The 63,852-nt window shown below is 35.0% G+C and overlaps 2 protein-coding genes and 1 pseudogene across 3 annotated transcripts; 1 reads left to right on the top strand and 2 right to left on the bottom strand.

Moving 5' to 3' along the window:
• Nucleotides 1-3,491: 3,491 nt before the first annotated feature.
• On the bottom strand, nucleotides 3,492-18,973 carry LOC140049333 (coiled-coil domain-containing protein 39-like). The gene is made up of 21 exons (XM_072094205.1): nucleotides 18,856-18,973; nucleotides 18,533-18,639; nucleotides 18,054-18,173; nucleotides 16,882-17,028; nucleotides 16,167-16,325; nucleotides 15,785-15,877; nucleotides 15,247-15,375; nucleotides 14,542-14,733; nucleotides 14,017-14,120; nucleotides 13,573-13,900; nucleotides 12,985-13,149; nucleotides 12,523-12,660; nucleotides 11,767-11,883; nucleotides 10,279-10,418; nucleotides 9,891-9,966; nucleotides 9,477-9,636; nucleotides 8,278-8,456; nucleotides 7,496-7,627; nucleotides 6,898-7,014; nucleotides 6,567-6,670; nucleotides 3,492-6,122 (listed from the first exon to the last, which is right to left on the bottom strand). Exons 2-21 carry the CDS (start codon nucleotides 18,623-18,625, stop codon nucleotides 5,912-5,914), a joined length of 2,904 nt encoding a protein of 967 aa, XP_071950306.1. The 5' UTR covers nucleotides 18,626-18,639; nucleotides 18,856-18,973; the 3' UTR covers nucleotides 3,492-5,911.
• Nucleotides 18,974-19,260: 287 nt separating this feature from the next.
• LOC140048757 (uncharacterized) lies at nucleotides 19,261-44,154 on the top strand. Of its 2 annotated transcripts, XR_011845138.1 has the most exons (6): nucleotides 19,261-19,404; nucleotides 20,807-21,016; nucleotides 21,418-21,545; nucleotides 21,849-22,115; nucleotides 25,862-27,231; nucleotides 43,619-44,154. XR_011845138.1 is itself a non-coding variant. In XM_072093534.1 (5 exons), the coding sequence occupies exons 1-5, from the start codon at nucleotides 19,324-19,326 to the stop codon at nucleotides 26,253-26,255; spliced, it is 1,080 nt and encodes a 359-aa protein (XP_071949635.1). In that variant the 5' UTR covers nucleotides 19,261-19,323; the 3' UTR covers nucleotides 26,256-27,284. The 2 variants fall into 2 exon arrangements, 1 of the variants encoding a protein (XP_071949635.1); XM_072093534.1 differs by lacking the exon at nucleotides 43,619-44,154 and having other exon boundaries at nucleotides 25,862-27,284.
• A 297-nt stretch (nucleotides 44,155-44,451) lies between these two features.
• LOC140049789 (uncharacterized) lies at nucleotides 44,452-48,020 on the bottom strand (annotated as a pseudogene).
• Between the last annotated feature and the right edge of the window lie 15,832 nt (nucleotides 48,021-63,852).

The following is a 63,852-nucleotide window of genomic DNA, read 5'->3' as shown; positions in this document are numbered from 1 at the left end:
TAGTATATTATTAAAATAAAAATATTTATGTTTTATATTATTTGTTTTTACTATATCAATTTTGCCATTGATATTTTAGCAAAACAAAATTTAATGAGTTTTCCGTTTTATGTAGCTAGTTTCCCAGGTTATTATTTGAAATTATTTATTTCTACTTATTTGGTTTGATTGTTTAATTGATTAATAATTTGTTTTTTGGCTCGATTGCATCAGTAACACATACTGTTTCAAAATGGTTAACTTACAATGAAAAGTAAAGTTAAAACACACATAACATATGCAAAAAATATGTATTTATTGTTGACCTTTAAATCGGTGGCACTCATAATATGCGGTGCGGTCCAAAAAACAAAACAGAACAGAACTATTTACAACTTACAATACAATACTACAAACTCTATTAACTGTTATACATTGCAAATAATGATAAATTTGAACTTTGTTTGTTTCATGAGAATTTTTTTCTCTCAAGTATTGAGATATACTTTTATATTCATGAAGGAAACTTTATTAAAAATTCCATACAAATATTTACTATTAAAATATTCTTTTTCACTAATTGTCAAACTAATCTTATTTCACTTTTAATGTTATTATATGTATTTTTAAAAATTAAATTTTACGATTTTTGTATTTTTATGTATTCTCTACTATTTATCTTCATAATATAAGACAGTAGTGTAAAATAAATAATTTATACATTCAATTTAATATTACTGTATTACAAATATTATATTTGTGGCACATGCAAGGGAAGTCAGAATTTTCAAAATTGAGATTTTCACAAACACTGAAACTACGTAATCCAAGATTTAAAATATTTCCCAATATGCAATGCGCAAGCTCAGCCCACTTTGTAAACAATCTGCATATTGAACTTCCTTTTTAAAATTGAAAGAATGGATTTACACAGTCATCGCATCGGATCTCGTGTATTGTGTTTTATCGCACAGTATTTTATCTATAGGCCTATACCATACAAAATGGAAAAAGTTGGCTACCCTAAATCTGATTAAAACTGCCTCAAATTACGCTATAACGCGTTGTTTCCGGGGGCTTCGCCCCCTGGACCCCCACCAGGGGGCCTTGGCGACCCCCTAGCCCCAACCTAGCGATGCTCGCTTCGCTCGTATTTAATTTAGCTCCCGCGTCAGAAAGATCCTGGCGCCACCGCTGTATTTGATCTGAAAAGTTGACGTGCATATGCAAAGGAAACAAGACATTTTTTTTAATAACTAAATATTTAATCGTATACCAAATAAGGAGATTTCACACGAGCACATAAATGTCAATCTAAACACTATTTTCCAAATGCGCATATTTGTAAACAAATTGATCTGCGCATGTGCAAGTAGTACAAAATACCTTGGTTACATGCGCCAGAGTCGAGAACCTAATTATTTCTGAAAAACTGCGTAAAAGAAAAATGTTAACTGAAGAGTAACGAAACATGAAAGAATCGTACATTTCTACAGAATAATTAAGAAAACACAATGGTAGATTTAAAGTTATGTTTTTAATAAAGCTAAACTATAAGAATTATTCATTACAATATGCACTTCCCGTTGAAACGAAATCAAAATGAACAAGTACGTTAATGCAACTGACTGTTCGCTGAATTACGCTGTTATGCAAATGGGTAAAGGACGTCATCTGTTAAAGTTTACGTGCTCGTGTAAAAGCTCCGTATTTATTAGAAGATTTTTTTTGTTTTTTTTGTAGTATATTCTATGCCTGGTTGTCAGATGATTCTAACGACATGTGCAGAATCTAGGTAACATTTTCCATACAGACCACTTTAAGAATACAGCAACACATTTGTGTACACATTTTTCAGACAATTTGTTTCCTCTGTAAGTAGGCCTATAGCACCCGTCAGTGTGGCTAACGAATGATTGCACAACTTATACCCTATGTTACATTTTTATAACCCTTATACTTTTTTGTTCTCAACTAACAACCCTGTACTTAAGAATATATGGCGCAAGAATAATTATGTTAGAAATTAATGAAAAGAGCGTCCGAGGAAAATTGATAATTAGATAAAAGATTAGATTAATCCAAGGATACTAATGAATTGAATCATTACAATTATTATTCTTCACAATCGTTTAGTTTATCTAAGTTATGGTCAACACAACTTGTTCTTTGAAAAGAGATATACATTGATTGCATTGTTGCAGGACAAAGCATCTAAAAACCTGGTAAAACCTTGGACTATCGATAGGCTCACTAATTTGTAACATAAACAGAGAATTCATCGTGCAAATATCTTGGCGAAAGTAGCAATCAATAAACAGAATAGATTAATGTTATTACATAAATCTAATCTTTCGATTTCATATTGTCTACACTCAATACGGATACTGTTTGCGTTTGCCAGATTACCTTTCAACATTAATAGAATTACGCTGCACAGGCACAAACATGAACCGCCTATGATTCCTTATTGTTAGAAAAACACTTAATTGGGCATTGAGCGCCAATCGGATTTATTTCACACCGCGACAAATTTTACAATCAGATTTGCAGTGGTTGATAGATACCGAGACTGAGAGTTAAATTCCCCCAGGGCGTTCATTTGAAGTTATTTGCCACTCAGATTAATCTTATAAACTGTTATCGAAAACAAGGAGACTCACGCGACAAGACTCGGCTTTCGTAACAAGGCGCCAACCAAAAGGAATATCCACCTATTATCCTTTTATCACGAATTGTTACATCGTGATAGAATTGAATCCACTTAATTATCTGCTTGGCCGTGAAAGTACTTACATGCTACAATACACAACGCAGTCTTAAAACGCCTAGGTTCTTATTACCACCGAGGGCAAGGTGACACAACGTATCTCAATAGTCTTTTATTGGTTGACGAAAACCCTTCCGTGCTGTTTGATTTGAGAAAGGAATTGCAACCCAGTTGAATTGTGTGGACATGATTTTCGTGAAAGCACCCTGTTTAATAGATTTAGCAATTAGTCCACAGGGAAAACAAACCTTAATTTAATGAGAACAAGTTAACTGTTAAGAGTAGCACGCAAACTTCTTCAACATGACTTGCTCTCGCAATCCAATATTTCAAAAGGTGAAAAGTTTAAACATTTCTTCATCTTCATCATTCACATGCATTTATTCAATTAATAATCACACTGATATTCTTTATTTCAAGCCAACAGTGTAAAACACCAATAACAGGTTGAAAATAAAATAACTAAACTATAAAATATAAGCCAATATGAATATATACAAAAATGTAAATAAGATTATTTAAATAATTTCATTAATAATACATTTAAATTGAGAGAAATTACAATTAAAGATATCTAAAGAATTATTTTTTAAAAGACAGGAATTGTACAATGACGAGAGTCTACAGAAAATACCATTTTTACAAACATTGACAGGAGAATATTTAACATGAAGAAAGGGTTTACCAAGAAGATTACGAACAGGAACATTAAAATAAAACAACAAAACAATAATAATTGATAACTATAATTTTATTTAAATTCATTTTTAAATTTAATATTTCACAAAACAACTCTATACAACTTGTGACACGTGTATATAAGTTTCAAAATGCAAATTTTCGCAACTAGTCGCAGTTACCCAGTTGCTACATCATCATGCTTAAATATTTTGCGCGACTGTGTTAACTAGTGTTGTTGAATTCTGTGTCCATCAACCCCACCTTTAGATTATGTATAGGTATTCCTTTAAACAGGTCACTATTTTATCAAAGTAGTTTGTAGGCCTGTAACTTTTGTGATATCTGTATTTTTTGTTTCTTCACCATAAAAATAAAATAATTACCTGTGGAATGGTAATTTCAAATGTTAAGATAGTCATACAAAATGTTTGAAAGCATTGTTAATAGGGAGCTTTCGATGTGAGACGACTGATGACCAAACTATATCATGCTGGAATATTGGAAGCGTGTCCTCACTCCTCACCTCGACACAGGTTGGTTTGAAGGTTACTAGGTCCAGGTACATTGATTGACCTGACCTCGGTTGGTTCTTGGTTATCGCAAATCAAAAGCTCCCTATATTATGATAAAAATTCATTTCATATCCAAAAAAGAAAATAACTGTGAGACAAAATATTCAGTTCAACAGAATGTATCATTTTCCAGAAAGTCCTCATTCAGAATATTTTTATCTGATTAAAAATAATGTAAAACATTAGATTATGACTGACAAGTTGACCCAATGTTAGAAAGGTAACCCTTCAGACACACTACAAAATGATGAGTAGACAAAAATAGAGGCCTACTGTCTTGTATAGAGACTGAATATTTAAAGTATTTCAATTGTAGCACATACATGTATCTTTGGCATTTGATTGGTTGATTACGTATTATGTGCCATGTATCATTTCAATCCATCCTGATGATTAAGTGTTACATTGCACATTTTTTTTGAAGATGTGTTAATAATGTTGTCCAACCCGAGGGTTGTGATTGTAGCGTGTTCATAAACCAACATGTAGTGTGCACTGTCAATAAACAGCCAAATTCCATATTTTGATATTCACAGTAGGTGTATTATAAAATAATAATTGTATTCATGGGATAGAATATTTCAGCGAATCTTAAACATTCATTATTTGTTTAGTATAGTTTAGCACAAACAAAATATTACTTCTTATACCTAAAACGATAACAATAAAATAATAATATTTACAACACAACGTTAAGTCACTTCATATACTGTACATTTAATAAGAATTTCAATATTATAATACATATTTACATTTAATGAAACTGTATCCATTGGTACTTTTAATCAAGAATTATTGTATATATGGTGAATATTCAAGATTAAAAATCACATATTTCACTTGTGTTACGATAATTAAAAGTAATGATATTACTTTTGTTTACCATTAGGCCTATTGAAAATTCTTCAAAGATATGTTTGCAAATAACTGCTAATATCCATGTGAATAAATTACACCCAATTCATTGGCAGCAGTGGGACAAATTTTAAAATAACCAGTGCAATGGTATTCTCAAAATAACCCCGGTCATCTAAGCACATTTCATTTTGGGTGATGTTGAAGTTTTATAGCCAACAACCACCCACTGATTTAAACAGGTTTTTTTAGAGCACAAAAAATGCAATTGGTATATACATTTTATATTTTAATCTATTTTGAAATAAATTACTATTGTGCAGCAGAAACAGTTCCTAAAATGTTATAATATTTGCCGGTTTTAGCCCACTGACAAAATCAAATAGAACAAAATATTTGATCATAAGATTTCAGTAATTCTGGGCTATAAATGTATACACAAATTTCAAAAATTCAAATTTGTTATAGTGACATTTGTGCACAAATATAGAGATTTATAACATAATGTTTTGGTGTAAGTCAAGATATTGTATACATTTTTGTTGTTAGAATTCAGCATATAATTCCACAAAAAATAATAATAGAATTTAAGTTAACTGCAAATGAATATCAACTATTTTATATGAAGGAATTATTTAGGAAAAATAATATTACTATTTTATTGCAATCTACCAATGTATGTAGACATAAATCATTGAACGAAGATCACAAAAACAGACAGATTTTCTTAAGGAAAAAGTAATTCAAATTGCCATAAAATAAATGTCTTTCTTAAGCATCCTGAAGAGAACCTTAAAGTACCTTATTACTTCCAATTGAATTTGAATTAGGTTTTATTTCACTACTTAAGGCAAAGACAGTTTCCCAATTGAAAATTGTATTTGATTATGTTTTTTGTAACATAAAAAATCTCTTAAAAAATGTTCTTGGATTCTAAAAATACACATCATGTTGCATGGATTATGTTAAGAAATAAAAAACCCTTTGCATGTTTTCAATAAATTTGTATTTATATATTATTAACAATCATAAAATGTACACATTCTTTTCAATTTTAACGACGACTTCCATGACTGCTAACACTAGGAGGCCGAGACCCTCTCAGGCTCCCTGGTGGAGTTTGAGATGGTGAACGTCCAGGGCTGAAGCCAGACACTTCAAATTCCAGGTCAATTCTGGCCTTGTGAGCTGATGCAGTTCTGCTTGATACAGCTCTGCTAGATGCCGTACGACTGGATCCTCCACTACGGATTGATGATGGGGTTCTGTTGGACGGAAAAAACATTTTTATGCTTTTATTCGTGGTTCTTTGAGAGAAACACCATTCCATTTATAATTTGTATGTAGTAAAGCTCTTTCTAGCATCTACTATCAAACTTTATGTAGAAAAAAAATGTGATGTCATATTACTACCATATTTGGGCACATCACATTTTTTTTGGCAAAGTAAAAAAAATGATAAAGTAACAACATTCCTTGTATGATAGATAATGGAACGGCAACATCATAAATATGACCATAAATTTTTTTACAATATATCTTGAAAACGATATTATCAAATCCATCAAACTACAGTTCAATAAAATTATCTTGAAAAAACTAATGAGGGCGGTATGACATTTGCATTAGCAACATTGTCTATCATGTGTGTGCATACATGTGCATACTTTACCATATTTATAATTCTAAAATATCCTTCAACAACGTACCTTACTGAACCCAGACTTCCTGCACTACGTCCACTGAGAGAAGACCCAGGTCGAGAACCATACTTGTTGGGTGAGCTTGGTGGTGGTGGTGCAGGTAAACCAGCCTAGAATAAAAGGAATTATTTTATTACAATGAATGATTACCACAACTACAGTTCCAAAAGTTAAATTATTTTATTCTGTCTTTGGCGAAGAGTATGGAAGTCATTCAATTACTTCAAGCACAACCTACAGTATTTCAAAACAGGAAGTTCCACATGAAATATTATGAATAAATACATGCATACATTTTCAGTATGTGTATTGAACAAACTTCCAAAGTAAAGATTACCTGTGAGAACAGCATCTGAGCTGTTGGTGTCAAGTCAGAGTGTCCGTGCATTACTTCACCTATCTGCTTCACTACATTTTTGTTGAAATCTCGTAGTTCACGTAATGCAAAGTCACGCTGTAATAAACATAACAATTTTTTTAAAGCGGTCTTTAGAAGTGCCAGACTCTAATTAGAATCATGTGGGAAAAATCTTTTAAAAGACAAAAGTTGAAGCAAGAACTATTAGTTTAGTAGGATAACCAAAAATCTAGAACTCAAATGAGAAATGATATGATTTTCCAATCAAAAGTTAGGTACTATTTAAATGTATTGTTTAAGTAGTAGACAGTGAGACTGATGGTGTCAGAGTAGAATGAGTATGTTTGAGACATGTGCCAGCTCCACAGACAAGCCTCTGATTGTCTCATTGTTTGAATTGGGCATTGGTCCTTTTAGATAATTTCACATGACTTCATTCAAGTACATACTTAAACAATTTCCTTATGCTTTGTTTATCATGTAGATGCTGACTTGGCTCATGTCATGGGTTGATGGGGTCATAACACCTCTTTTTTTTTACTGAGAATTAAATACAAAGTACTGTACTATAACCTACCTCTTCATGTGTTTCTCCTTTAACCTTCTTTGCTGTCCTTAGTTCTCTTGCATATTTTGCATTCTGTTTATTTACTCGTTCAATCTTTCCCTTTTGGTCTCCAATTTCTTTGTTGAACTGTTGCATTTTGTTCTGAAAGAAGATAATACATTTTTCATTTTAATTAATATTGTTGATATAAAAGATATTTCAGGAAGTAAGGATCAAATGACCACTGTAAAGTTGATTATGTGGCATAAGTAGTTGTTTTTTTTTTTCATTTTCAGAACAGTAAAGAATAAAATAAATTTAATTAATTAATCAAAATGCCAACTTTATGTCAATGGCTACTAGATGTCTATATGAAGACAGTTACTTCAACCAGTACAGCTATCCATTGCAATATGGCAAATAAAAAACAAACAAACCAACACATTTTGTGAGGGGTACCATTCAGCATCTTTGAATCATTTTATTTATAATGTTCTAAAATGCATCAATTAATATTATATAACACCTATATAGATTCCTGTGCATTTGATTGGAAAATTGTAGGTCACACAAAATATTAGTAAGTTCATTATTGTGCCCGGTGTATTTCCTATTTGTCGATAAAGGAACGGACAACATGACCCTGTAACAACAGCATAACAACAATGCTATACGGTAAAATATGAAATTCTATTTTCACTCAGGCTCCGCATCGTCAAAATGGAATTTCATCATTCACCTCATGAACTTATTCGTACCATCGCACTCATAAACATTTATTATTTGTATATTAGTATACAATCCAATGTTACCTCTTTTTCACCAATCATCTCTGAGTAGGCATTCTCATCTCGCACTAAGTTATCTAGCGTATTGCTCATTGTGCCAAGGTCATCTTGGAGTTCACGTATCTGACGTCGTTTGTATTTGTACTTGTCCATTACTGCTCTAAGCTGCTCTTCCAATTGTTGTTTTTCTTCATACTCCTCGCCTAGAGAGAAACAAGAAAATGGTTTGTAAATTTAAGGCCGATGTTTGTTCTTTATATAATTGGAGGAACTGCATAATTTGTATAATCAGAGCAGCAGACTACAAGCCATTGTATCCCCAATAATCACAGGAGTTTCCCAATATATCAAGTCATCCTTCCACCTCCCACTTATTTCTCCCCAATTATTTTGGATATGGAAAAAAAACATTTTTTTTGGTTAGCTAAAGGTGGAAAGTGTGTTGACCAAACGCATTTTCCACCCTTGCCATGCCTGCCAAGTGACTGCAAACCCATTGTTTACTATAAATGCTGATACCTAAGATATAAAAGTGCATCTCAATATTTTCTCTGAACATGTTATGATGTATAACATAACTAAAACAACTAATTTTAATCTTACAAAAAATTAATTTAACTGATTTCAAGTATTTCATATGTATTTGTAGTACATATTTTGAAGTAAAAAATTAAGTGATGTGTTAGCACCAGCGAGATGTAATAAGAACACTAGAGGGCGTACTCAAGACTGGAAAGTGATTCCAACAGGAGGGGAACCAACAAGACAGTGGCAGTAAATGTGTTCAAAACATTATTTAATATAAAAAATAATAATCTAATATAATACATTAATACCACATAAATTACAACACAGTTAAGTTTTTATAAAATTAAATATAAAATGAATAATTTCTTGGTAATCTAGCATTTTTTGAATTGAGGATGATATAGAATGCGTTCTCGTTTATGCGCTTAACACGCTGCGTATCCTTCTCACGCAGATAGGCTCAACACAGGCGTAGTAGTGCGTACTGCGTAGGGCATATCTGATTGGTCGATTGCTGCTGCCATCTTGTTGGTTTCCTCACCATGGAGAATCACTTCTTGACCTGCTATAACATTGTTTATTGTGATCTAGCCTTCAGCTATATAAAATCTTTGATTAGCACACTTCACTAAAGAACAAACATCTATTATAATTTGTTACAATATAAAGAGAATGTTGACACAAAGTTCACTCACTTGTTTCAGTAACTTTGCTAAAACTTTTCCTGTACACTTCATTTCTACCATTCATCAGTCTCAGAGTGTTCTCCAGTGCTTTGATCTCCTTCTCTGATTTCCTGATCTTAGCATCAAGATCATCACCTTTACGTTGCAGCTCCTCTTTTTGCTGAGCAGCCTATAAGAAATGTTTATGTTGGTAAGGAAATGTCTTCTTTGTCAGTAATTTTAGCTTGCTATAGATGTACACTAAATTACTAAAGCATGTATACCTCTATTACTATCTCCATCTAACAATGGTTAACTAGCGTAGTACTTGGGATAATATAATCCCTCAAGAAAGATATAATTTCCTCGGGAGATCTCAAATGTTATAATACACCAATAAAATCAATATCAGCTGTATAACATCATACCATATAACTTACTAACCTGTATGACATAGTATGCTTGTGAGCGATCCTCTTCACCTTCAGGTGGTGCCATAGATACCATCAGTATTTCATATCTATTAAGAAAATAAATTTGTATGAAAGATGGTCAAATGCTTTTTACTATTAATAAAACAACTTTACTAAGTATATGTCTAGTCCTAGGAACTATATGATAAATATCAATTCTACCATAGATTTACAGTATTTGTAACACTGGAAAGCAGATACCAGAAAACACCAGAGAGCCCACAAATTGTCCGTTTATTGGAGACTTGTGAGAGAAACCTTGACTTCTATGTCCACAGAAAGTTAAAAAACAATACATTGAAAATGATATAAAATAGGGTAGAAAATTAATTTCAAATCCAGATATTATTTCTACTAACCTTTTTCTTAATTTTTCAATCTTTGATATACGTTCATGTAGTTCTGAGCTTACTGTGGATTTCTCCTCAGCTGACGCTTTCAACTGAGCCTTTAACATATCTTTGTGAATTCCAATTTCCTGTCTGCGTTCTTTCATCGCCTAATTGCAACATATCATCAATAGTAAATCAATTAAATTTTAAAATAAAACTATAGTTTAACATAGCAGCATTAATTTTAAAACTTATTTTGGATTATCAAAAACACTGATGCAGTGCAATAGTTTATGATAATGAATTAAGTACAGTTAGTGATAAAACATATATTATTGAGTAATTTTAATAAGGGTCAATTCTGAAGAAGCTCTCCGATCAGGACAGCAAAACTGTCATTATTAGTTTTCTCAAATTGTTGATATTTTCGGAAAGAATTATCAATTTATGAATGTCTAAAAACCAGTGGCCGTATTCACCAATCACACTTAAGTGAGATATTTCCCTTAAATCCTAAGGATTTCCCTTAAATCAAGAAAATATTAAGGGTTTCACTTAAGTGGTATTCACAAAGGGTTTAAGGTTAAGGGAAACCCTTAACTTGGTCTATTTTCCCCTTAACTTTTAAGGGACCTCAGAGGTCCCTTAAAAGTTCCCTTAACTATTCAGTACCTTGGTTGTGCTGACGATTCTGTATGTGCGAGTACTATGCCTACTTGTAGATGGCCCCAGTCTAGGCTAGGTAGAGATGCTAGGCCCCCTGTTGGTCTGCCCACTAACCAGACTAGGATTCATGTTTGGTTTGAGTAGACTCTACACCTTTTTTTGCTGATCCCCACCCATACAAATAAGTCTATGCCTATATATTAATTTATTTTTTTTGTTTTGACTGCCATTATTTTTGTGGAAGATGGCTTCCCATTTCGTTGTAATAGAAATTAGCCCCATTCTAGTAGGCTAGGTAGAGATGCTAGGCCCCCTGCCCTGTTAGTCTGCCCAGTAACCAGCCTAGGGCTAGGATGCATATGCCTCAATACAGACAGGTTTAGGCCTACACAGAATGTTGGTTTGTTAGTAGCATCTAGGCTAGACATATTTTTCTTGATCCTCATACAAATTAGTCTAGGTTTAATATTCATTTGTTTTTGTTTTGACTGCCATCGTCTATACATTTTTCTCTTCATCCTCCCCGTCCCCCCAACCCCTTACTCTTTTTTTAAATATGCAAATTAGTTTTAGAGACGAAAGTGATTGGACCATAGGGGAATTAAATCCTCTGTGATTGGACAATGGGACAACTCATGAATATTTATGATTATTTTTACCCTTAAGTTTTACCCTTACATTAAGTGTTTTCCTTAGGTAAGTGAATCCCTTAACTCATTTGTGAATACCCCTTAAGTGTTTCCCTTTGTTAAGGGAATTCTTAAATGTTAAGGGTAAGTATTTCCCTTAGCCTAAGTGAGATTGGTGAATACGGCCACAGGTGAACATTTTTAATCATAATTTACTTACAGTTTCCAATTGAAGTCTTCTCTTTTCCAAACTAAACACTTGGTCTGCTTTGGAGTTGAGTATATCTCTTAGACGTTTGATTTCTAACTTCAAGATATTTTCATCAACCATCAAATCCTGTAGAACAAATCAAGCAAAAAAAAAATTATTAAATTATTGATATAATATCACGAAACAAAATTTTCGAAAGTAAATAAAGAATATGATTTAGAATACACATTTTTATTATATTGAAAGTTTTTAATTATATGGGTGAGTAAAGGGTTAACAACGGGTTATAGGAATTAGTATGGTTTATATTAACACACATGAGTAGATTCTTGTCATTTGATTGGAGAATTGTGGGTCACATAATATTTAATAGAATACTCCAATGAACCCTTACATTAACAACAGTGCAATTTTCTTATATGTGAGTGCAATTTAATTTTGTTATATGAATTTTGTTTTAATGTGTGTTCATTCTTGTTACAAAATGAGCGATACGAAGCGAATGTGTGCAGCTGCCTTTTTAAAATGGTTTAGGCCATAGGTGTGTTATAAAACATTAATGAATGTTTTATATTCGTGCAAATAAAGGTGAAAGATGGAAATGTTCTATATTTTTAGCTCATGAACTCATACACATTCAATATTGTATATTTATTAATAACATGTTTCAATTACTGTTCCTATTTCCTATGATGAGAATTCAAAAGGAAATTTACACTAAGCTACAGAAAAATTGATTTCAATTGAATGTTTTATGTGACTAACCTGTTTCTCTGCAATCACTTTCTTGAGAACCCTTTGAGAGCTATCATTATGAAGATTAAGTTCCTCTATCTTGCTGGTCAGATCTGCCTTCTCTTTACCACTTGTTTCCAAGTCTCGCTTTACCTTCCTTATATCGTCCTGATGAATAATTAAATACAGAATTTTTCAATTTAATGGCATATTTCTTGTTTTATAGTAGTATTCTATAAATATTTTGTTAGTAACACCACAAAGTGATACTAACATGTTCTTCGTAAATACACGTTTACAGTTTACAGTAGAGAAGTTTTCTGTCAATAGTTTCACCTTCAACAATCTTTCACTTAGATTTTGTTTATGTATGCCAGTTTAAAACTAATTTGAGTGTCTGAGAACAAATTTAGCTATCAAAAAGAGCAGTGTAGGTAGGTGTAGTTTAATCTTAATTCGAGGAATTATATTAAAACTGACTTAAAAACTAACCTGTAGACGTTTGAGTTGTGCACTCAATAACTGATGCGTATTGTTACGTACATCTAATGTCTGAGTTAACTCTTTTATTTTAGCATTCAGGGCATCCATCTCTTCCGTGCTTCTTTCACCTTGGAGGCGGGAAATTTTGCGCTCTAGTTGCTGAATGGTGAAATCCTGTAGAGTGAATAGATAAAGGATTAAATTAACATTAAGAGTAAATGAAGCTTGTCTCAGGCTCTTTGAATCTTGCAATGGCAACAGTAGACAATCTAACTATTACATCAGTAATGGTGCCCGACCTGATAATAGGGAGCTTTCAATTTGCAATGGCCGACAACCAACCTAGGTACGGTCAAACGTGGTGTCGTCAGTCGTGTCATCTAGCCTGTGTCAAAGTAAGGAGCGAGGACACACGTCTCAATATTTACACATGTGGCCAATTAACTAACAAAATGAAAGCTCCCTGTTATATGTTTGTCATAATGGCTTTGAGAGGCAATCAATGCAATTACTATATGTTGGCGAAAAGAAAGGTAATCGGTGTCAGATATCATTGTTAGATATGTGTCTGAATCATTTAATTCTAAAAATAATTACCTGATTATAAATAATCTCCTGTTGTTTCAAGGAATCATGATCCAGCTTGTTAATGCGACTGCCCAGGTTTCGACTGGCAGCTCTTGCACCTTGGATCTCCGCTGTTGTATCTTTCTCTAAAGTCTTACTATTATACATCTCTTGAGATTTGCGATATTGCAGCTCCCGAAGATGTCTTAGTTCCTTTTCCAACTCCTTCATGTTCTCTTCCTCTTCTTGTAGAAGTTGGTCCATCATGGCAGCATTCTCTTCTGCTGTCATTGACGCATCCATGATAAGGTTGTACTTTTCATTCAGCTGCTTGTTTAACTCTTTAGCTTGCTGAACTCTGATAACAAAATTAATTTTTATCGACTTATTGAAAATCCATCTTTTATAATATAGTAAATTTGTTTCCGACATAGTGTTTAAAAATGAAAAATGACATGACTATACTATGCTTACCTAAACTTTTTATCTTCAACATTGCGTTTGAGCTCAGTTACTGTTTTTCTCATTGCTTCTAAGTCTGTAGCCGTCCTCTCAACAGTACACTTTAGGGTCTCCAACTACAATGAAAAGTAATATCAAATATATATTTTTGGTAAAGTATCACATTATACTGTACAAGAAATATAAATATACAAGTAAAGCTGTCTACACTATCAAACTAGTTTGACAAAAAAGTGTGATCAACCAAAATATGGTAGTGATATGACATCATCTTGTCCGCATCATATTTTCCTTGTCAAATAAAGTTTGATTGTGTAGACAGAGATTAAGTTATGTGTGTAGTTTTGTATCATTTAGTAAAAAATATTCATATAAGAAAGGAGAAAAAAGCAGCATAATTGTTTGGTAAGGAATATATTGAAATGATGTGCAAGAAGTGGAGAAACATATAGTAGCGACAATCAGTAGCTCTTGTAAGAACAATTGTAGAATACCAAGGATTGATGGACAGATGATACAGTTTAGGATGATTTTTACCTCATCTGCAAATTGGCCACGCTGTGTTTCCGTGTCCTGATAGTCAATACGCAACTTGGCTGAAAGTCGATCAGTGCTCTGTATTTTTTTCTGCTGTTCCTCATTATTTTCTAGTTCGTTTTCCAGAAATTGTTGTTTTTCTGCAACAGTTTCTTCATGTGCACGGACATCCGCTTTTACTTGTGCCAGTTCCTAAAAATAAAACATCATTACAGTGTTTTGATTTAAGGGTTTAAGATGAGAAGATGTACAGAGTTGCCCCTCCCTGTACAGCTCAGACACACTTAAAAGCTTTTTTCTGTGGTAAGTGGACACCTCGTAAGACATTGTAGATTCTTTTTACCACAGACTTTTTACTTTTTTTTGATGATTACATTTCTGTAAAAAATAATAACAATCATGAACCAACAAGCAATCCTAAGAATTATGATGACAGTCATAGGTACTAAGATATACTCAAACCCATGCCTATCACATGCTAGTCTGATATTATTATTACACCATACTCTCCCAGACGGTCTCCCATTCAGAACGCAACCAGGCCCAACGTTGCTTAACTTTGGTGATCTGCGAGAACCAGTGTTTCAAGAAAAAAAAATTAAGGAAATAAATCTACAAATCTAAGACCATAACCACATTCGTTCACTGTGTGTTATGATTTTTTTAGATATAAACATTCAAAATATTATATCAATATGAACTTACATTAGCAAGTTGATCCATTTCTCGGTCACGACGCTGCATTTGGTCAATGGTTGCTTCCCACTGCCGGATTAACTCGGTTCGGTCTTGGTGAGCCTTACGAAATTCCTCTGCTGTTTTGTCAAGCTCCAACTAGATGTTAAAGAAAGTATAAATAACAACATTAGGTGATTCACTTACAACAACAGCACTAGAAATAAGTATGGCAACTGCTAGTACTTGAATGAATGATATTTTTTAGTTTTTGTAAATGTGGTAAATATGATATCAGTGTACCAACATTTGTGGAGGCTTCCAGAAGCCCATAGATTTAAGCTCACATTTATTCCAGAACCAAATGTTAAGAAGCCTGGATATCCAGTACTGTCTGTAAGTAACATTTGCTATCTACACTGCACACTTGAGAATAATTTAAGTTTCAGAATGCATAAAAAAGGAGATGCTTTTTATAATCCGTACAAAATGTAACTGTTGATTTTTTGTTTGACTTGATTTTATGTTTTGTCATTATTGTTACAGTAGTTGTGGTACATGATCTCACCTGAGCTGTTAGTGTCTGTGTCATTTCATGGTCAAGTACTTTTCTCTTCTTCATTGAATCATCTGTCATTTTCTGCATTCTTAATGACAATTCCTAGAATTTAAAAGAAGCTATAGTTAATGTTTTGCTTCAAGTTCTATCCATACAAGGCATAGTTGCTCATTTACCCATTCACTCATTTTTGTTTGACAAAATAAAATGTATCTAAAATAAAAGCATTAAATGTCAAACCTCTTTAAAGTACATATAGTTTATACGTAAATAAAATTGATTATTATTAGACTATACAGAAAATAGACATTTTCCAACAAAGTGGTCAAGATAATTATACAGTAAATTTTAATTTTTAATCTACACTAGCCAATTTTTGTTGTTAACTCACCTTAACTTTAGCTTCATCCATACGGGTGTACTTTGCTAAGGTCATGGCATCTTCATCTTTCCGTGCGGATTCTTCTAGCCAGGCCTCTAATGCCTGTTGATCCCAGTTCATTTGGGATTTCAGCTCCTCCAGTTGTTTTGTGTTTTTGAAAATAGTATTCTGGAAAATATAAAAAATAAACATATTTCTATCAAAGAAATATACAGAAAAGCCATTAAAATGATCATTACTAGAAGAAACATTTTTTGTCATGAAATACCTTTTTCACATCTGCATAAATTGTTTCGACAAGTTATAGCTATTGTCTATGCAAACCTGGTTACAGACTTGTCATAATGTGTTACTTTTTGCAGGTCTGAAAAGGGTATAGGACAACAAAGAATGAGAAATCATGGTTGGGACGGTATTTCTGTATTCTCACAGATTTTTTCACCTTAAAAACAAATCTGTAAAAAATAATTATTAGTATATCAGCAGCCTATGATTTAGAAATATTTATTACCAAATTGAAATTTAAGAAATGCTATGGTGCATGTTCTTTAAGCAGTTTAGCATACACATACACAGGAATTGATTCAAAACCAGTTAAATATATGACCAGTATTATTTTTCATTTGAAAGAAAAGACTGTATGTATGTAACATTCATCAGACCAGTAATTACCACCAATTCAGCAGTTTGATTACTTTGTTCATAACAGTTTTTTAAAACCTACTTCAAATATATTTTTTCGTTCTTTGATATCAGCAAGGTCATTTTCAATGCGTTTGATTTCTTGCTTAAGACGACCTTCTTCCCGTTGAGCAATTTGTTTCAAATGGTTTTCTGTATCAATCTGCTTGTCACGTGCTTTGCATAAACCCTAAAAAATAAACAATAGGATAAAAAAATAAACAGGATGATGGCTGGTTATTCATTGAGTGATCTCACTTTGACAATACATATGCAATATAAGTGCATTTACTGTCAATACAATTAAAAGTAAACATTCAAAATTCAATTTATTGTCACATAATATTACATACATGAAATTTGTTTACCTGAGCTTAGAAACATAGATACAATACAATTTAAAACACAATATAAAAACGTAACACCTACTGTAAGTTAACTAATTATCTTGAAAAATGTACATTATATAGATGACAGGCATATGGGAAAAGGAATCACTAAAACGGTTGGTTTTAACTTTGCATTGCTGAATTCTACCAGATCTATTAAAACTTACTATTTAGTGGATGAGTCACATCTTTAATATATTCTAATTTTTTAAGAGCCGTTTTATCACAAAGATTTACCTATACTTTCAATTTCTACGCCCATTATTTTACATTCTGCTTTAGTTATTTTACATTTGATTAATGTTTTTTCTTAGTTTTTCAGCATGCCTGTACTTTCACTTCACGTTACTCACCAGTCTTTACAAAAAATAGTTCTTTCTAGAGTTTATCAATCAAAATATTAATAGTAATACACAAAAGAAACCCATTTATTTTGACAAGCACTCTCTCCAGTTTCCGTTAAACAAAAATAATTAATGCGCCTCTAATATTATAAGCAATTTTAGCTCTTGACGAAAACTAATGGTCTGTTCTGTGTGTCACCACAGGCCTATGAAAAAAATTGCCTAGTACATCTTTCGAGATGAGTAGGGGATACCTGGGTTGCGAGCTTGCACAGCCAAAGTCGTATACATAAACCCTAGTAGAGTCATGAGCACTATTGTGGATATGGCACTATATAAATCTCCATCATTAATAATAATAATAAATGAAAACTTATTAAATGGAATCTTAATGGTCAAGATGAAAAAAGATCAACTCTGTCTTCTGCTTGACATGCTAAATCTCTATATCATTAGAATACTGATAATTATCAGATACTCACCAATGTGTGCGTTAGCTCTTGGTTTACATTGCGTGAGTGTTCAGACAATGCATGTACTTTGTCGTCATGTGTTCCTAATTCTTGTTGTAACTTTACGATATGCTGCTGTTGCTTTTGTATCTAAGGGAGCAAGAGACAAAGAAGATAATTAAAACACAATTTAAATAAAAAATTAATTTTTACACAAGGGCACTCAGAGAGCATATGAAAATGTAATCATGTGTTTCCATACAGCTATGAAACTGTCCTTTAAAATATTATGAAACCAGTCTAGGCCTACTAGGCTAGGCTATATCTAGTTTTTGAGTAATCCTGATATAGAAAAAACATTTCCGATTGATCTCATCTCATAACCTCTCGCCATTCTAATGGAGGTAAATTTGACAAGAGCATTAGACTTAATTTTGATCTAGAATGTTTCACTTGGAACAACAGACAATTCACTAATATATTACTGAACATTGACATGAAAAACTTACTTGTTCCTCTAAAATCTTGTTCTTAGCATTTGCTACAGGAACTTTAAGACCTTCGTCCCAATCCATATCACCCAAAATACCTTTCATGCTCATTTTAACCTCTGTCTCTGTTTAAAAAAATCAATGAAACCATTTTTATTTTTTAATTAAATAATTTAAAACTAGCCTAAGCTAGTTAAATAATAAGAGGGCTAATATTAATAAGAGGCTAGGCCTACCTAGGCCTAGCCTAAAAAGGAAGAACACTTCCTCCACCACCAGTTGTTTTGTTGTTGTTAATGTATGTTGGCGGTGATTTTCACTGTAAATACAACACAACTTACCGTCTCTCTATATTCCTAATTACTATAGTAAATATTGATTATATAGGCAGTAAGCCTAATCACAAGAAAGTAACTTATTTTAGCGAATTGCTTTTTAAAAATCGTTGTTGAAGACGGTGTGTTCGTCGGTATAGCGATACTAAGCAACCACCCTGTTTATTTTTTTAACAGCAGTCAGCCGGACAAACAAAATGTTTTCATATCATCGAAACTTTACGATTTTAAAATCTTTAAATGTAATTTTTATATACTATACCAAATATTATATCGATACGATATTTTACACGGTACACAGACTTTTTTGTTAATTTTTTGGAAACAATCTTTTGGATGAAATTGGTAATACAGTACAAGTTATGGTAAAGCCTAATCCAATTTGATAGATTGAGGGCGCCACCACGTCTCGCGCCACACAATTGTATTCTGAAGAGTAACCTAGCTTAGCCTAGGCCTAGGACCTAAAATAATATGAATAATACATTTAATTATGTTTGCTGCAATCAATCATTGTCTAATTTAAAACAAAGTAGTATCGCTGATACCCTTGCTGTAAGTTCCGATCGTCTCATTTGCTGGGCCCCATCGTCTTTTATTTTATTTATAGCAGACAGAGAGGGCCCGATTCTTGTGTTCGATAGTAAAATCATTTTTTAGGTGATCATTTAGGCGGGAATCCATTTAGGCCTAGGCTAGGTAGATTATTAAAATGATCACCTAGGCCTACCTTATATTGTTATTGTATGAAATCCATATTATTTCTTTCTGTACAGATTTTGTGTGTCAATTATCTCAAAAAGTTGAATGGCAATGAAGTTGTTTAATTTAGTAATAGTAGGCCTAGCCTAGTACCCCAGGATTGGGTCAGCAAAACCATGTGCTTTACCTTTAGTGAGATATTAAAAGATATTACAGAAACGTACTGTACAGGTAGTACGTTCAAATCATTATATAAAGTAATTACATTTACACAATCTTATTCTTTTATTTTGTTATAATTATCACACTAGGCCTATCCTCTATTTACTCTGAGACCTGTAAGATAATTATACTGAAACTCAATAAATGACGAAAATGTTTTAGTGCGCCAAATAGCGTGACACAAAACCAAAACCGAATTCAAATGTGATGTGACCGATTTTGATCAAGCATAGCTAGTGGTGCGCAATACAACATTCTGAAAGTTGGGTTTATTGCGACAAAAATAAAATTCAATCGAATCCTCGTAAACGACAATTTGGCCCAATCATCTGTTCTCCGGCCTATTACTGTGTAGTACTAACTATAGCACAGGCCTAGCCTAGTAGACTAGAGTAGGCAAGCTAGAGGGTGGCTCTGTCAGGTAGGGCTAGGCCTCTCTAAGTAGCCTACTGGAGGTAGCCTAATAGTAATTCCCACTAAAGCAGGAGTTAAGGCAAAGAGAAGGTCCAGCAGCAACAAATGGTCAACAATTTTGGAATGAACTCAATAGGAACGACATGAAAACTCCTATAAACCATAAAATATTTAATAAATCTGTTAAAATATATTTTTTCAAATACAATTCATAATGTGCTGTAGTATTTGAAATATATGATTATATTTATGTTTAACATTAGTTAATAATGATACAGTATGTCATGCAGGTTGATTTGTCCTTTTTTTCTGTTTAGGGGTTGGTATAAGACCAGTTCTTTATTTCTAATTCCGATCCATCATATACAGTAGTTCCTTTTATTGTACCAGTTAACTTACTGTACTGTAACAGTATGTTATCCTTGTTATTTTCTTGGACTCATGTTTCAAATAAATGTGAATGAATGAGATCTACAAGATTAGTGTGAGAGATTTGAGAGAAGAATTACAAGGATAGGCTACACTAAAATCAAAATTTTATTATTAGTTATCTACTTTTTATTTGTTTGTAAAACTGATGATGATAATTAACCATGTCTTTATTTTTAATCACTTTTAGCCTATATTTCCCCTGGACTATACATATTGTCTTTGTAATGACTTAGTACAACAAAAGAGTGAAGATGATCAGTTTTCAATAACACTTCATGTAAATATTCATACAGAAGAAGAAGCAAATAAATGGCTCAACCAGTTTCATTTAAACACAAAAACAACCATGCGGGTCAGGGAAAAATTCAAGTGTGAAGGAACTAAAGTCATTTATAAGGTATAATTGTCATTTTTGAAATACGATACAGTATATTCTGAGGATCAAATTAAGTTACGGTTAGATGTTAGTAGGTTGTCGTACAGGACACAATGCCTCCTACTGTAATGTGTTGTTATATTAAAGAAAAAAATTAAATATTATCAAAAACCATTAGTAATGAGTTTATAACCAAGGGGTAAGAGAAAAACTGTTGATTGTACAAACATGGAGGTAAACCTCCATGGTACAAACGAACAGGAATGTAGAAAAAAATATTTGAAAAAATTGATTTTATGTTGTTTTCTCATGATCTGACACTAAAACTCGTCACACATTGGAATATTATTGAAACTCGGTCTATCCATTTGCAAAAAAGATAGCATTAAAAAGTAATAATAATAATATTTGCTTGTTTTTAGAAAGGTTACAGGTGTCACCATAACACCAGACCACCCGGGAAGAAGTTGCATGATAAACCGTCGAGTAAAAATACCAACTGCCCAGCGTTCTTATCATTCACAATTCGTAACACCAACATAACGCGAGCGTAAGTAAACACCATTGTTTCCACAAAAATATGTAATTGTCTTTATAAAGACCTTGATGTACTGTAGGTCAGGCTGAATGTATTACATGTATACTGCTGAGCCATGTCATATCTTAATCTGATGAATATTCTATTTACACACACTAATGAGTTGCTCATATTAATTTTAAATGTCAAATGATATTTACATCAATTTTCTAAATTGTCAAAATAACACCATCTCTAGCATAAAATATACCCCTGCATTGTTAATTTTTTTGTAATGTTTTTCCTTTATTAATTCTATTTGCACCATTTTTATAGAAAAAATGTGGAACATATCAAGCAATTCCCTATGAAAATAAGATTGGGATTCATACATAATCACCCAATAGGAAGCGTTGAGGCACTTAGACGTAGAGATGTGTCAGAAGAAACGGAGAGAACATTCATTGAATACTTTGAACAAGGTTTCAGCCCTAAATTGGCATTAGAAGCGTATAAATGCCACTTGCGTATGGAATTTGGCGAGCGTTACGATGAGGTTGCTTGTGATAGGGCTTTTCTACCTGAGATACAATGGTGTTATCGGTATGCAATCTGTTTTTTATGTAACTTCCATTAACAACTAACATACACGTGCAGCACATTGGTACAGTACATTCAGCTGCTTTTGTCTCAAAAACTTCTACCAATGTTTTTCAAATTTTAAGTTCCCCAAAATGAAAATGAAACGGAGTGTAATCGGTAAATCTATGAGAAATGACCAATGATCCAAGTAGTACTTTCTCTACCCCGTATAACTATAAATATACTTTTGCATGTAAATCATTCAATGTCTTATACACTAATTCCACTAATTTATAATCAACATTTTTAGTATTCTACAATTCTCTTTTTTTATGTCAATTCATACAGTAGTTTAATATATTATATCCGTAATTATAATAATTTATTTCAATTTAGATTTTACTAAAGTCTATATTCAATATCAATATCACAGATAAATTTTTACAACACACTGTCTTAGCTGACTTGTCTTTACATGCAACTGCTTGGGCCTGGTATATCATACCAGAATATCTTTAAAACTTGTTGGTTTTTTTATCAATCAAAATTGCAGCATACTGTACATTATGTCTCATTGGTGGAGTACTTGGCGTCAGTTGACTCTTGAACAGTTTGAATTAACATACTCACCAACAACCATTGCAAGAAACGGACCAGCTATGGAAGCAAAACACTTCACAAATCTTCTATAGTATTACATTAAGCCCTGGATGATCTAACTTTAGGTATTGGCCGCTTCTGAATAGTTTCAATTGTCTGGATCAACTTCAATACCATTTGCAGAACTTAGATCTTTCACTCGGCTCTTCTCAGTTCTTCCTCCAAGTAATGTTGTCATCAGCAATGCAGTGAACACTATTCAAACCATCTAGTGCTTATTGAAGTTCCTTTTGGGATATTTTGCTGCTGACTTTTAAGTTTGAGTCCGAATGGGAGCCTTTTCCAAATGTATTACCCCCCAAGCACATGGGTTGACCAGGGGCGGAATCCAGCATTGTAGGTTAGGAGGGGCTAAGTATATGAATATTGTGTTAAGAGATGGCTAGTCTCTTTGTTTAGTTACTTAACTACGATAAATGACTACAACGTAATTCGCCATAATATTGGTCTTTTAGTTGTAGGTCAATATAAGTGAGAAAATAATTGTTATGTCTTTCAGCGTCTCTGACTTCTTTAAGTGATTTCAAACGTAGTCCACATTCCAATAAGTATGCACCGCGGAGCACGTCCAGGTGTTAAGAACGACGCGGTCCGTTTTAGCATTTGTAGCGGCACTACATTCCTCCCAGTTTTCTTTGCTCTTCTTCCCTCTTGTTTTTCTTCCTTCACACGCTGCTCTTCTTTTCTTTTCTTTCACTTCATTTTTTTTTAACACAATAACATATACCTGTAACATATAACATAGAATTTAAAAAAAAAAGGAACTACCAAGAACCCAATTTATTTGTTTTGTTGGACCTATTCATAGGCAAATTCGGCGTGAAAGCAGGGGTTTCCCAAGAACCCCTCCAACATCCGAACCGCCGTCATCCTTCCAGGCTGAGCCAAATGATCAACCACCTCCCGGTTGGAATTAAATGCCGACCGCAGAGCCCCGCTGCCTTGCCCATCGACGCCATCATTCTTCTTAATGCCTTTGTAAAAAAAAATCCAGGTTGGATTTTTCCTTCGGCCTTAAATAGTGTCACCGCTTTGGTTACACTCTCGCTGCACTCTGGAATAAATTTCACCAATTCCTGGATAAAACTCCAGCGTCGAGTTGAGGTGGTCGCAGATACCTCCTCCGCTGTCTCGGTCATAAATGGCAGTATATGATGCGCCAGATGTTGTTTTGGGTTTTCGGGTACCCGGCCACATCCTGCCACTGGGCACAGGAATGCCCGACGTGTTCGCTTGTTGCCCGGTAACAAGCGGTGATGACCATCAGAATGTATTGTCGCACACAAAAACAACAGCATACTGTAAGGCATAGATTAGAACGCATGTATTTTTTGTCTAAGGACCACAAAACTTGCACTAAATAAATAAGAGTGTCAATGAAATTTGTAGATATTGTTTATTGCTATGAAATTATCTCCTGAACACAAAATTGTAGGGAATGAGTCTTTAAAATTTTTTTATCTAGTTTGCCAATTAAATTTCACATGATAATAGTTATTTAAATTGGATCAAATTGAAATAATTGTTTTTGTTGGTTTCTTTCCTACACAACTGAAATACTTCTATATACTTATTTAAACTTCAAAATGCGGGAAATCTTTAAGTTTAATGGGTTAATTAGAGAAAGTCTCCATGGGTGCTTACAAGCATAGTTATCTATTATTTCATCTATATCTAGCTGTATGTCTTGATCAATGTACATTAATATGAGAGCGTTAAATCTGTTTTCGCCCATCATACTTCTAAAATGATTCTTAATGAATTTGATCGATGAGTTAGCTCTTTCTACCCCAGCCGATGTCACAGATGTTTATAGTATGATATTTATTATCCAAATGACATTTGGGAATCATTGCACTGCAACAATATGTGTCGGATAACGTGTCTGCGTCTTTAATGATGGACCTGAGAACATTTCTATTCTTTTTTACACGTTTTATGTTTTCTTCATTGATTATCACTATTCTTTCATCCAGGTTATATATTGTAAGAATGTGTAAAAGCTGTTAATTTGGCAGCCGAATTTCTGTGGTAATCGCAACCAGAATGCACTTTTAGATTGCATCTTTCCAGTTATTGTATTTCTCGGTAATGAGTTTCTTTTGGCGGCGATGTGAGATATCTGGAAATAGCACACACGGAAGGTAATATAATCCATCATCTTGTTGGGAATATGCAATGTATTTAATGTATTCAACCAATCTCTACAACAGTGTCTTATTTGATATCCAGATTTAGTTTTTCGTTGACGTATTTCTGTGGTTGAAATCTTAATTGCTTATCTGGATCTCTGTTATCCAGAAGATGTTTAAGGACCTTGTCATCAGTTGGAGGTTTGTAGACGTAGCTCTTTATGTAGAAACTGAGTATACTGTGCGTAGGTTCTTCATTGCTTCTGCTGATTGACTTTCTAATTTTTTTAAAATAAAACAATTCGAAAATATCATTTAATGATATTTAAATATTAAATAACAATGCTGAAAGTGGTTTTTTGATTAAAAAAAGGAAAACTAGCTGTAGGCCTAAATATATAATTGTAAAGTTTGTTTTTAACCTACTGTCTCCCCCGCCATCATCTGATTCTGAATCACTATCATTTAGAGGTCTTTTTCTTTGAACCAATCTATAAAAAATAATGAGACTATACTTAGTAGGTTTTAAAATACAGTCATTTTATTTCTGTTAATGACAACATCACCTTCTTGTTTGAATAGTCATTAATAATTCTAACTTCAAACATACCATTTGATTTTCTCACGGTGATTTTGGAACAGTTTTCAGCTTTCATTGCTATTGCTAAGCAATTATTACATCAGGTTTCAAATTTATAGATTTCAACATGAAATAAATTTTATTCATAATCGTGAGTTTTACAACTAGTCCATTTAAGATTACTGACTCAAGATCTCAAGTCTATCACTAATACTCACTGACTACAGATAGCGCTGATGACTAGAGTCTCATTTAACCCCAAAGAAGCAGCATGTTCGGCACATGACAAATCCACTACTACAAGTAAACAACTAAAATTCTCATTTATTTTATAGTGCAATCAAACATTTTCAAAGGATCTTTCAATTTGTTTTTGTTTTCTTTATTGTATACAGGTTATACTACAAACACGTCAAACCTGAGGATAGGGTTAAAAGGAATTACCTAAGCCTTGACATACCCAAAAAAACATTAACAGTCCCCTCAACTGAAGATGTAAAAGAAGATCTACAAGAACTTTCAAACGCCTTTGACTGCCTAGCAAGAAAAATAACAGCCAAAATGCATACAGAGGCGGTTGTTGACTTCAGACCAGCTGTGCAGACTTTCATTCGTAATGTTAGCAGTATTAACACTGATTCATGCCTCTTAAAATCATTGTACAATTTTGCTGATAAGTCTACAAAAACGTTGAAACGAAAAAATGATAATAGTAATACAGATTTAGGAATAAAGTATGTCAAAGTTCAAGATAGTTTGATAGTTGACCATGACTATACAGAATCATAACATTAAAACACACTTCAAACCTAAAGACTGTACTATATCACATTATAATGCACAGTCTTGACAACTTTGTACCCCAAAGACTGTTCTATATCACACTATATGCACAGCCTCAAAACTCTGAGTGCAGTCTGTACACAGGATTAGAATGACACATAGGTTTTGTTTCTGAGTTTACAACACCCTTTTATTTTCTATTTTTAAATCATAAAAAATAAGAACATGTGTATTTAAGTTTGCTCCTTTAAGATTAGTAAATGGATTGTTCGACATTTGAATGACATGAATGAGATAATTCCATTCCAAGACACAAATAAGTAATGAAATCAACAAACACATTGTTAAGATGATTGAAAATGTAAATTTATTTCATATTCAGGCAGTAAAATAATATCTGAATGAGTTTATAGGCTTTAAATTAAATTTTAATATTGACATTATTGTGTTTATCTGTATTCACCAATTAAATCGTATGACTTGATGTGAATAACTAGGCCTCATAAGGTGACATTTACACGATGTCTCTGTATAAGTGTACTGACAGAGACAGCAGACAACTATGATACAAGTTTCTTTATTTGTTTCCCGATTTTTTGATACTTCTAAACAATCTGCGTACACTTAAATGTGGAACAAAGCCAGGAGATGTCCTTGCCCATCTACTCTTTTTTGGGATTATTTGCATTTTCCCTGCGTTGTCAGTCCAACATTCCTCACTAGGCCATTTGTAATTATCAAGAAAAGCTTTCAACATCCTTTATATCGACCATTCCTTTTGATGCGTTTGCTTTTCTTTAATTAATACAATGTCCCCCTTGATTTATTGGTGTGTTGACAATTAGGCCGAAGCTGAAGTTTATTATGTAGTCTTGTTTCCAATTTCCAATAAATAGAAGCAAGAATTCAAAGCCACTTTTTAAAAATGTGAGTATTGCCTCTAGTGTACAATCTTGCTATTAAAATTCAAACAAAAACAAATGTGTCCAGATTCCAGAACTAACCTAAAATTGTTTCCATAAACCTAGGGAATTGCCTAGCAAATTTGTTGGGTAGAGATGTGCCATCAATTTCGGCATCAAGTTGATAAAATAATCTTGTAATCAACACCAATGATTTTGTGTTATGCTTTTCCAGGTGTCAAAGTCATTTTTTATGCAAACTACAGCCCATTGAACTCATGGCCTAGACTGTTCCATTTCTAGCTCTATAGTTTTTGATTTGGTGAAGTTTTCTTTTTTCTTTTTCATATCATCTTTATGTTCAGTTCATCTTCTCCCTCTGGTATTTCAGTATTGATGTTAATTTCTTCCCGTTTGGAAATAATAAGTAAATAATAGCAATAACAAAACATTACAGCAATGTAATTTTGATTATTACATGGAAACCACAAAAACAAACAAAATGGAATTCATTTAATGTCATATTTGACAATTTAAAAGACTTTCAACCTCAGGTGGAATTTGATTGGTTGGAGATGTATTGTGTAGGTGCACTTTCTGGTTATTTGTACTCAACCACATCTGCATTTAGTACAATAACTTATTGATTGGTTTGTTGCAGGCATATACATTTTGTATCTTCATCATCAATTCAATATTCTTAAAAACTAATTTACTTTAGATTACCGAGATAGATATTTTCTTTATCTTTATGTAGCTCTTCACAAAATAATAACTTAAACCCAGGTTCTCAATTTCAGCTACAAAATTGATGAAACACAGAGTTCCAATACAAAATGCTTTTATTAATTATAACACAACTGCTTACTTTTAAAACTCAATACTAACTACACAGATCTGACTCATCTATCCAATTTCACAGTATTCCTAGATAACACAGGCTAACACTGCTTTAGAGTATCGCTACATCCACCCCTCCTTTCTCGAACGTCGTCCACGACGTTCGCCTGCTTAAAAACCGAGGGCCCAGTATAAATATATATTTCAATTATTTATTTAGACTTACCGAATAATCTAGTCTTAGGAATTATACTAAAACTACAAACTCTACAAACTATTAAAAAGGCATAAAATGAGGAAACATCAAAATCAACAAAACTTATCTATGATAATATAAAACAAAGTTATTAGTAGTGCGGTTCATTACCACCTGAACCAGTCACATATTACCAACCATGGCAAACTGTCTATTATTAACTGTATCATTACATCATGAATACTATAAAATATAAGATACATTCCATTCTAAAATGAAATTGTACAGCACAGTACTCAAGTTGACCAAGTAAATACTTTACTCGTTAGCATATCGACTATGAAACGACAATAAAACATTAGGAATGATTTAAATTACTACTACAATACCATCACCATGGGTAACCACTTAACTACAGTATACGGTAATACTACCTTCGTTATGCTTTATTTATTAATTTTTTTGTTTTTATTATATTTTTTATTTATTTATTTTTTTTGTTTTTGACTACGTAAAGTATATCAATTAACTTCAATAGGCGATTGGAAGGGATGACATCTCACTCACCCCTCCCATCTGAAACGTCGCCCCCTACTGTACGTTAATCAAGTAGTTCATGAAAATACATAATATATACAGTAATATAAGTTCAAACGATTACATGACGATACAAACGGAGATGCGTATGGGTTAATAAGATGGTAGCCTACTATGTTGCTGGTGCTGACATCGGCATTTGGTGAGGGTTTGGCATTCATTGCCTTTCTTCCATTCTTTTTCTTTGTCGTGGGTCACCGCACGTTAGGGCATATAACGGCGCAGCTATCTCCGAATACTGGCTGATAAACCGTCTGTAGTAGCCGGTAAATCTAAAAAATTGAAGAACTTGTTTGCGGTGTTCAACCGGGGAGGGCCAGCTTTCGACTTGCGCTGTTTTAGCAGGGTCGGCATGAATCCCCTCGGTTGATACAATGTGACCCAAATAATTAACCTCAGATCGAAGGAGGGAGCATTTTGAAGGCTTTAACTTCAAACCATTTTCTCTAAGACGTTTGAAAACCGTTTCCAGAGAGAAAAGTTTTGGTCACCGAAGCACGACATCATCCAACGTTGAAACGTGGCCGGTGCGTTTTGGAGTCCAAATGGCATTCGGTTGCACATGCACTCAAATAAACCCATTGGTGTGGTAAATGCCGTTTTTGATTTATCTTCTTCTGCTACCTCTACCTGCCAATAGCCCAGGGGCAGATCTAGGGTTTTGTTAAAGATGGGGCCGCCATGGAGCAAATATACTCTAGGGGGGGGGGGCATGTCCCCTGAAATTTTTTTTTTCTAGACGCCCGGAGAGAGCATTTGAGGCGTTTTAGCGGGTCGATTCTTGTCATATAATTATCTGAACATAGTAGGTTTTATAGACCATATTAATATACGAAAGTGTTTTTTTTTTGGCCAATAGCAAAGGGTCCTTCACACGTGCTCCACCCACTCAAGTTCGGCTAACATTGCTCATACAGCATTAGCGACTTTTCGTTTTTACGGCGCAGCTACGCGCACATCGAGTATTGGCGGTTTTTAAATGCGATTTTATTTGCTGGAGGTAGCTGGACCAGAGCACCATAACTATAATTATTCGTTGTAAACTGTATTTAAGAAACAAACAAAAATCTATCAAAATGGAGAGATATTAATACAATTAACACTAGAAATCAAAGCATTTTGGTCGTAGAATGACTTATTTTTTTGACCAATAATAGTAAATATTATAACGAATTGTATTCATGTATTTCAAATTTTCAACTCATGAAATATTAATTATTTGTAGGCCTATACTATGACATTTCGTGATGGCCTACTGAACATGTTACAAGTGAACACACTTCCATGATTCTCCTTTCATTTTACTTGTTGAGAGGGTTGATGAAATTTATCCTTCTTTGATGACGGCGGGAAAAATCATCAACGATGGCTTCGTAATCCAATTCGATGTCCTTATGTATGAAAAGAAGTAAACGACCATTCAACCTGTCTTCTCCCATTGTGCTGCGTATCAGGGGCGCAGCCAGCAAAGAATTAAAGGGGGGGTCAACCAATATGTGAGTATTTTGCGAGCGAAGCGAGCAACCATGGGCTGGGGGGCCAGGGGGCCGCCAAGGGCCCCCGGTTGGGGTCCAGGGGGCTTCGCCCCCTGGAAGCTTTGGCGGTCTAGGGCAATCTAGATCATTTGAATCGGTTTACGCACACACAAATATGACAATGTTAACACTAATAAACTGAAACAAAGAAAACAAAAAACAACATTTTTATATTCCAGGCTGCCACAGACAAACACTTTTTTTCTTGCTTGTTTGTTGATTTGTGTAGAGAGGCTGTAAACTCAGGAGGAATTATTTGAATTCCTCCCTTTTCACCAATACAAAAGTTGCATGAAATGAACGTAGAGATGCAAAAGTTTGAAAAAAGATATTAGAATGATAGCATGGAGTGATATTATTGAGAACCGTAAGGTTATAGAGTTCATACACTGTGCAAGTCCAAGAAGCTATCTTGCCTCCGTGTGTAGTACAGTACATACAATATTTTGTTTAAAAATATACCTATTTTGTTCGAATGTATAGTATAGGTGATAGCTTATACATAATTGTAATAACTAACTTCTAAATTATTATCATACATTTTACGTTAGTTACTATAACGGCGCTCTAGACATCGCGTGATGCATCTTTAAACATAAGTTTGGAACATTCTTCTTGGCTTGGAGACAGAATTCGCGAATGAAATTCTCTGTATTAATGTTCATGTTAAAGTGTATGTTCATGAGGCACAATCCCGAAAGCTGCTCATAAGACATGTGATTTCGCAAACAGGTTTTCGTTCTCCATAAGTCGAAAAACTCCGCTCAGCTTCAGCAGACGTTACGGGCATAGGCCTACGCGATTAGAAGAAGTACACGCACATTCGGGAACACATCTGGATCCGCTAATTTTACACAGTCGCTTCCATCACTGAAGCTCGGAATGAAGATGTTCGTGTCTTGGCAGATCATCGTACCAAATTCAAGTTCCTTGAAGACTTCTTCAACATTACACTTCGATAGACTTGGGTGCTACGCCAAATATGTTAGAGCATGGCCTGTTATCGGCAGAAAAACGGGTTTTTAACTCGGTTTGTTGATTTGGTAATACTGCTCGGTAGTAATCTTCCACAGTATCTCCAGGATGATTTGATCTGTATTGTTGTCTCATGTTTTTATTTATTTTTTCTAAAAAAAAGGGTGGGGTCAGGACCCCCGTGACCCCCCCACTGGCTGCGCCCCTGCGTATGACAGACTTAATGAAGCGAAGAGATGAGTTACTGCGCTCTACCCCAGCACTTGTCACTGGAGTTTACCGCTATCAGCTCCAAAATCCGATAGATGTTTGGGTACATATTTCTACTGCATACTTTCATCGTAGCAGATAGTGTAGATGGCTTATTTGATTCATTACACCTGTTTTGATAACAAAAAAAGTACTTAATTTGTGTGATGACCATGTTTTTCAGTTAGAAACGATTAGATGGATATATAGTACATAAAAATAACGTAATAATACTTACCACAGTCGTTTCCAAAGTTGAATTTCGTGATGCAATGTGCGAGGACATGGAAGGTCCGGGAAATAGAATTGCAAGCTCGTCAACGTCATTAAGTAAATTCAGATTAGATGGTATCAGAGCTAATGCTCTGAGGGCTTTTGACGTAATACTGTACCTTGGAATCTTTCACTCATTCCCTCTAGCAATCTATCTACGAACGGCAGGAAAATTGCCCGGCGAAAGTATGTTCTTGGCCCATTTGCATGAACGTTGTTTCTGTCTGTTTTCCACAGATCCGTGGCATTTGTATTTTATTACCAGACACAATGGCCATACTCTTCACTTTACTGTATGTTCTTGAATGTTGCCTTCCCACCATTGAGTCTAATATATTTGGCTGTAGGCCTCAATGATATCTAGAGTGCTCCCTTGGAGGGATTTACTAAGGGATTTGCTGTACCCAAATAGATGTAGGGCCGTTTGAAAAGCAACGATGAAAGTCGGGCTGCGGATTTGATGAAACAGTCCCTGTGCATCGGTTCTTGATTTACTGTCCCACTTTCTTGTACCTTTGTTTGATGCTATTGTCTCAAAGCACTCTAAAAGAAAAGAATGTAGCTCATCAAAATCCTCAAGAGCTGTATGCCGCTCCACCCACCTGGTTTCACATAGACGCTTTATCTTCTTTTTGGCAGACATACGTTTCAGATCATCAAAGCTGGCAACGTCATCCTTTTCCTCCATTTCTATTTCAAGTTCGTTCTCACATTCGTCGCCGACTTCTTCATCATCGTCATCTTCGTCAGTTTCATCTTCACTATCACTATGTAATGCTTTTCTATTCTGATTTGAATCCGTGGTCTCTTTTGCGTCGGGTACAACACGTTTGGTTATAATGATGTCTTCTAATGTGCGTTGTCTTTTCGGCGAAAACTTACGGCTGATTTAAGTGTTAAATCATATTGTGAATTTCAGTAACTTTACAGGCTTGAGAGAGTGCCAGACTGAGCCCATGGCTTGCACATTGATAATATGGAGCTCGTGGACTGAAGACTTGGAAGAGTTTTGCGCATCCCTTTTGGCACCCTGCCATGTTGCCAGCTCCGTCGTAGGTTTGTGCCCTGCACATTCCTGGATCTAGTCCAATAGATTTCAACGAAGCGACCAGCTTGTCGCAGATGGCTTTCCCGGTGCATTCTTCACAATCGATGAACTTGATAAATCGTTCGATAGTTTTTCCTCCTGTTAGGTACCTTATAACAAGTCCAAGCTGTTCCCAGTTTGACGAGTCTGTGACCTCATTGGCCTCCATTCCCAAATATCCACTTCCGTTTTTTATTTCAGTTATAATACGTTGAATAAACTCCTTTATGCATACAGTATTATAAGCTCGTTCTGTGCCGTTTTTGATATGTAGGTGGCATTCTTTAAACAGCTTTCAACGTGTTCTTTAAGATTGTCATCACCGAAATCCACTCTAAAACGTAGAAGGGCTTTGAAATTCCCCTGATTGTAGTCTGTCGACGATGAATCATCCCTATGTCCTTGACGCCCACACAGTTCCAAACACTTGACAATTGAAATCAGAAACGATCGGTTCTTAAGTACCTGTCTTCTATTTTGTGATGCAAGGCGATTTTCGATGATGAGCGTAGGTGTTTCCGTGGTGTGCATGAAGTTTCTCATACGAAATTCAGAATCCTGGTGATATTGGAGATGTGCATGGGTCCGTATGTCGGACTGGGCATCTTTTCAATTACGAAAAGGATGTGTGATTACATTTTTTGCCTTCATTCCTCGACAAGGAGTTACCGGGAAAAAGACACAACAGAGGCAAAAGAGGCCATCTGCGGACTTCGAATAGCTTAAAAAGTCATACTTTTTCAGCCAATCTCTTGAGCAGTATTGTTTTTTTTTTTTTATTCTGGAATTTTGTTATACAATTCAATAGTTATCGTTGATATATGTGAGCCTGAATCAATAAGGGCGTTACATTTTACTCCATGAATTGATATTTGTGCCTTGGCCCGACAAGATATGTCTGTCCTTTTGGTGTGTGCTTTTCACCACCAACCCACCCTACTGTTATGGTGACCTGTCATACTTTTTCAGCCAATCTCTTGAGCAGTATTGTTGTTTTTTTCCTCCTTTTACGCTTCTATCATTGTACAGTTTAGCAGGAAACTTGAACCCGGCCTCTGGCTCACGGTTTCTGATTAAATGTAGATTTGTTTCAGAAGTTAGTCTTACTTGTGCTGATGTAACAGCATCATATATGTCTGTATATCTCGTCGTGTTAGGTAATTCATCTTCATCGCTCGTTTCTTCTGGCACCGCTTCTTCTACCCTCCTAACACTTCATCATCACCACTTTCAGTACCTTCAACACAAGGATTTTTTGCGGTTGATGCTCCAAAAAAACTTAATAACGTTGATTGTTTTCGTTTGTCTGCCGACATGATTGATTGAGTAGTATATACTTCCTAGAATATAATGATTAAATATAAATTATCATCACTGGCCTATTTATGATCGTCTAATACAATATTAATAAAAATGATAAGTATAATACTGGTCTGCCTCCTAAGTACTAGATTTACATTCATTACCCAACCTACTCGACGAGAAAAATGTCTAGGGATGGCCTATTTAAATCAGCACAAGAGGTCCTTGCAGACAACTAGGCCCTAGCACTTACGGGTTAAAGAAGATTGATATAAACTGTTTAAATAGTAGACCTTTTAGGCAAAACTATAAACAAATAAATTATGAAATGTTGAAACTTACAAATTTAGATGTAATAAAGATACCTTCTTCAACCACCTCAATTGAATAGCTCATTCAGCTTACAACACCACGTACTCCCAGAGGAACTGAGTGTAGTAGTAGTAGTGTACGCGCGTCGTTAATAAAATTAGCATAGATAGTGTCGTATTCTATAAGTATCATAAAGACACAGTGGCGAGGCGGACAGAAGTAAAGTACAATATCACAACCGATCTTAATGTATGAGTGTTTATTTAACACCATTCAATTCTGTAAAGATTGAATAAAAAACAAAGGTTACAGTAAAAGTCAACCTGAGATTTTAAACTTTTTGAATCACTCCTGGAAGGTGTTCAAGGGATGGAGAGGATGAGTCCTAGAGTATCAAAATAACCGAAATTGGAGGCCTACTGGAATGTCTTAAATTTCCTTTAAAAACGGTCACAAAGGGTTTGTGGGTTGGGAGTAATGGGCGGCATGGCCCATGCCAATATTCACAATTTTTCTGGGATGGAAGAAGGTAAACGTTCTGAGGTGGGTATTTCTTCCATCACTGATATATAATGCCTACTGGCCATCTAGGTAATGGCAAACGATTGAATCACAACCACACATGCATGCTTTTGGTAAAAACTTCATCTGGCTCTTTAGTTTACATACACATGTAAAAAGTTCCAAACTGACAACTGGGTTAGGGACTTCCAAACTACCCGATTCATTTAGTCCGCATACTGATCTCTGCCTGATAGTTGGCTCGTATGTTTAGGTTCTATGAAGGCTGTATTCACCATAGGTGAGTTTTTTAAATGTTAAGTGTTTCCCTAAGTGGAAATACAGTATTTAAATATTTATTGAGTAAATTGAAATACTTAATATTCAAGGAAAACACTATAGTGTTAATGGTATATGGTCACTGAGTCTAGATGGAGGTAGCATTTCAAGACCCTCCAAAGAGTAGTCTGTTATTATATTATAAAGTTATCTGTTCAAGAGTACCATATATTTGGCAATATTCAACTTTACTGTACACTGCTGTACGTGCAAAGTCTTAGTCAATTCCATTTACAAGGAGTGGATGCGTTACAAATGATTTCCAGTATGACCTCTTCCCATAACCAGCAAATAATGACGTGCTGCAACCTGTAATGCCATGGAAGCTGGTTAGATTATTCTTAATAGGTTTTCAACCACTTTATTGTTCACTATACCAGACATCGTCTTTACTTTGGTACGGTTGCTATTGGAGTTACAAAGTACATATCATACATCAACTTTCATGTATAATTGCAAGCTCTTTGTTATTGACATAAAAGAATTTCTGAAAACGTTCTGATATTTGTGGCCCAAAACATATACGGAAGTACAGATTAGTACATTGGGACTATCCTTTCAATCGTGTCACTGCTTTTATCCACCCCTTTCCAATGTAATGATCAAATACAACAAAATGACGAAATATCTAGGTAACTTGCATAAATACTTGCATAGTCACCAAATGTTTTACAGCCATGTTTACTGAATCCTATAGTGCATGACCATCATGTTTTTAGTCGCGTGGAAGCGACTCTATAGTTCACTATGTCGGTCGGTCGGTCTGTCTGTCGGTCTGTCTGTCTGTCGGTCGGTCCGGTATCACTATGCGTTTATCGCTTTATGACCGTATCTTGATATCAGTTTAATCTAGCTAAGTCAATTTTTCACAGAATATTCCTTATGGCCAGGAATCGATGTGGTTATGTTTTCACGGTGCGCAATAAAAAATTACGCGGTCTACGCACGATTTAACGAAATCACGTTTGTAATCATATCTTAACAACCATGAATCACAATTAAATAAAATTTGGTACTCATAAATTTCAGGGCATAAATCATCATATGGCAATACAATTACGTGCGTAGCGCATGTAACGCATGCTTAAGCGCGCTTAAAATTTTCAAAATTTATTTTCGATGAAATAAGAGTACGTTTCAGGCAATTTTAAGCGTTTACAAAATTGCCATGAGTGCGCAGATTTTTGCGCGCGCACTGCGCGTTAAATGTTATTGCGCACTCTTCTTGCCCGATTTCTGTTTTCTTGACTTACTTTTCAACTCGAAATTACGTTATACGAGCACGTCAAAAGTGACAGGCTACGCACGTGTAAATTAAAAAAATATAAATGTTTTTAAACATTTCAACATTTTTAAACATGTTCAGTAATTTCGGTCAGTATAGTTCACTATGTCGGTCGGTCGGTCTGTCTGTCTGTTGGTCTGTCTGTCGGTCCAGTATCACTATGCATTGTAGCACGCGACTTAATGGCTGTTGGCCTTGTTAAGTTTTCTTCTGGAACATCTGTGGGTATTTCAACGCCATCCATCAAGATATGTGAAGTCATATTTGGTTAAAGATATTAAAATTGGGCTATGATCATACTCCAATGGTTGATCAGAAGATTTTCTGTCAGTTTTTTTGTTTTTATATACTTTATCGAAACAGTTGCCTTATAGAAATCCGCAAATGTTTAGAGCGATGCTTTCTCAGTGACTCATGAAGTTTTAAGTTTTACTGTTTTTTTCTTTCAATAAGTTGTTACTTTAAATATAAGATCTTCCTTATCATCTGTTAGGTCGAAATAATATTGTGTATTATGTGTGATTCGTAATCAGTCCGACCATTTCATGCAGAACCTGTTAATGAATTACAGCGTTTCTTGTTATACCAATGATTCTATTTTGAATCGATCAATCATCCACTCAGTGTTGAGAGTCATTGGTTCTGATTAGTTTAGATAGGTAAACTTGTTTACCCTTTTAACCTCATTTCTACAACGAATCCAATCGGTTTTTAAATGTGTTGGTGGTTTCAGAAATGACAACTTCGGTTGGCTAACTATTCAAATATATAATTACTCATTGTGAAAAAGTGGATCTCCTATCAGTCCTTTGTGAAATTTAGGTTTGAAAAGTCTAAGCTGATGTCCTCGTGTATTTCTGCTTAGATTGCATCCCATTTCTGCCCCTTTCTGATAAAAGGAAGTAATCAACAAAAACATGGTTTTGAGTAATTGACCAAAACATGTTCCTTCAATTCCTGTTAAAACTGCACATGATACTGAATAGCCAATTGTGTAATATAATTGATAAATTTATAAATTAAACTTTAGTAAAAAAAAAAAGAAAAAAAAAGTGAGATTGCAGAATATTTTTGATTATTTCTTTTTGTCAGAAAATTGTATTCAATAAATACAAAAAAGGTGAATGTTTGATTTCTGACAAATGGAAGTATGATCCTGTGCTTCCTTTTGTCAGGAAAAACAATGCCTTTAAATGTGGACTTTGTCTGTATAATAAAAAAACTAAAACCTCATCAACATCATTGGATAAGAAGAAAATGAATCTCATTGGAAATTTTGATCAGCTACTGTATATTAATTTTATTCAGGCGAAGATTTTTATTTAGGAATGTTTCTTCTTTGGTATTAAAACACATATACCAATAAAAATAATGTAAATTTGTTTGTAATTGATTTATTTCGAATTAATTTAAGAAATGATAAACAATATACAACAAATTGTGTTATTATTCATCATTTCAACAAATAATTATTAATAGTAATAACTACAAATTCAATTGTTATAAAAGACAATTTCATAAACATGAGTTTTCAAAGTTAATTACATTGCGGTTTTCAATCACTGTTATTTTATTAATTTTCTCACAAATTTATTTATTGTAAAACAACAACTTTCAAAAGCGACAACACAACAAATTACTGCCATTATACAGTTTAAACCGTTAATAGTAAAACATATGGTATAAATTGAAAGTATTGTTACATTTTTTTTGTTGGATTTGTCATACAGTATTGTTTATCGTTCTCAAATTCATTAAAATGATGTAACAATAATTTCGACCTCATATTATAGACAATTTCATAAATATGCGCCTTCAAAAGGTTTCTCACAAATTCATTTAGCATACCACAAAAATGTCCAAACAATTTTACCAATGACAGCACAAACAAAAACTGCCATTATACAATTTAAAGAGTTTTATAGTATAACATAATATAAGTTGAAAGAATTGTTAAATTGTTAGTTGAAGCCGATAACAATTTGTCGTATTTGTTTCTCCTTTTTAAATTCATTAATATAATTTTTAATAGCTAGACAGCAATAATTATAAAAGACATTTTCATTAGCATGAGCTTTTAATAATCGGGGTAGATTCTAATTTTCCTTTATTTGATTCGTATCGGTCATTCACAGTGCCTAGAAATTGTTAGCGTGTGGCCAGCAAATCAGCAAGATTATCATCGCAGGGTAACCCCTTGTAAAATTTCAATCTGGAAGGGGGCATCAATGGTCCTAACTGAGAAATGATGTGTTGTTTTTTTGTACTGTTTATTCCACGAGCAGTTGTCTTTGCTGGAAATACTAGTGAACCCTCTTCTATTTTACTGATTAACTTTTTCTTTAAAAATATGGCTGCATTGAACTGTCCATGATGGTCTGTTTTATAATGTAAAGATGTTGAACCCTTTCTAAATTCTGCAACACTAACATTTTCTAGGAGTGGCCTAGTTTCCTTTGATTTCCTACTTTGGCTTAGGCCGCTTTCATAACAAATAAAATCTTCAACTTTCATTTCATAGACTTTGCCAGCATTCTGGACACACATCACAAAATCATTCCAGTCTCCGACTTCCTTCATTTCATTCATTTCTTTTTCCACCTGGCGGTGGAAACTGTCAGCAGACATAAATGTGTGCCCTACAGTGAAGTATTTTAGCGCAATTTTGTTTGGCCCATGAGGTGTATTTACTAAATGAACTAAAGCAGTATATAATGTCCAATTCTTGTTCTGACCAGCACAATTATCCATCCAAATGACAAAGTTAAAGTGGTTCCTAAAGTTGACATTATCAATGGCTTTCACAAAAGCACTTGTCACATCTTCATCATTCCTGCCTGATAGACCTTCGTGCCATAGGATGCCTAGTGCTTCTTTTTTATGAACAGAGTGTTTGTTGATTGGGGCAAAAGTTTGATTAATCACAACTAAACGCCTTGTGAAAAGGCATACCTTATAACCAGGCAACCGTGGAATGAGAATCACTTTCTGCATGTCAGTTGATAAGTATAATGTATTTTTGTCTTCTTGAACTGAACTTTTATCAATTTTGTAAGCTTCCCTTGTTTTATCATAATTTTGTTTATGTTTTAACCAAAATGAACACTTCGCACACTGATTATCAGAACATACTTTAATGTCCTCATTGAATTTCTGTTTCTTCTGCCTTCTTACCTCATCATTTTCTTTAGAACTACTTACATGGAGTTTATGTTCCCCACATATCTCACAGTCTTCAGTGCCAAGCTTTGCAAAACTGATATTGAGTGAAGTAATTGCTCTTGTATACGATACATAGCTTAGACATCTTTGTTCCTGTTTCCTGCATTCCTCCTGATAATCAGCATACATTATATTAATTGTCAATTCACTTGGTAAATATAAGCGATTTGGGGCATGTTCACGACGGTAATGAGAGATATGTGGATGAAATGACATTATGTGGTTAACCATGAATTTGTTTTGATCTTCTGATATTTTGTGCTTAGGATTATGTTTGCCTCTCTTATCTTTGAGAGTTAAACCCATGGCTGATGTTGTTTTTAGTGCAGTAGTTACCACTTTATCACTTCTATGACCAATAGTGTGCAGAAACATGCATTTACAAACAAACACCTTTTCAGGAGGTACTATACCGGGTAACCAAAAATGTCTGGTTACATTTTTGGTCTGATGTTTCAATGGCCGTTTTGGTTTAATTTGTTCAATGTGGTTAAAAATCCATGATTTACGTTCATTGTAGGAGAGCTGCCAAAATGCAATGTGAATTTGTTTCCGATTTTCAAGATCTAATTTTGTATAGCATTTCTTTTGCGAACATTGACAAGGAGGTAATAATGGATGCTTTGAAAGGGCCTCATCCATGTCAGACGCAGTATGATCCAAATCTGTACTTCCACCAGCTTCACTATTGACAGATTCATCAGTGTCAATGTTACGAATAGATTCATCTACTTCAATATTTGGAATACCAGTTTCGGTATTCAGAATAGATTCATTGCCGTCAACATTTAAAGTATTTGGATCAATTTCAATCAGAATAGATTCAGTGGCTTCAATATTTGACATAAAATCAAGAATACTTGCATTAATTTCAATATTGAAAATAGATTCATTCGCGCCAATATTCAGAGACTCATCTAATTCGGTATTCGGAATAGATTCACTGACTTCAGTATTCGGAATAGATTCACCGACTTCAGTATTCGGAATAGATTCACCGACTTCAGTATTCGGAATAGATTCACCGACTTCAGTATTCAGAATAGATTCACTGACTTCAGTATTCGGAATAGATTCACTGACTTCAATATTCGGAATAGATTCACTGACTTCAATATTCGCAATAGATTCACTGACTTCAGTATTCGGAATAGATTCACTGACTTCAGTATTCGGAATAGATTCACTAACTTCAGTATTCGGAATAGATTCACTGACTTCAGTATTCGGAATAGATTCACTGACTTCAGTATTCGGAACAGATTCACTGACTTCAGTATTCGCAACAGATTCACTGACTTCAGTATTCGGAATAGATTCACTGACTTCAGTATTCGGAATAGATTCACTGACTTCAGTATTCGGAATAGATTCACTGACTTCAGTATTCGGAATAGATTCACTGATTTCAGTATTCGCAACAGATTCACTGACTTCAGTATTCGCAACAGATTCACTGACTTCAGTATTCGGAACAGATTCACTGACTTCAGTATTCGGAACAGATTCACTGACTTCAGTATTCGGAACAGATTCACTGACTTCAGTATTCGGAACAGATTCACTGACTTCAGTATTCGGAATAGATTCACTGACTTCAGTATTCACACTAGATTCACTAACTTCAGTATTCACACTAGATTCACTGACTTCAGTATTCGCAACAGATTCACTGACTTCAGTATTCGGAATAGATTCACTGACTTCAGTATTCGCAACAGATTCACTGACTTCAGTATTCGCAACAGATTCACTGACTTCAGTATTCACACTAGATTCACTGACTTCAGTATTCACACTAGATTCACTGACTTCAGTATTCGGAATAGATTCACTGACTTCAGTATTCGGAATAGATTCATTGACTTCAGTATTCGGAATAGATTCACTGACTTCAGTATTCAGAATAGATTCACTGACTTCAGTATTCGGAATAGATTCATTGACTTCAGTATTCGGAATAGATTCACTGACTTCAGTATTCACACTAGATTCACTGACTTCAGTATTCGGAATAGATTCACTGACTTCAATATTCGGAATAGATTCACTGACTTCAGTATTCGCAACAGAATCACTGACTTCAGTATTTGGAATAGATTCACTGACTTCAGTATTTGGAATAGATTCACTGACTTCAGTATTCGGAATAGATTCACTGACTTCAGTATTTGGAATAGATTCACTGACTTCAGTATTCGGAATAGATTCACTGACTTCAGTATTCGGAATAGATTCACTGACTTCAATATTCGGAATAGATTCACTGACTTCAGTATTCGCAACAGAATCACTGACTTCAGTATTTGGAATAGATTCACTGACTTCAGTATTTGGAATAGATTCACTGACTTCAGTATTTGGAATAGATTCACTGACTTCAGTATTTGGAATAGATTCACTGACTTCAGTATTTGGAATAGCTGTAAAATAAAAAAATAAAAGTTGTTTATTTATCATTAGTCAAGGCAAGTAGTGCTGTAATGCATTCTCATTCTTTCCACACATTACCTTTAATAGGAATATCTTGAAATGGAGTATCTGGTGATTCATAAAGTAAATGATCTGAGTCAAATGGAAGTTCTTCACCGTCAACATCAAATGTGACAATCCATTTACTTCCATTTTTTCTTTTTACTGTCCCAAACAAACGTGCATCTCTCCATTTGTTCCCAAATAAATTGTAAGACCAACGGGAAGTATCAGCAACATTTGGTTGGTCACACCTCCATGCCTCTGTGGACACTCTAGAATTAATTCTTATCCTCTGCATTTCTGAAATAATAAAAATAAATCCACTAAATTGTAGGAATATTTAGAGTAATTATAATTACAGTGGCTTTTTTGCTACTAATAATACAAAAAAGATAGGTTCCTGATTCTAAGCCGCTATAAAAATCACATTTTAAGCTTCTGGAAACACTGTATAAAATGAACGTTTTCCTCAATAATTTTGTATCTGAAGTTCCTAGGTGTTCATGTAAGGCACTACATAATACACTAATACTATAAGCCTAGCCTAGGCCTACAACTAATATAATAGGCCTAGCAGTATGATAGAATATTGCAGTTGCAATGATAAAAAAAATAAAAAGGTAAAGGTACTTACCTATTAATATTTTTGTTTAGAATATTAATATTGTTGAACAAAAAGAGTTCTGCACATGGAGAAACTAACATGTGCTGATTGCTTGAAAGTTTTCAGCCTTTTCCCAGAACAATCAAGATTTGATTAATATTAGTGATTATTAAAATATTTATCAACAATTGTATGGTTATTCAAAAATATCATGACATGTTTTCAAATTTAAAGGATTTAAAAAACCACCAAAAATAAATACCAATTTGATTTTTTCTGTTTATAAGAAAAAGTTTTCTTGAACTGATAAAAGGAAGTAAAAGGCATTGCTTCTTTTTGTAAGAATAACAATATAGTTACACTGTACTTACCAGTTCTGACATAAGAAGTAAAAGCCATTGCTTCTTTTTGTCAGAATAATAATATAGTTACACTGTACTTACCAGTTCTGACATAAGAAGTAAAAGCCATTGATTCTTTTTGTGATAAAGAAAATTACAAGATCATGTAGTTTACTTCTTTTTAAAGATATGTATCTCTGTAACAAATGACTGTTGAACTTTTTTTTTTATCAGAAATATTAGGTCTTGCTTTAAAAAAAAAAAATATGAAAAAAAAAAAAAATATTTGAAATTGTGGGTTACTTCCTTCTGTCAGAAAGGGGCAGATTTGAAGGAAGTCTTCCTTGGCTACACCCTCGAAACCTTTTGAAAATGTTCAATCAAGTCACCACGAATTCGTCTGTCATACAGGGTTGTTAGGCCAAGAAACTTTAAACGATCTCCATATGAATAAGAATGGATCGCTGGAATTTGATTTGTCGCATGACGTTGTCCTCTTTCAAGTGCGTTTATGTCTTTTTGGAGAAATGGATTCCATACCTGGACACAGTATGTAACGTAATGTTTGTAAATAACGTTAAAACCGTCTTTATCCATGTGTATAAAGAACCTCTTAATTACTTAAGGAATTTTATATCTGTAAACACCGTCAGCCAAGATAGCATGCGAAGGTTTCAAGAAAGAGAACCCATTTACCACTCCTTCCAACCTTGATAAAGTCCAATAGTTAGGGTTTTTGAAAACAAAGACTCGATACCCAGGTTTCTCTTTCGAGATTTCTTGAAACAACAAACTTTAAAAAAAACTTGTATCATTGAAAGAATGAAAAATTGTTTAAATAATTACATTATAGGGGGTCTCTGACCCAAACAAAAACATCTCGCCATTAGGTCATATACGGGGTCTCTGTTTTCGAAATTTTTCTAAAAACAAATTTCTAAATATTATTACATTATTATAGGTAATATTATTAATTTTTCTAAAAACTAATTTCTAAATATTACATTATTATAGGTAATATTAATAATATTATAGTAAAAGACCAATCTTTTGGCACATATGGCGTTTCATACATATAACACTTGACCTATTTTTTCCGACAAAAATCAAAACGATGACTGGTGGAAAACATAAAAAAGACAAATTTACAACAGACTGGGAAAGGCCTATTAAAAAACTGTGTGTACTTTACAGAAATATGTGAAAACAACATTTTGAGAAAATTACACTTTTATATTTAATTTCCTATGTTTTTATGTGTAAAATAAAATGTTTATCTCATAATTACTTTAAAATGAAGCATCAGTTGATCTTCAAATATACTTTTTTGGATAGATCTGATGATGTAGATGATTTTCAGTGAATAAAAAAAAATCCTATATTTTGACCTTGTTTGACCTCTTGACCACATAAACTGACCTTAAAACCCAAAACTGAAGATGGCATCCACCCCTATTGTTTTTGTCACCCCACAAAGGATACGTTCAACATGGTTGCCTGCTATTAACAAAAAATGCCCCCCAAACTTTTTATAGAGGACTTTTGTGTATTTGGCCTCTCTACTATATCAGGAATGCCGTAGCAAAGCCAATCGGATCAAAAACTTTCGCCAGCTCACTAAGAACAATTCACTTGGTAAGAACATTTGCTGGAAATGAGACAGGTTTAACTTTATAAAGCAATAGGTCGGTGGTAGGGTTCCATACTACCCCTAGAACCTTCTGTTCTAACTCGTCATTCAGGACCGATTTGTCATTTAGTTGTTGATTGGTAGGCGAGTTGTGAATTTGAACATTGGATATCCATTCTTTGACCTGGAAGCCTCCTGTTTTCAGTACATGGTCGATGTCTGTTGACAATTGTTCGGCAGATTTAACATCGGACACTGACGGCAGTATGTCATCCATATAACGTTCATTGATGATAACTTGAGCTGCCTCTGGATGAGTCTCCTCATTAACTTTAGCTGTTTTTCTCACGCTACTTGAGCCATGGCAGGAGCTGGTTTGTCGCCAAAAGTGACATTAGTTTTAACATATGTGTCGGCCCTCTTTGTTTGATTACAGTCACGCCATAGAAATCGATGAACTTGCTGGTCGCTCTCGGGTATAGATACGATGATACATCTTTGAAATATCAGCAGCTAGAGCGATTTCTTGTTGCCTGAATCTCAAGAGAACTCCAAACAGATTATTAAGTAAGTCAGGACCCTTCTCCCAAAATTCGTTTAGTGCTTGACCCTGAAATTTAGCAGATGCATTAAATACAATTCTTACAGGTGTTGATTTTTTCTCTGATCTGATAATGGCGTGGTGTGGCAGGTAACATATTGGTCCATCATAAGTCGCTATTTCATTCTCTGACAGTTTCCGGGAAAAACCTAATTGTACCATTTCTTCCATTTGTTGCTGATAGCATTTCATGTGTGATGGGTCTTTCTTCAGTCGATTCTCAGTCGAGACTAGCATTCTCTCGGCAAGCAGTTGGTTGTCAATTAGCTTTGAAGCATCCTTTTTCCATGGGTATGGTATTGGCCACTTGTCTCCAACCTTTTTACAGGACTCCCACATCACGTTGTACTCTTGTCTCTCAGAAGGTGTCAACTTTAGTTTATCAGATGGTGATTGACTACAGGAACAATTTGGCAACTGAACCCCCATTTCTTCTGTTCTCCAAAACTTAGATAGATCGATAGATAGAGCTTTTTCACATTGGCTATCTCAGGAACTCCAATAGCAGATATCGTATGCTCTTTCTGGTTAGCTAAGATTGTGACTCGGTAGATTTTGGTCTGATGGGCTTGAATTTCACCTCCTAGGGTACCAATACTTATTGGTTTTCCTTCCAGGTTGAGTCCCTCTGCTACAGTTTGTCGAATTAACGTTACGTTAGCTCCCGAATCGAGCATGACATTACCAGCTATGTGATTGTCACCAACACCTAACCTCACAGTAATTACAGGTAACACAACATCATTGGCATTTGCAGCTACACTAGCTAAATTATTAGTAGGAGTTTGGTGAAGAAGTATATGATGGTATGACTCGCACTTGTCTTGGCTGCATTGCTTTCATCGGTTGCAAGTCCTCATGTTGTGGTTTTTGGCGGCTCTCTTCAGACAACTAAAACAGGCATATACTTCTTTTGCCATCTTTAGACGGGCTGCTGCATTTAATCCTGCTATCACGGTACACTGGTATGGCCAATGATCATTGGTGTTACAACCCCAGCATTTCTTCCATGTAGACTTATGTTGGTTATCTGGTTTGGCTTGACCATCTATTTCCTGCTGTCCCATATTAACTTTACCTTGAGCAGGTGACTGGGTACTACGGACGGCTGCAGTGGCTCTCATTCTAGACCTCATTTCTACTTCAAGAAACTTAAGCAAACCTTCTAAGGAAGCGTCTTCTTTTTGTTGTAGACATCTTGCATACACTTTCCTATCCTCTGTGGTTAGTTTCATCTCAATTAGGGCTAGCATATGATTACTGTTCATATCCGCTTCCTTACAAACTTGTTTTAGTATGTTCAAACATCTTCTGACTAGGTGTGAGAACTCACAAAAGCGATGATCTTCTCCTTCTTTAAGCACTCTAAACTTTGATATATCTTGGGTCACAGCATCTGAAATTATTCTTGGATCCGCATAATATAGATCTAGGTACTTCCAGCATGCAACATAGTCGGTTCCTATTCCCTTTAGTAACTCTAATGGTTTGCCTGTTAGACTGGTGCTCAGTATTGAAACAGCATCTCTTGGTTCATAGACAGGTTCAATCATGTGTTTAAAGTCATCTCTAAGGTCCAGTATTCTCTGACGTCTCCACTAAACACAGGTAACTTTGGTTTTTCAACCCTAGGTTTCAGTTTTATCTGGCGTGTCGGCACAGTTGATGATGAATCCAAAGACTCGATGACTTCACTAACTGGATCTGACAGGGATGCAGAATTAATCGAAGCAGGCGGTGACTGATTAGACAGTCCGTGTACTTGTACTGGTAACGGAAGTTGAGGTGGATTTTTTTTCAGAGCCATTTTGTATTTAGCCTTAATTGCTAAAAACTCATCCATACATGCCTGAATATATTCCTCCTCCTTGTTGTATGCTTCCTCATCTTTAATCATTTCGCAATACTCATCGTGTCTGTCTTGTAGTCCATGAAAGGCCAATTCCAGTTTTCCAAATTCTGTTTGGATTTCCTCAACGGATTCATCATGATCAATCAGGTTGTCCAGGTGTTTCTTCTGCCTGGTGAATCTGGACTTACTTGTTCGTCTCTTCAGTTTCTTTTCCTCCATCACTCCTCAGCGGTTTACAAAAGTAAATTGAATGGTGTTAAATATTAAACACTCATACATTAAGATCGGTTGTGATATTGTACTTTACTTCTGTCCGCCTCGCCACAATTCAATTTACTTTGACCGGATGTAATTAACATTTAAACAAGTCTCTGATTAACTTCAGTTCAGTATCTTAAGCAGATTAACAGTTGGTAGATCCCTAAACATCACAGTATAAATATCTTAATGATATTTACTAAAAACTGGTAAATTAACAGAATTAAAATACTTATAAATGCGATGAGAGTCAGCTGCTCGCCATGCTGGATCTACGCTTGTTTATTAGAGACAAGAAAGGACGCCCTCAATGTTAACTAAATAAATATCTGTTTCACACGAAACACACAGTATAGGCTACGCTTATTGAAGCACGTTTGAACTTAAAATTCTTTAGTTGTACATTGATATGTAAATGGGTGACGCGTCAATGGCATTTAATATATATTGGCCTTACTTAGAGCATCCATAGCTTCATCTATCCTGGGTATTTGGAACGGATCTCTTACTGTTTTAAAATTAAGCTTTCTAAAATCGATACATATGCGCATTGACCCATCCTTCTTGCGAACAATCACCATCGGTGAAGTATATGGGCTTTTGCTCGGTCGAATGGCACCATATTGCGACGGTGGGATGCGGCGAAAGGGTAGTCTAAATGGCTGGTTGGCAATAAGCGGTATATGGTGATATATGGCCTTAGTATGGCCGAAATCGTTTTCATCCTTTGAGAAAACATCCGAGTATTTGTCTAACAGTGATTGTAGTGATATATGTTCAGAGTCAGTTTTAATGTCTGATTCTGAGAGATCTGGCAGATGTGATATTAGGTTGGCTCATACCTGTTGGATGTAACATCGTATGTGTCCAAACTTGCAATTTGAGACAGAGTCGATATGGCGACTAAAAAACGGGAACAGCAAAGTATGTTTTATTGAGTATATTGATTTCGCTATTAATAATTCCATAGTATGGGACACTCTGGCCATTTGCCGCTATAACTTCTATTGTTGAACGTTCAATAACTTGTGATTTTAATTCTGTAATTTTGTTATACAATTCAATAGTTATCGTTGATATGTGTGAGCCTGAATCAATAAGGGCGTTACATTTTACTCCATGAATTGATATTTGTGCCTGATTAGTTGGCCCGACAAGATTATGTCTGTCCTTTTGGTGTGTGCTTTTCACCACCAACCCACCCTACTGTTATGGTGACCTGCCGTTTCCCGGCAACGCATTTGGGCAAAATCGTCGAATGTGGCCAATTTGGCCGCAGCCGTAGCACTCTAGTCCCCTAGGTTGTGTTGTGTTGTTGCGCCGCTTCCTTTGCCTCAAGTTTAGCGGTAAGAAAGCTTATTTTTCTCTCCATTTGTGAAACTAATGTGTTAAGTGACGCGTCCTCCCCGGAATATTTGGCATTTGTCGGCGTTATGGGAGGAGCTAGGTGTGGTGCGCACGGTTGCTGCTTTCGTTCCCGTTCTAGTAGTCTTATCTCTGATAGAACAAAACGAAATGTCATAGACCTCCACCTCATGGGCGCTATTCGTCCAACTACTTCTTGGTCGTACATTCCTAGCATTAATCGTTGTGTCAACATTCGATCCCTTTCATACATGGGACCTCGCCCAAGTTTCTCCTCCACATCTCGTACGGTAATACTGCGTCTAGTTCAATGGCATAAAAACTAGCAGACTCACCCTGTCTTTGTGTTCTCTGGTAAAAATCAGATAAGGGGTCACCAGAGGACAAATTTCCGAATTGTTCTTTCAGTTCTTTGAATGCTCTTTCAGGTGTCCGACATTCTCTCGGTAGATTCAACACCAGCTTCCGTGCAGTTCCTCCCAGGTTTCTCACTATTGTTGAAAACTAATAATTGTTGGAACTCCCCAAAAAATTGAATCCGGAGTAATGCGATACAGCACACCATTACTTGGACGAAACTTTGACCACTCTCTTATCCATCCCTTAAAACCAGGTACAGCTAGACCATAGTCTTGTCCCGTTTTCCAATTCGCATTCCACATTTTCCACACTTTGTAGTACTTGTCATTCTTTTGCATATCTGACAATTCTTCATGTAAAAATGACGGCAACACTGTTGGTACAACAGAATTTACTTCTATGGAACCATCTTGAACTTTTGTCATTAAATAGGATGCGATCGGTGTATTGATTTCCATTATGTTACTTGCTCCTGCTTGTATGCATGTCTGTGACATATTGTCAAACCAGTGCCTATGAATAGATCATTGACTGTGAAATTGGTTCTTTATATTGTTTGAAGACTTCTTCATCGGCCTGACATTCTTCGATTCCAATTCCAGTAACAATCTTTCCTTGTTTTTTTCAACTGAAACTCTGCAACTCTCTCAGTCTGGCTGCACGTGCCTTTATCTTTGCTAAATGCTATCTTTGCTTTCTTTGCTGAGACTTGAGCCAATGAGCTTGCGGTTGATCGCATTGATGATTTAGACAACACTCGACTGACAGATCCATGGTCAGTTTGATAATAAAGACTTTAAATTTTATGGTTGACTTCAAACTTAATGTGACCTCAGTCACAGGCGTAGACTTTTAAAGAAGACTAAACATGAATGTATTGTAATACTGATGATTAGAGTTGGTAATCCATAGATTTTGAATCCCTCAATTCGGTGATCCAGTTTGAAGTCAAATCATCTTCTACGCGTTGATTAATAATTATAATTTTTGATCACAACAACTATCAATCAGCTTTCACAACGCAGTACATCTCAAAATGTTCCAACATCGTAAACAAATGTACAATCTTACCAATAATATAATATAACAAACATAAGACTACATATCATCATCATAGCATAATTAAATTACTACTAAACAACTTAATCAGCCTCTTGTAGTCATAACGTTAGGCAATACAAACATCGCCATTAACAATCAAATCAAATAGTCAAAGAACATACAGTAATAAATGCACTTGAAATAAAAGTTGAAATACCTCAGTGAAAGTGGACCACATTTAGCAAGCACCTTGTCCAAACCAATTAAACAGCACCACCACTTCACGGAGACGCCTCCTAGTTAATTTCCCTCATGGAAGATTCAGGAGGAAACGTACCAAGTACCAAGTTTTTAAGTACCAAATAATTTGAAAATTAAAAGAAATGTTTTTTTAATTTTATTTGAGATATCTTTTTTTCAACATTCAAAAGTTGTATTATAAATCTAATTGTCAATTCAATTTAAATATTTATTTAAATTGAATTGACAATTAGATTTATAATACAACTTTTGAATGTTGAAAAAAAGATATCTCATATCATAATACCACAATACAATTAATTCATTTTACAATTGCACTGAGAAGATTTTGCCAAAACCGGTTATAAACAAAAATGTTATGTATCTTACTTCAGTATCACTTTCTTTTGCATCAGATGCAGGACTAAGAGGTAATAAATAGTCACTAATGTTACTGTTAGTTGTACTAATATCTTGGGAAGGCAACAAGTACACACTCTTGTTTCCAATAAACGATGCAAAAGCTGTGAATTCATTTCTTGATCATCGGTTAAACGTAGTTTAGTTAATCGTGAACCAATTCCAATCACAAACTCAAACCTAGAAGATATATAATTTATAAAATGTATAACAAAATGTTATATTTAATACATTTAATGAAGGGAGGTGAAAGCTGTACACAAGGCATTCTTTTTTGTCTGATGCTCGGCAATATTTTTATCAACTTTCAAAAGATTGAAAAAAAATCAATTTATTTTTTACTCAAGACACTGTTTTATACTTTTTTATATAACTTTTTTTATATATTTATTCATGAATCCCAAAAAAAAGTTAATTATCCAAATGTTTAGACTATAAATACATGAATGAATGTATCAAAAAAGAAAAGATTTCTTTTCTTAAACAAAAATTTGTAAGAAACAATATTTTGTTTATTATTGAATAAAAACTGAAATACATAGTAGATTAGGATAATAATAATAATAATAATAATAATAATAATAATAAACTAACCTTTTTCATCTAGTTTTCCATAGTAATTTGCCCTGGGTATTTGATCGCTTTGTGATGTATCCAATAATAATGACTTCTTTTAAGTAGAAGTAATTTTGGTTTTGCCTAGAATTAGAGCATGAACGAGACCTTGCATTATCTGGTATTCTTCTTCTGGTGGTATTTCTTGATCTTGTTGATGGTGTGGTAAATAAACTATTCATTCACTATTAATCTTGGTGTGGTTCAGGTTGAGCATTTGGAGTTACATTCTGAATGATCGTTAAAAAATTGTCATTTGATTTGGTTAAATTATCTAATCAGTTGTTGAAAGTGATGCCATGGCTTTATTTTTACAGTAGTTATCTGAAACAAAACAAATTTTTGATACACAGAGACTTAAGAATAAGCATACAACATCATTTTCTGGCATATAAACATTTTATTGGAAAAATGAACATTCTAAACGTGTAACCTGCATGTGATTGTGGATATGTATAATTAAAGTTAGACGCAGATTTTATTATTCTAATACAGTATCACATGGATGCTCAGGAAAAAGCCCGTCTTATAGTTCATGTGATATTACATGTGGGTGGGCGGGAAAAAGAGGGAGATAAAAAATATCTTACTGAATAATTGTTGGAGACGTGAGAGCAGCGTGGTCCAAGAGGATTGTACCACGCCCTCTCAGTTCTCAAAATGGAATCGTGTTAAACTTTGTTTTCCGCACACAATTCCTACTTTTTGATACACAGAGACTTAAGAATAAGCATATACAACATCATTTTCTGGCATATAAACATTTTATTGGAAAAATGAACATTCTAAACGTGTAACCTGCATGTGATTGTGGATATGTATAATTAAAGTTAGACGCAGATTTTATTATTCTAATATCACATGGATGCTCAGGAAAGCCCATGGCAGGTGTAAAACACCGCCAAGAGCAGCCCATGTAAATGCAGGGTGGACGCAAGAATGTTCACTCTTCCAAAAGAAAGACACGAACAGATGTATTTGAGCCAAAACAGTAGGCCCCGCTCGGCGAACTGGTATGATGAAGGATAGAATGCACTGCCAGTTATAATACGGTAATGCAGAAAACACTGCCTGAGCAGATGCCTGTAACCTTAATACAAACAGGAAGGCACTGCCTAAACAGATGCCTTTAACCTTAATACTAAACAGAAGGCACTGCCTGAGCAGATGCCTGTAACCTTAATACTGAACAGAAGGCACTGCCTGAGCAGATGCCTGTAACCTTAATACAAACAGGAAGGCACTGCCTAAACAGATGCCTTTAACCTTAATACTAAACAGAAGGCACTGCCTGAGCAGATGCCTGTAACCTTATACTAAACAACAGGCACTGCCTGGGCAGATGCCTGAAAACTTGTGCGTGTCGAGCTGACAGAATATTAATCATGGCTTTGAGTACATGCCTATGGGGTCATTAGCAATTTGTAATGTTACTTGTTACTTAAAGTTATGCAATGTGGTCGTATATATTGTTTGTACGCATCGCTTTTCCATCTACCAGTGGTCATGATCATCTTCTCATTTGCTCCCATTCTATGTAGTTGTGTAGCCCTACCAATTCTGAACTGAATGAGTGCCTATTGAAACGCGTGTGATTTAAAGTGGTGTGCGAAGCAGTTTTTTTAAGAATGCAGCTCAGGTGTTTCCGTTGTAAGGGCAAACCTGTTTGGAACACAAAAAATTGTCCAGTAGCTGCTGGTCTAATAGACCTGTAACGTTTCAGCGCCTCAACGGGGCAGAGCGGGCTGCCACGTTTTTCTTTGATTTTAAATTTTTTGGGTTTGCCAATGTGGTGCTTGTATGAACGGAAGCATATAGTAATGCATGTGTCATTGATTTCTATCTTTCTAATAGGACATGTTGTGGGTTTGTGGATAATACAACCTCGCTTGCTCTCGTGCAGGCGTAGTAGCAAATGAGAAACAGTGCTTTGTACATGAGCATGTCATACTTATTTCTTGTAGCGAGGTGGAGGTGCGCTAGAAGCTGCTGTAATACATTTGGTGGTAATAGGCAGCAATGGTTTACGAGTCTGTGAATTGGAATTGGTGTACTGCATGCTGACACCTCTGAGAATAATTGAAATGTTTGGGTCAGGCATGTTGTTGATTTTATGTGTGAATGATATAGAACTTAAATATGTTCTGATTGTACTTGGTGACATGCCCAACTCAGACAGATGGCAAATGAACAGAGAAACATTTTCCAAGGAGACAGGTAGATTGGAAGATAATGTATGTTTCATCAAAAAATTATAAAACTGCTGCCAGCATCTATGGTACGTTGTTTGTGTACCTTGTGTTACTGATGCATGTATCAACTTCCATTTAACTTGTTGAAGTTTTCTGGTTTGAGGTGATGTGGAATCTTTAATGGTGTCTCGTGCATCTGGAATTTTTTTAGCAAGTCTTTGTTGACCTGCCAACGAGAAATCGCGTCACTTAGAATGTTCTTATGGCCAGGAATGTGACGTGCAGTCAATTGGATGTTGTTTGTAAGTAGAATTAACATAAGTGGTCTGATATGTGCATGACATTAGCATTGCTGCTGGTCTTACTGTTTAAATGGTTGACATTATCCATGTTGTCGGTGTAAAATACCACATGGGTGTTGGTCAATTTTTTTTTTTTTTTTGGATAAAGTTCCAACACCATAATGTCATATTTCTTCCAACTTTCTGGCCAGGCACCTTGGACCCAGGAGGATTCAAACGTGGCACCAAAAGCTTGCATCAGGACTGCAGATCCCTAAGTGTAGTTTCTTTTCGAGTTAACCATTTTTGGATATCGGCCTGGTACTTTATGCAGTTTATCAAGTGGTAATCTAGCAACCATACATTTCGTATCTAGTTCAATACCTAAAAAGGTTAATTTTGTGGTGGGGGTAACTGTTTTGCGAGGTGATAAAGGTAGACCTATTGTTTCAGCAAGAGTGAGAAGAGAGTTTAGTGATCTCTGGCATTCATTTCGATTGTTCCCAATAAATAGAAAGTCGTCAAGAACTTTAACTACTTGTTTGCATTCAAGCTTATCTGTTAGGAACGAATTTCATCTGTTGGTTTACCATTTCTAGGAACTGTCTTGAGTTCCGTGACATTGGTGGGTGGTTGCATTTTCATAATTGCTTCGATTTTCTTTGGGTCTTTTCTCAATCCTTCACCATCGATTATCTGGCCCAAGTAATCCAGTTTCGTCTGAGAGAATTTGCATTTCGCACTATTTAGAGTTAGACCACCTTTGTCTAATCTCTTCAGTACTGCATTGAGCCTATTGTCGTGCTCTGTCTGATTGCTGCCAGTGATCAGAATGTCGTCCATATGACATACAACACCTTCTAGACCTCTCAGCTCTCGGTCCATCAGGCGCCACTCTACTAGGCTACTCGATAAACTATGACCAAATCACACTCTGTATTATGATATTCTGCATCAAGATGCAAATGTAATCACTACTTCACAACCTTAAAATCATCTACAATGACCTCATTGGGTAACTTTGATATGCAACATAAGTATAATGATTTATTAAATAAAACTTACAGATAACTTTCATGATACAACCTGTTGTTGTACCGTTGTACCGTGACTAATTCTGCGCATCTACTCTACGCAGTATGGACCGTCTACAGGGCCAAAACAATGAAATACATGCATGAGCAAGAAGAGACTCAGATCGTGATCTCAGAAATGTCATCAACACTCCATGCAGGTTGTTAAGCATGTCAGGTCCCTTAATCCTATCCAATAGTCATTTATGGATTGACTCACTGGTGTACTCTTATTTTCTGTTCGCACGACACCGTGATGTGGAAGGTTAGTGAACGGGTCCATGATACAACTTCATTTCTTTGCTCAATTTTCTTGCGAACCCTCTCCCGACCATTTCTTCCATCTGCTTTCGTTAGGCATCTCCGTGCTCTTTATTCCTGTTAATCCGTTTTTCTAACCCGCTCAGCATCTTCTGAGCTTGCCATCTGTTGTCGGGTAGAAGGCCAGGTTCTTTCGCCCACGGATATGGTATAAGCCACTGATTACCCACTTTAAAATTGATTCTTCGATCAATTTAGCTTCCATATCTTCCATCACAATTAACGTAGCTCTGCAGTCACAATTTTCTATATCGACTCCCATAGACTGTCCGAAAAGCATCTAGAACAGGTTTGTTGACGGTTACATTCATCACTTGACCATACATCATCTCTGCGTTGGTGGTTCCGCCAAACACAGTCCATCATAAAGACGAGTTTAGGGCAACAAACCCGTTCATCTTTCCAGTATATCTCTAGTCATTAGATACGCATAATCCACTCCTATTAATATGTCGATTGAACCCTTCGTCCTCTTAATGTGTTTGGTCATGTCAAATTGGTTTTCCAACTCCCGAACGCTGACTTCCTTTACTTGGTTTATTACCGGCATGTCTAAGGCTTTGATATTGTATGTCCTGTTAGGATTACTTCCAATCAGTTTAAGTTCACATACCCGAGACTTGAAGCTTTCTTCTGCTCCTCCGACTTTCGTTATAGAAGCAGCTACACTCTTCCCCTTAACACCCAATCGTTGGGCGAATTCTTTCCTCACAAACGTACCTTAATAATAATTATAAAACATTCTTGTTTTCAATGCCATTATGCGGTTAAAAACAAGTACAGCAGCATGCATATGTAGATACAGTACACCTATATATTGTGAGAACATAATTTCAATAATTTCTTTGTTAGTTATCAACCTAGGGGTTAAATTATTAGGAAAACATTGGTTTATTTTTTATATGTGTACAGAAATTCGTTCTTCTAGCCTCAGATCATTCCTGAAGTTAGACATAAATCACATAAATTAGTATTAAGTAATGGATATTAGATGAAGTACAGTACAAATACATGTTTCAGGAGGATACTTTATGTTAAAGGTGATAATTAGTTTAAATGTTACTCCAATGAAATTTATTCAATTACCAGGTTGAAGTAGTCTGGTGGAAACACTACTATATGTACTCATGTAGAACACAGTCAGTTCTACGAAGGTTAGAGGTGGGTGCCAACATTTGAGATAAGTGGAAACATGACCTTTTCAATAGTAAATTCATTACCAGCATTATAAATAAAATGTTAAAAAGATGAGAATGCAAGTAGATATTAGATTCATAGTCCTCATTATGCACAATGGTTTTCTACTATCACATTATTAAAATATAAAACAATCATATAGCCTTTAATGAATTTACATGGAGGTCTATCCAAATAAATTTAAATAAAAGGGTCGTAATATGTCTTTGTCTCCAGTTCGTGGAAAATGAACAAAAAATATTCAAAATATCCTGCCAGTTTGCGTTCAGTACAACCTGCTTAGTTTTTAATACGAGTACTGCTTTCTATACACATAACTTTGATTTCTGCAAAAAAAAAAAAATCTCTGTAATAATGTACTTTTTAATTACTGTAATAATCTAGGCATAGATTTATGTTGACCAGGCCAGTGAGAGGACGATCGACTGTACAGTACTACCATAAGTCCTCTAGGTGGATACAACTTATTTCTTGTCTACAAAGTGTACAGTAGTATGCTAATAGTACTATTATTAGATTAGGTAGTTGGAGTAGTTTGGAGAGATACATCTATTTATAAGAGAGTACTTTATATTTATAGATATAATACCAATAGGTACCATGTATTGGGATGCAATTCAACAGTTATGAATAAAAAAAACTCTGTATGCTTTTTTCTGGCTGTGAAATATAAAATTGTTAAATGAAAAAGAAAATTTAGGGTGATCATCCCAGTATTTACAGTCTAAATTTTATCTTTAGGCATAAACGATTTTTTAATTAACAGGTATAAAAGCAAATTAAAAGCCCTACGTACTCTGTATGTTGGAGGAAATAAGCATAAGTGCAAATAAATCCTTGACCACAGGATGTAATTCACTATTTGGAATCAGTAGTACACGACTGTGTTGGACCATAATGTGGTCCAGGTTGACGGGCCAGGAATGATGGTAGTGCCCAGTATACAGTGTAGTTTAGCCTCAAGGCAATACCATGTAGCTGGATTAGCTTGGAGAAATACACTAGAGATTTCATGAGATTTGGTGTGTGATGATTCAGTTTGATAATTAGCTGTGAAAAAAAATTGTTGAATTATGAAGAAAATATTGTAAAATATAACAAGGAAGTTATACTATAGTATAATTAAGGGGTAACCGTAAAATATATTATAATAATAAATGCAATGGGAATTACTATTACTACTAATATTATGTATACAATACAATATTACAGTTAAATTCATAGGTCGATATTATTTTATTATAAGGAAATCTGTTTTAGAATGAGAAAAAACCGTCCCAACCTAGATTTGAACCCAGCTATCAATAAAGCTATAAAGCTATTGGTACGAGTTGACCAATTATTTGGGTACGAGTTAGCCAAGTTTGGTACGAGTTGACATGGGTACGTTACGGGTTGACCAGCACCCTAGAATACGGATAAAGATCAACCCGTACCCCCATGCCGACTCGTTCCCATCCCATGGTAGAATACTACTTACATGTTAGTTTAGCATAGCTGGGCTAACCTACCTCACCTCTCACATGCCCTCCTGAAAAAACGCGACCGAAATTACTGGAACCCTACCCTAGCCTAGACCTAGATAGTAGTGATCCGTAGTACCATGGAACTATAATAAATGGTAGACGTACTAGTACTGTGTAGTATATGTTAACATTTCTGGCTCTACGAGGCCTTTTTATGCTAATAGGATGGCTTTTTTGGGCGTCCCAATGTAGGCCTATGCCTATGGGTGTCACGAAACCTAAGACCACGAAAGCTAAGACCCCCTAAGACCTAAGATCACGAAAGCTAAGACCCAAGACCTAAGATTACAAATATTTATCTTTTGCACCTGCCTTGTATTTTAACTCCCAACATTTATTCTGAATACCACACCTTAGAATTGGCACTTTCATGAAAAAGAATCACATAAAAAGTAACAAATACATTTTTAAATTGATGATTTTACAGACGTTTTTCTCGCACACAAAATGACTAGCCTACACTAGTAGGCCTACCCCATGTTCAATTTTTTTGTTTCTATGGAACGTCAAAAGAGCAAATATTATATAGAGGGCTGAAAACTCTGTGGAGTCCATCTACAGTGTGGATGGAACAATGTAAAATTAAAATTGTAATGATAATAGTATAATCATGCAAGTACGAAGAAATAAATACTGGCAAATAAATTTTAACTTAAAAATCATGATAAGTTTTTTTGTTTCGTTTTCTTTCTGTTTTTATACGTGTACTATTATTGTTGCTCTTTTGGCGCTCCATAGAAACAAAAACATTGAGCATGGGGAGCTCGAGGAGTTACATTACAGTATACAAAGAAACACGTCTGTAAAATCATCAATTTAAAGGATTTATTTATTTGTTATTATGTGTTTCTCCTTCTGAAAGTACTTATAAGTCCTAATTTTAAAGTGTGGTATTCAGGATAAAGTTAGTCAACAAATTTGGAGTCAAAATACAAGAAAGGCAGGTGCGTAAGAAAAACATCCTCTAAACCAACACATTGGAGTAAATATATACCAACAAACAACCCGTCAAGTTTGTTTGTTGTAAAGAAAAAATATACATTTACTCAACGTGCGAAAATAATGTGAGTTTGTCTATGTTTTGCGGTAGTTATTAAATTATATTTATGGTAATAAATGAAACCTACTGTGTTTAAAATTATGTATGGATAAACAAGTATTGTTTTTAAGCTGTAGTATACCTTAGAATTTGTAATCTTAAGTCTTGGGTCTTAGCTTTCGTGATCTTAGGTCTTAGGGGGTCTTAGCTTTCGTGGTCTTAGGTTTCGTGACACCTCTATGCCTATAGCTAGGACAGATTTCCCATTCCTGCAGGCCTGTAGCCTATGCTCTAGTAGGGCGGCCGGGTGTACTCTGGTCGATTCACCCCTGGTCGACTCGTACCCATGCCAACTCGTACTTAACTTCCTACCCTAAACTCGTATCCAACCAAATAATTGGTTGATTTCCCGCTAGACTAGTAGGCCTAGCCTAGCTACAATATTCATTATGCCCTGCTAAAAAGGTAGATGAGCTACTAGACTAATTACTTCGTATAATAATAACAATAATTGACTAGAAGGCCTAAAAGCGGCGGAAAACACCTACCCATTCTTGCATGGCAGTACGAAAACCTGCCTATGGTTGTACATCATTGTAAATTGTCAACACACACTGTGCTACAGACAGTGTACCGTGTGTTAAAAGTACAGCATTTATAGCAGACAGCAACGTGTATAACTTGCTATAGTTTTACAGATAGCACCTGTGGACAGTAGCAGAATCGGGTGCTAAAAAATATGCCTGGATGCTACTAACAAACCAAACTTCTGTGCAGTACATTTACCTTTCATTTGCATACTTCTGAGCTTTTCAAATGATTCTTTTTCCCACAGTCAATACAGCTTGTGTCCCCTTGTGGGACTTTCTTTGTTTCTGGCTGGCCTTTCTATTGCTCTAAATAATAAATTGTTAATGGTGTTGGTGTATCCAACGCGAACAAAAAATCTTTCTCGCTTTTAGTGGGTTTTAAAAAGTGACTTTAGAGAGGCCAACGTCACAGAATCAACAGTTGTTTAACTCTGTTAAACTTCAATGCGTTTTTTATACTGATTTAAAATGTGCCTAAACGCTTCTTCTATATTATTTCAGTGAAACCATCAGCCAATTAAAAGTTGATCCTCATTTCTCTATACTGTCTCCGATCATCGAGGTGTTAGGATACTGTAGGTTTATCAAAGGGCTTGCAGGCACAGTTTTGTGGTCATACCCCATTCACCGTCTGAGCTAACTTAATAAACATAACAGACTGGTTCTGCAGACTGCTGTTGCTTTCCGAGCCAAATAGTACTATCCTAATGGTGACTTTCTTGTCACATATCGATTTAATACTTTGGTTTCTCATGTGTGTATATAGCCATAGTTTACACCAATCAATACATCTACAGCGCCACTGTAAATTTGCTCTCCGACATTGCTTTCAACTTTAGCTTTAAGAGTCTAGCTGATCTTGCTTACTGTTGTTATTGTAGGTACTCCAATTTTAAACCTAGAAAAGTCTTCATGAAAAGTTGATTGGGGTAAATGATGCGAGATCAAAAGTAAATTGAGTCATATTGACATATTTCTACCGAATTTTCGCAAGATTGAAAGTTGGCCGAATTTCGCCCATCTGTTAGTTAAGTGTAGTAGGTACTGATGGACTGTTTCTGCCTTGTCAGATTTTTGTCGAATCACAACCCAGCCAATATCTAAGCGATGTGGCCAGGGTTCCTAATCCTCTCCGTTGATGACTTCCCTTTGTGGTATTGAGGAGCATCTCTTCCCAGCAGAATCAAAACATCAGCGTCTTTCTTCAAAGGTGGTTCAATGGTTTGGCAGCATCTGGAGTAGAATATTCAGACACGTTGCCAGAGACTACATTCGAACAGAGTTGGAACAGGGATCGAAACTGTTCCGTCCAGGCTTTCGATGACACTGTCTAAAAACATTTCTTCCATCAACTTCTTGATGGCCCCCAACAGTCTTTATCATGTAAACGTGTGATTCGTATCGTAAGTTCAGACCATCTATAAGTTTACCACTAATAATCAATCACTTTGGTCGTTGATCAATAAATATGTGGTAATGATATTACCAGCATTACTTGTGTGGTACACCTTTGCAAGACATATTTTTGCGCAGGATTTTCAATGATTTTTCTGACCACAAACTCTGGTACACTTATTGTTAACCATATCTGTCCGGAACTGCTGAAGGCTTCTGTGACGATGCTGCTGGAGGTTCCTTTAGGGACACACCTTTGGATTTGCAATTTGGCTTTAGGCACTTGATGCATAACCTATGTTCTTTTATGACTTCATATTTTTATCCTTTTTGGCAGATAATTTCATGTTCGGAAGGAGATTGTATTTTGACATGGGTTCCATCTACTACCGATTCCAGGAAATCCTGATATTTCATAGAACTCCTGCTAAATTCGAAAAATGTCCGCATTGTTTCCTACAACTCTTGGAAATACCGTTTGAATTATAGAAATAGTTACCCGTCAAATATTTCGACATACAGTTGTCTGTGAAATTTCACTTATATCTGCACAAACACTTTGGAAGGATCCCGGTCGCATATAATCTTAACACAGTGCACACTTGCAAAATTGGTGGTGGTACTGGCTGATTCCGTTGGGTTGCTGATATTAAATCGGCTAATAGTAAATCCGTTAGCTCTCTCAGACCAGCACCGTTCATCCGAAATCTCATATAAAGTTCGGTGTCATTCCATTTCTCTAAAGGTTTCTGCCGGTCCAGTATACATGTAATCCTTTCTCTTCTTTAGTGCTCATTTTATTATAAAGAAATGAGCAGTTATCTTCAACGAAATGGCAGTCTGAAACCTTCATTGCCCAACAAGAACGAATAAAAAAAATGCTGAGCACACGATTTCAATTTAAAAAAGCTTTATTTTCTCTATTTTCTATCATATTTAGACCTACTCTTTTTCCTCTTTTAGAGTTAATGGTTTTGATGTATCCAACGCTAACAACAAATCTTCATTGCTTTCAGTGGGTTTTAAAAAAGTGATTTCAGAGAGGCCCACGTCAATTTCCGATTCGGGCTCAACAGTTTTTTTTTACTGCTCGATGCTTGATTTTCTGAGAACATTTTCTTGGATTGCACTGTCTGAATTCTCAGCTGCCTCTTAAGGCCCTCAATTTCTATGTCTGAATTCTCAGCTGCCTCTTAAGGCCCTCAATTTCTATGTCTGAATTCTCAGCTGCCTCTTTAGGCTCTCAATTTCTATGTCTGAATTCTCAGCTGCCTCTTTAGGCACTCAATTTCTATGTCTGAATTCTCAGCTGCCTCAAGAAAATCTCAAGCACTCTATTTGCTTCTATTTGCTTCATAAGTTCTTCGTTCATTTTGTCCAATCTATTGAAAGCGAATTGAAATTGAACAAATGACATATATTTTGTTTTATTTAGATTATTCGTTAATAACAATGCACAATAAAATATATTTCACATTGTAGGTCTACCATAATTATTGAGATTAAACCTAACATCCAATTGAAAAAAATTACTTTAAAACTAGAATTTAATTTGTCACTTTGACGAATTATAGGTGATAATTTTTATCATTTTAATGAAATTAACATTTTTTAAACATGCATGTACGTTAACATGCGATCGTAAAAAGTTGATGTACGCCATCCTATGACATGATGCATATACACTTATAGTGCTGAGTTGTACCTATTATGTGTCCGAGTGTCATATACAATATGTACAGTGTATACTGTATATCTATATACAGTGTAGCATAGGTGAAATTATGGGACCCACATCATGTTCTAATTTTTTGGTATGATGGAATTATCGTAATAAACTCCAAGATGACAATTTCGAAAGATAATGAATTGAGCAAATAAATATACGGATTGGAAGAGAATTTGACACGTAGAAGCGCAATGCGCGCTCTTTGAAATTTGTATAAATTTGACGAAAGAGAGAAAAAAACTACTTTTTAACTTCAACTGACCATTTCATAATGTCACAACATCCGATAGGCCTAATTTTTATATGAATTCATATCTACATTTCATCAGCTTTTATAATAAATTATAATCTTCAAGGTCACCTTTAATTCTGAAGAGCTGTAAGATATTCAAATGTATGGTGTAGCTGAAAATACACGACCTAGGTTATTCAGGTTTTTACGCATGATGCCGTCATCAAAATGAAAATGTTGACAACTCATGAGAAAGTTAATTAATTGAGCAAGCACATACTAAAATTTGTGCGAAAATTGGGTTCAAATAACGGAGATGCGCTCTATTGAATGTGATAACCCACACAAAAAGATAAAAATTACTAATTTTTTAATTCAAGTGGCCTTTTGATGACGTCATATCATTTTGTACGTCTAATATGTATATACATTTATATCTACAACTCATTTGCTTTCATATTAAGTTAAAAAAATTGGGGGTCATCTTCCATTCTGAAGAATTATATTCATTTTAAAAAGGCCCTACTTTTTACCATTTTTAGCACTTTTGTACAATTAGGCCTAATGTGCGCATTTTGTCATTTTTAACGTGCTCGTATAGCGTTATTTTA

The sequence above is a fragment of the Antedon mediterranea genome, chromosome 5 (assembly GCF_964355755.1).
Source record: "Antedon mediterranea chromosome 5, ecAntMedi1.1, whole genome shotgun sequence".
NCBI lineage: Eukaryota > Metazoa > Echinodermata > Crinoidea > Comatulida > Antedonidae > Antedon > Antedon mediterranea.
Note: the sequence above shows the minus strand (reverse complement) of the source record. Positions and strands in the feature narration are given on the sequence as shown.

What these genes read in the sequence shown, in the direction of transcription:
- LOC140048757 (XM_072093534.1), top strand. Translation starts at nt 19,324, where the DNA reads ATGAATAATACATTTAATTATGTTTGCTGCAATCAATCATTGTCTAAT. An exon ending in GTATCGCTGATACCCTTGCT is followed by an intron (nt 19,405 to 20,806) that starts GTAAGTTCCGAT and finishes AATCACTTTTAG; the next exon opens with CCTATATTTCCCCTGGACTA. An exon ending in GAGATACAATGGTGTTATCG is followed by an intron (nt 22,116 to 25,861) that starts GTATGCAATCTG and finishes TATTGTATACAG; the next exon opens with GTTATACTACAAACACGTCA.
- LOC140049333 (XM_072094205.1), bottom strand. Translation starts at nt 18,625, where the DNA reads ATGAGCATGAAAGGTATTTTGGGTGATATGGATTGGGACGAAGGTCTT. An exon ending in CACAGACACTAACAGCTCAG is followed by an intron (nt 15,376 to 15,784) that starts GTGAGATCATGT and finishes TTTAACATCTAG; the next exon opens with TTGGAGCTTGACAAAACAGC. An exon ending in GTTGAAGATAAAAAGTTTAG is followed by an intron (nt 13,901 to 14,016) that starts GTAAGCATAGTA and finishes TTTTGTTATCAG; the next exon opens with AGTTCAGCAAGCTAAAGAGT.